This window comes from Spea bombifrons, chromosome 12 (assembly GCF_027358695.1).
Source record: "Spea bombifrons isolate aSpeBom1 chromosome 12, aSpeBom1.2.pri, whole genome shotgun sequence".
NCBI classification, from domain to species: domain Eukaryota; kingdom Metazoa; phylum Chordata; class Amphibia; order Anura; family Pelobatidae; genus Spea; species Spea bombifrons.
The window spans coordinates 5,117,169-5,178,116 of NC_071098.1; the positions used below are offsets into that span (position 1 = coordinate 5,117,169).

Here is a 60,948-nt window from a genome sequence, read left to right on the forward strand (position 1 = left end):
ACTAAAGAATAACTTTTATTAATTAAATACTATTTTAATTAATGAATTAAATTATTAAATCATACACAGGATAGTCTGTATTTAATATTGTTTTATATTCACTCTATCAGGTCAAAATCCCATTATCAATATTGACTCGGCGTTTGCAGCCATTCCGAACCCCCCCCCCCGAAAAAAAAAACCAAGGAATCTCTCTAAATGAATTCTCACGGATTGGCACAGTTAAATAAATTTGTCCTTGTGTGCGTTCCTCATCGCGTTCGCACCTTTCGCAAATATTTTGATTGGTCGGCACCCTTCGGAGGACCCAAGAAAAACATTGCATCGTAGCCTATTTTAAAACCGATGATTCTCGCCGACTCGATGTGTAATGGGTTCCCATTCTAGTAAACAACTTTACCGTCGACGGATAATAACCCTCCTTTCACTCGTTTGGCTGAAAGTTTTCTTTAGGTCATCTTTGACTGTAGTCTCGATTCATTCCCTGAACGCTAAGTTTCCGGGACGGAAACTTTTATTCACTTAGACTAAACGTGTGGTTTTGAGCGACAGGCTGGGAATCAAAGCGACTATAGAACGTACCCAATAATGTTTTTCTTTTCAATGCTTCCCTTCACTATTCATTTCAATGATTTTGACATAATCCAGGCACTTCTCTCCGTGAAGTCTTCTCCCTGGGGACTTTTCACCACCCACGCGACTTCGCAGATCACGGTTGGAACTATGGCTTTCAGAAGGAGCACCGGAGGGACCTATTCTTATTCTGTTCCTTTCTCCGAATGGAACACAAAGGACTTCATTGCAGACGTGAACAGAATCTCAGAATTCCAGGTTTTGTTTTCGCGAACTTAACCAGCTAATAGGGTACTTAAAACAACCGGTGGCTTCACAAGTACCAGCTAGATGGTTTTACCATAGGCTGTTTTTAAAATGACAGAGGAAGTTGACTGTTTTTGAAGTGGAAGAGATAGGATATGGCGGAGGATCTATAGATTTTTGGAAATGGTGTCTTGACCAAGAACTTGGAATGAAGTATGATATAGACAACTGCAGTCCTACATGTATCATCGGATAGTAGAAGCTGGTAGAGGATGGTTGGTTTCTAATCATTGGGAGGTCAATGGGTTTATAAGAACACGTTTTAAAATAAGTTAAATAAAGATTTACAAAAGCTATGTACCAACGTCCAGCCAGAGGAACCTACAAAGCTACAATGTCCAATATTTTGCTACAAAAAAATATATATGTGAATAGCACAGAGACTTTATCACCAGGGCCAGGCTCGGGATGACTAGGTGGCTCTGGGACTTTAAGGCCAGCGGCCACCAAGTTTCATAACACGTGCAGCTGCGGGATACGCTGTTATACTGAGAATATCCAGCCACTGGAGCTGCAGAGCGGGCAAGTAACAGGCGCTGTCGGCCCACCGAGTATTTGCCCGGTGTGTCAGGTGGCTATTCTGCGCCCGGGTCCTATTATGGACGTTTACAAGAAAAGACTTGACTTGTACAGCCTAGAAAAGCAAAGGGAAAGGGAGACATTATAGAAACATTTCCATCTGTCAAGGTGTTAAATAAATGAGTCTATGACTAAGTCCAACAACATGGGGGCGAAACGCGTCAGTGACCACTACTCTATTGAGGTTTCTTTGGTTTTTTTGTCCTGTGCCATGGAAGAATTTACTATTTTTACTACTGGAATTAGCAATAAAGGGTTAAATAATATAACCATAACTAATTGGGACTTATTATGCAAATCCTATTTATAAAACACACTTTTCTAGTAAGGGCTTGGCCGCCGTAATTTATAAGAAAGAAAAGGTTGTTCCGGAACACTAGTAGACCTTATAAAGGAGCTTTGCTGTTGCTACTTAATCCATTTTAGAAGGAAATAATCTGAATACCTTTGTGTTTATATATATATATCTATATCTATATATATATATGTGTATGTGTGTGTGTGTGTGTGTGTGTGTGTGTTTGTATTCTTGCCCCGTTTTATATATATATATTTCATGGAATGCTTGAAGACAAAAGGACTATTAAAATTGTATATACTCCTGATATAATTGACAATAGCATATATATATATATATGTAAAAAAATAATATTAAAAAATAATATATATATATATATGTGTGTGTGTGTGTGTTGTATATGTTTGTATTCTTGCCCCGTTATATATATATATATATATAATTTTTTTATTATTTATTTTTTTACAATTTTAATAGTTCTTTTGTCTTCAAGCATCCTATGAAATCCACCTCTCTTACCTCGCCCGCCTGCCTGATGATATCAGAAGATTAACAAACGCTATAGCGGGCGTATCTGGGCAGCCGTGTTGATTTACAACCCCTTAAGGCTGGCAGTGAATCGTGGCACCTCTTGGCTCCCCCATCTGTGTAATTTATAGCATAGTGATCAGTAGATAACATTTTTTAAAAAGCTGTGATGGTGGCAGGTGATTAGTGGGACTGCAGACAAATCTGCGCTAAAAAGATGTCGAAAACACAATGTCGAAGGTGACGTTGCATCCCCACTCATGTGTTATGGATGGAACCGCGCATGGATTTCCCGGGGAAAGCTACCTGGGGCTTCATGAAGAGGCGGGGTTAACTATATCAACAGGCTTTAGTGGGCGGGGGATGAGACGGTCAAAAACCCACAAAGTTCCAAGGTATGACATCATACACCTTACAGTCCCACTCTCAGCCCTGGCCGAGCTGAATAACATGAAATGTCTCAAAATCCTTCATTCTAAAGTTGTTTTGACCTTACTACAAAGAGATTACAATGTATCACAGAGACCGAAGAGCTCTGGGAACAGAAAGACTCCTCTCCGCTAATCGTATCATAAACCCCTAGTATTGTCTAGGTGTCCAGAGTTATGAGAACCAAGATCTAATGGGAATACATTGTTAAGCTGCACACAATAAACGCTTCTCGCTTTAGTAATAAAAAATTATTTCCGCAATGAAAATTTCCACCAAACTTCGGTAAATAATTTTCCATCCAAGTAGCTTCTGTAATAGAATTAGTTCCTGCTACGGTTTTCGAGGTTCCTCTTCATTTTGTAACGTACTCTGCCAGATATATTTTTATAATATGATTATATAATTAGTATTAGTTTAATAAATAGATAATATTTTTTATAATATTATTCTATAATTGATATTATTTTAATAAATAGATAATATTTCTATAATATATTATTTTAATAAATAGATAATATTTCTATAATATATTATTTTAATAGATAATATTTGTATAATATAATATTTTAATAGATAATATTTCTATAATATATTATTTTAATAAATAGATAATATTTCTATAATATATTATTTTAATAAATAGATAATATTTCTATAATATATTATTTTAATAAATAGCACAATAATAAAAATAAAAATAACATATGAGAATTTTTATTTTATGTATTTTTACACGTTTCGAAACTGATTCTATGTTGTTTTTCTTATTGTTTTTTCACTTTTTGTAGGCTTAAGGCGCATGTTTTTGTAAGCAAAGCAAGACGTGAGGTCTGCCTGCTATTATTAGATGGCACAATGCTTCTGAGCACAAAGGAAATGACTTGGCTGATAATATCACCTGCTGTATCCAAAGAGAACAAAAGAGTGATTCATCCGACTCGAAAAAGGGGGTAATAGAGCCCGTTCCGGATGTAACTCCCAATGCTTTGAATGGGGTGGCCCACTTTACATACAAGGAAGTTTGGTAGCTCACCCCACACAGTTATGCTCCGAACTGTGGTTGTGACCTTTTAACCACACGAGCGTTACAAAAAAAAATAGCAACAATACATTGTGAGTCTTTACAGCAGTATAAACGGGCAGACTAGACGGGCCGAACGGGGCCGATCTGCCGTCAGATTCCATTTTTTCTATGTGTCTAAGAAATGACCCTTATATGTATAGCAAAAGGGTACCTAAGTGTCCTGTTTTGGGGATCTCCATGATTATTCTTCCCCGTTAAGTTGTCTCCATTATTGACACATACTGTTCCCCTTTTGTGAAAGCTCATTGGTTTAGAGAGAGGACAGAAATTGTAATTTAACCCCTTAATGACAGAGCCCGTACATGTACAGGCTCACAATGCATTGGTTTTAATGGGTTTAAGGACAACCCTTAAGGGGTTAATTATGACACTACTTATCCCACATACTTCAGCTCAGTAGAGATAAAAGTCCATTCATTTTAAACCAAACATCTCAAAAAAATGGCATTGCTTTAAAAATAAAAACCAGAAGCCAAATAATAATGTGATTTTAATATTTATAGTTCATTTATGAAAGGGTCTTTGTGGGGTATGTTTGGTGGGTGGGGGGGCGGTCATTGTTTTAAGTGCTTCCGGGTTTGGAAAAGATTTGAGAAAAGTTTTTAATTCATTTTACAAAAAAAAAAGACACCTGAAGTTAAGGGGGTGAGAGTGAAAAAGCGTCACTCGCAGCTAAACAAGAAATACCTGTGTGTGTAACTGCTACGGTTAATTAGGAAACCGGTTAATCCCAGATTCAGAGCAAATTGGATTAATTAACGAGAACAAGAACCCTGTTTATGTTAGAACAGCAAGAAGGAAGGAAACGAACTCTCTTCCTCTCATGTAGGAAAACAATCTCCTTAATTGCTAACGTGGTGCGTTGTGTGCCTTCTGAGCCAACTTTATTCTGCGTATAGGGGGATGGGGGTCAGACTAGAGATGACGAGATGGCCCTGGCACATTCTGGCCTGGGTGGCAGGTAAAGCCAAATGGCCTCATCCACTCTTTATACATACTTCCTCTATCACACACATATGCACTAAAACACATTCATGCTAACACATAGTCCCTCTCACACTCTTGCACATTCATACTCGCTCACACTTACACATACACATTCATACTCGTGCACACTTACACATACACATTCATACTCACACATACACATTCATGCTCACACACACATACACATTCATGCTAACACAGAAACACTTACACATACTCATTTATGATAAAACACACTTACACATTCATGCTAACACGCAAATGCATTCATGCACATACACTTGTACATACACTCTCACTATGGACACTGAGCTGTTAAATAATTAAATCGTTCAATCATAAATCTGGATTCTGAACCTTAATTAAAAATAATTACCATGAACATCAGTGGCTGGCGTATACCTCTGAGTTATGTCACCACATCTGCAAGCAATGGTGTGCAGAGGATTTGCCATCACGTACCAGACAGTAATTACCTGCCCGCATTTCGATGTTTGACATTGAATGCCATACAATAAGCTATTGTTTCGTTTCTTGAATCTCAATGAGATGGAAACCCGTTGCCATAGCAGTACCATGCCCTTTTGGGGTTTGATTGACACTGTAATGGTTGGTTATAAGATTAGCTAGAGGCGAGTTCTTCTCTTATTTTACCATCTCAGGTTGGAACCGTTGGCATTTTTTTGGTCCGCCCCTCATCCTCTTTTGCCACGTTCCCGGGCGCCAACACAGGCTATTTACAGCTTAATTGAAGCAGAAAAGAAAAAAACTATTTAAAATAATGCCTATGTATTTTTTTTATCGCATATTCTCTATATTTTATTACAATATTCACGCACTGTATAATTTTGTATATTTTTATACATGCCATGATGGACTGTCAATCATATCTCGTTTAAAAACAAGGGGATGACTAATTAGGTGTGAGATGCCCACAGGAATGAGTGCGTTTGTCAGGAATATACTTGTGCTTGTTTTTGTGGAGTGGAACACAAAGTTTAACCTTTTTCTTTAATCTTTTAATTACGGGAATCGGGATTACTTCACCACTTTTAGACCTTTAAGTGAGATTTAACAAGCAGGCTAGATATGTTCACGCATACTTGCCAAAAATATAATTCTGGGTATATCCCAAAATGTGGTTGTGTGCTAATTGCACTGCACAGTGTTAATAATAGTATCCTTACATATATGTACATCCCATAGTATGTTCATGCATACTAAATGTTTAAGAACAATTATACTGGGAATAGTCAACGTCTTACATCTTTCCATTCAGAAGGATCTCAAGTCTTAACTCACTTGTGCCATTATGGAACCAAAAACTCCATCAGTCTGATGACCCCTCCAAAGTCAACATGATATTAAAATGCAAGGGAAATGTTTGTTGACATGAGAGATCCAACAACCCAAGGTGGACCCTTGATCTTTCATGGACCTTACTGGTAGGATACAGTTAGTATCCCTTAAGGTACACATGAGCAAGGAGGTCCACATCTAGACTCATCTTTACCTTTGGGGTGAACCCTAGAGAGCCCTGAAGGGTGAAATGATATACAACGAGGCTTGAGAGGAACCCAACCAAGAACCTACAGCATCATTACAGCATCTGAAGTTTTAGCTCACTTGTGGCATTACAGAAGAAACATCTCCTTTGACCTTTATACAAGAGCAGTCCAGGACCTAAATGCAAGGCTAATATCCTCTGGGAGGAAAACAATAACCCCAGAAGTAGGCTTTGGCCTTCAGCTATTAAGCTGCTGTCTGTTCTTGGTCGACTTCTTCTCAAACCATTTTGCATGTAATTTTACCCTTTGGGAAACTCTTAGGTTCCACCGCAGGTGCGAAGACATGGACTCTCTTGCTTGCGTATACATGGAGGTCCCAACCAACGAAGGCCAAAATCGCTCTATCTGGGGTTATTGCTTTTTTTCATGCAGAGGAAATATGTTTTTTCTGCATTGTCCTGGTAAGCAGACATCCATTGATATGTCACCAAAGATTGCTTGTTTGTAGTAGCATAAGGAAGCTTGAGATGTTCCTGAGAATAAACGTACAATAGGGCCACTTATTAAGCTTCTGTCTGTCCTCCGTCAACTTGATCTCAATTCTTCCTGTATGTAATTTAAGAGATTTCATTAAAAAAAAATATTTACATTTACTGTGTATACTGTTTAGAATGTCATGTATCCCAGCATGCATCTGATTTCCCCTTCCTGATTGGCTGCTGCAGCAATCTTTGTAACGCGTTTCATTATATAGCACAAGACAAGAAAAAGGGGGTAATTTATACAAGTGCCACGAGCCCTAACTCCATACCACGGTGCACAAAGGAAAAATAATGTCACAACATGGATAAAAAAAAAAAACAATAAATAACTTTAAAACAGCTAAAATAGTTCAATAGGAACTAATTAAAAAAAAGGTATTAATGGGGCCATAAAAATGGCATGCTTTGTATTTTTCTTTTCGGAGTCTTCCTGTCTCCCGGTTTCAAAACCCAACGCAGCGTGACATTCATGACACTGAATTAGAACACAAAAAGGGAGTGCTTTATTTGGCTAATCGAGTACACCTTTGGGTGTGTAGCGTATGAGTCAGGCATCTGCACAGTGAGATAATGTTCAAATAAAGAGCTCCCTGCCCAATTTTCTACACTTTGACAGGACATGATGGGTAGCCTTCGGATTAGGATAATAGGTTTGTCCTGAAATAGACAAGGACACACTTCACGACCAAGGCCTATGGGTATTACAATTGTTTGCTGAATTCTATTTCCAGTCTTTAATAGGAATATGCAAGCACTATATTCAAAAATAAAAACTGGGGGGGGGGTAAAAAAAATAAAATAAACCAAATAAAAAATAATAAAAAATAAAAAAAAATTTAAAAAAAAATTTAAAAAAACATAAAAAAAAATAAAGAATGTGGAATGTGAGCGAGTGTCTCACACACAGGAAATTTCCCCAAAACCTTCACGTAACGATCCCTCGCAGACCAAGAATGGAACCTCCGCACCGACACAACAAAGACTGGCCATATAAACACGGCATAAATAATTACGAGAACGTTCCTTTTTTGGATTACGCACCATTTTATTTCACTTTTATATTCAACGTTACAAAAAAAAGACTTCTAATAGCTCTTAAAACATTCAATTAGTGTGAAAAAGATTAAATTAGTGGGAATTTTGAAAATTATTATTTTGGATTTATTTTTATTATTATTGGTTTTTTTTAACAATATTTTTTTTAAAAATATTATTTTTGGGAAATAAATGTAAGAAACTCTATAGTGTCACTGAAGACTCCAATATACCGTATATGTGAAGAAAGGCACCAAGCTTTGTGACAAAGTGACGACAGCTTCTAGATGCAAAGAATGTCAGTTTAATATTTGACTCATTTATTGACCCCCAGCCTAAGTAACCTAGAGGACTGACTTAACCAACCCTAGCAATGAACAATGCATAGCAAAGTAGTTTGTATTTAATTTTAATAACCCTACTACCCTACCTGGGTAGGGGGGGGTAAAAGCCTTAAGGAGAAGCTGCAGCTCCAGAGCTGCAGTGTAACCCCTTCACCGTGGTGCCTCTTTTTGCTCCAGCCTTGTCTGCTAATCAAGAGAATTTTGATTTCTCTTGAGTTCAGCCCTATATAAAAGATTAACAGGTAAATAGGGTTAAATTTTGGGTTTTGTTGATTTAGGCGCCACATCCTCCCGATCCAGCTTCCTATTAAGAAACGTTAAATTAGTAATTGTTAAGAACAACAATGTGTGGGCAGCTGCAGCACGTGGAATGGAAGCTTCGCCGTCCAGGGAGGTTTCGCTGAATTCGTTGGAGCGCCCAATTATACCGACACCAAGCAGAACACATAATCGGGTGTGTGTCGGACTGCCCTAAACTCAAGCCGACCACCTCCAAACACCCAGGATGTGATTCTTACCCATAATCTACAACACCTTGGTTTCCGGGTCTTGGTTTTTTTTTTTGGAACAATCTGTACTTAAATATACCTGAAAGAGAAAGCTTTGAAAACCTTTTAAAGGTGCTGTTCCACTGAACTGGCAACAATCTGTTTGTGATTTTGTGTAACAAATGTTGTATTATAATGTGACATCAAACATGCCAAAAATATATATATATAACGCTAGCAGAACCCTAATATTATCAGTTTGTCTTAATCTGTCAGTCCTGGTCTTCTCAGACCCTTTGAATGTAGGGACTGTAATAAGCGCTGCGGAAGTTTTGCCGCTATATAAATAAAAGATAATAGTTATAAGAAATCGTGCAATGTGACATTTAGTAGAATACTTCAGTTACGACACAAGTGGTTGAAATAATGCATTCTAGGTAAACTAAAGTTAAACTGGAAACTGCTGTTTTTCCTTAAAAACATATATTTAAATGGTAAAAATATATAATTTCATTGATGATAATGGTCCTAAGTGATCTGACCTATCTTAGGTCTCCGACGTGCGGGGTTTGCTCTTCCCCAGCTTTCATAGTTCATGTATAGTAGGGGGTGTCCAACGTGCGGCCCTCCAGCTGCTGCAGGACTACATCTCCCATACTCCTGTGCCAGCCCCAGAGCATTATGGGAGATGTAGTCCTGCAGCAGCCGGAGGGACGCACGTTGGACGACCCTGATGTATAGGTTTAAAGGTAGAGGTATGGACAGGTAAGAGGTGACATGCTTTGTCATCCGGCGACGCAGCTCTGATGATATGGCATCCTTCAGGTAGGATTTCGGAGTCACAACGGAGGAAATGGAGGATTAGGATAGGTGGATACCCGCAGACACATTTCAAACCAGTTTATATAATTAAACTATAATTCAACCAAAATAACAATCAGATTCCTCAGATTTAATCAGAAATAAGTTCATTTGTACAATACAGCTGTTCAAGTAATGCTTGGCAGGAGCGGCCCCCTGGCACTCCAGGCAAAGGACGGGGGGCTTTTGGCCGGCGGCGCCACACAAGAGACAAGCGAAAGAAGTTTGTGAAAAGTTTTATTGAGCCATTAATCACGGAATAAGATGTCGAGAGTAACAGGAACTCAGAGGTCCTCTTATCGGGAAAGTTATCACGGGCATCGTATAATCATTTATAATTAATTTAATTAAGCGGAATAAAAGCTCATATCAAGCAACATTGCATTCGCATATTTTTTATTCTACGGCAATTCTTTTGTCTTATTTCAGGATTCTTTTTGTTGTATCGGGAAAAAAAATATGCAGACTAGACGAGCCGAACTCAGCAGGTGCGTTTAAAACTGTATTCAATTATTTTGTGAAATATGGCAATTATCTATTTTTCTCTCACAGTGAGCTTTGGGTTAAAACAATCTATTTACAGAAGAGCTTCGAAAAAAAGAGTTATTATAATAAAGGACGATATTCATATACAGAACATATATCGTCCCTATATAATTACATAAAAATAGTTTTTTTTTGTAAATCGATTTCCAATCTAATATATATTTTGTATTATTATGTATAAAAAAAGTAATGCTGGTTAAAAAAAAAAATAAAAAAGATAAAAAATGGTCTTATTATCAATGTAACCAACTGAAAGGTCCAACCAGCAGGATTCGTCAGCATTGGTGATAAATCCACTTTTTTTTATAAATAATCCTTAAACTATTTTTACGTTTTTTTTTTTGTTTTTTTTAAATCCCCGCTTGATTGACGGAGAAAAGAAATGCGTTGTACAAAAAGAAAGCAAAAGGAAAAAAAAGAGGTAAATAATAATAATCCTAAATAATTATGCGTGAGCTACCCGTGCATTACTCATCTGATCTTGATTTTGTTTGTTGATTGTTTTTTATAAGGTGAGTTTTCTGGTGTTTGAGGTGTGACCAAGATCCCCGGGGTGTGTAAGGCTGAGTCTGTGAGCTGCCTATGAGTGCAGAGAAGGATGTGTATAATAACACAGTGACAATACCGGGTCATGCGGATGTCATGTCCTCGCTAGCTCCATCCACGGTCTTGTTCCATTGAGGTCTCCACCTTCCTCGTAGCCTTCAAGGTTCGGATGATGTGCCCTCCGCTAGTTCATCTTCCAGATGATGAGGTCATTGGAGGAGGACCCTCTTACCCTCTTGTTTCTGGTTCAATGTGTTATGTGATGCTAAATGCAACTTTTTGGATGCAACTTGAATCAGTTCATAGACATCAATCAAGAACCCTCCTGGTCTGCAGATGCACCTTTGACCCTCTATAAAGCGCTAGTCAGTGAGCTTTAGGCTCGATTATTTCCGCATCTTGGTTCCGCGCAAGGACCTTTCCAGTCGGTTCATGTGACCATAACTGAACTCTCTTTTTCTTGAACCTTTTCCTTGTCTACTTGAGTATAGCTCGTGCCTAGTAGTGGCCCATCCATATACCATCCAAATACCAGAAACACCCTGGTTTAGCCCTGGGGAACAGTAGCTGTCATAAGTAAAGACCTCTGGCTCTATGTCCGTCCACTTTGATATCGCTAATCAAGTCAAAACTCCACGTATATCCTTTCAGAATCTAGGAGTAGCTCACCTTATCATCAATTAAACCGTAGCCTAGAATGGCAGTTGTTGGGGACACCTTTTGGGCCAAAATTGGAGGTCCTTCCATCCTGTCTACTTATGCCCATGTTCAGCTCGGCACCAATTTCAGACACGTTCTGCACACTTTGGGATGGGTGCCCCTTTATACCTAAAAGGGATCCACGATCAGGAACATAACGATACAAATGTATGTGTTCCAAATGTAAGGTTTTCTAAGATTTATACAACGCACAAACTGTTTTGATGAGTGGTTCTGAAGGCTTCACATCATGTCACAAAACAGGTTCACTCATCATAGCTGATCACGCTTAATCTGCCCCATTTAATCATCCAATTTAAAGGAATTATTCACACCGTATGCAGACTCTTCTTGGGAATCTGGAATGAATTCATGATCACGTGTTGGCTTTACAAACCTGAAATAGGCTACGTGTTATATACCCAAAGACTATACAATTAGACTACGTGTTTATAGACCAAGGAAAAGTAATGGCTTTTTTGTCCCCACTTTTTTTGTTACTCTGCCGTCTGTAATGTTACAAATGAAATTCTACTCGGTATGGTTTTGGAATCAGCAATATGTCACTGGAAATGTGCTGACCCATTCTATCATGAATAATCTGTTCTGCTAAAACAATTCTCTTTTCTTTCCTGCTACTTTGGGTTTATTCCAGCGTGTGCGGCATTGTACTATATAAAGCACTTGTTCAGAGATGTTAATTTCAGAAACATGAACCTTGTTCCAGAATTGTATCCAAGCATTCCCAGACTGAAATTCACAATAAGATCTCTTTTCTCTCTCGCAATAACGGAAGAACATATGATGGTACCCAGGAACCAGTTCATGGGTATTAAAATATTCTTTTTTGTTCCTGTCTGCCCCATCCCAACAAAAAAAATCTAATTTTGGGAAATATTTATACATAAGATAACATAATAATGGCGTGGCTTATGCACGAAACCAAAATAATGCATTTTACTGTTTTGTGCACCTACTGTTTATTTTTCTAACATCTTTAACTGGGCTTAAGCATTCCTTAGGGGTCCGTGACAGGTGCCCCCAATAGCTGCCAGGGCATGGAGGGGAAGGTCTGTAAGGTGAGTTAGACACAGACACAGACGTTAACACTATGGACTCTCCTTTGTGGACTGTGCAAAGCCTGACTTTGGCCAGTGTCAATGTATGACATCATACCCCAGAGCCCGGCATTGGCCAACACAATATACATATACCTCCAGCTCCAAGTCACTTCATCACTTCGTCGCGCGTGTATGGTCAAACTCACAGGGGTTAGCGTAATAAGTTTGACATTTACAGGCATCCTTATAATGAGTGCGGGTGTATTGCTCCCTTTGATTCCAGCTTTAGGCTAAGCCGTTTGCCAATCAGAGATGATTTGTACCCAAAAATATTTAGGATCGGGCTTAGTTTTTTTGTAGACTTTCAGCAAATCACAAGATCAGCAAATTAGCAGGTTTACTGCCGCTTTAAAGTGATTTCCTAATGCATTTCAGACAAACCTTAACGATTAGCAGTGATGTTGCAAATGTTCAGCTGAAAAAGATGTCTTTCGTTTAGTGGTTTTAAAGATCCCCGACTCAGACGACTCCTTTACAGCATTAATTAGTCTTCCCCGGCAGTCAGATTTGGACTAATTGATTAAATATAGGCTTATCAGTGTGACGTCATATAGATCAAAGCAATCTTTCACACTATCCCGAGAATTAAAGGATCTCTGGGTCTTTTCCATGAGAGCTTCCAAAATAATGGTCATTGGTTATTGTTACACTAAAAAAAAAAGAAAGGAAAAGATGGAGAACGGTAGAGGCTACCATGAAAAATGTTTCATATGGAAACCATTGGTCGCTAAATCAAGAGACCCACAATCTGTCAACAAATTATAACAACAAGAGTTCCGATGAATGTTCCGTGACCAGAAGAACGTCCACGTTTCCCCAAACCATCTTGGCCACCTATATAATTCCAATGGTGTACGTTGCACATGTATGGAATCCCTCCCAATGGCGATCGTGGTATTGGTGTGGGGTGCCAGATAACCAGGTTATCCTCCATGCGCATTAACATTAAGTGCTGTCCTTTACCATTATTGTACGTTCTCCTATCATCTTGAAGGAGCTCCAGCTGATAAATATAGTTCAAAAATAAAAAAAGGTGATAACCTGAAACCACTCATTGGTCCTTATCAGTGTTTCTCTGTTGGATGTTGAGGGGGAAGGGTTCAGAAGATAGTATGGGGTTCCTTTAAGGATCTGCATTAGATCCGGCTCCTTATGACTTACTAAAGACACAATTTGGCTTTTTAGCACCTGAAATGGTTATTTTGAGTGTTCAGCCCAGTTTTCAGATCCCACCAAAAGTCATACAGAACGATTTATCCATAAAATGAATATTCTTGGATCGCACGGCCAGCGGGAAGAATCCATAGGAATTCTGCGAGCCGTTATTTGTGTGCAGTCCACATGCAGACTCCATTGTAAGTCCATTGTGGATGTGACAAGCGTTGGGACATTAAGCCGATACCCTGCAGTTTTATGTAAATTAAGTTGTATCTGAGTGTTGCCTTACTGACCTCGTCAATAACTCCCATGTGAAAATCACGTCACCGTGGGAATTTAATTACATAATCTATTTACAAAAGGCCTTTTATTGAGGACCCGCCATAAAAGTGGGTTCCACAGCCATCTTGCTAACAGGGAGAGTAAACCGGCTACTTTCCAAGGTAGAAAGAATTTGATGGCACTACATAAAACAATAATAATAATAATTATTTGGTATTTTAAGCTATTTACGTTTTTTTTTTCCTTGGGAATCTTCTGGAGGTTCTCCTGAAATGTAAAGGTGAGTCCAGACGTGGACCTCCTTCCTGATTGCTCCTAGAAGAATGGCAGTCATATCTTACCAATGTGATACATGGGAGTGAAAACGCACGCCAAGTTACTTCTTGGTCTTTTTACCAGGGCCTGTGGGATGGGGTCTGTTAAAGCAGATTTGGATTTTTGGTGAGGGTGTAGGACATTTTATGAAGGTCTCGGTGGCTTCTCTCCTAGCATTGAGAAGACCAAGATTATCTTCTACGGTCTATATCTGAAAAAAAGAAGGGTGTTGATGAGCATTCCATTGGGAAGAGTGATCTTGGAGGGTTTTAGGATCTGGCGATCCCCCGTGGCCCATCTTGGAGCATATTTTGGATACCCCAACTTTCTTCACTTAGACGTTGAAGCGTCAACATGGTTCACAACTCCTCGTGTCACTTTAAACGCTTCTGTGCTCATAACAGGTTAACAAAATACCAAAGAAAATATCTAAGGGATCGTAACACTGATGGAGTCACAGGAAATGTACGCAAAATGTTAATCATTTATTTCAAACGCTATAAAGATGATGCCGCCCACCTGTCACAAAAATGAGCTCATACTTTGAAAACCGACGACTGGGGCGTGTCGAATGAAACTCGTAGCCCATCACAGAGATTATTCAACACCGAGTAAATATTCCAAATGCCATTGTTGACCACAAAGTCGATTAAGTCATTTCAGATCCCACCTGGTGCTGCCTTAACCAGTCAAGCTTTCCATTGGTCAACGGACAAGCGCATTCAGAACTTTGCACAATTCTAAATATTTCATTTTTTAGAAAGCCGTAAAAGGAGCCGAAAAGAGACGAATTAAGAAATCTTCAGTCCAATATTTTTTTTTATAATACTTCGGGTGCCATTGGTCACAATTTGGGTTAAATTTAATACGTAGGACGCTGTACTGATAATATTACGCTCATGGGATTTCCAATAGTGCTGACTTCTGTCTAAACAGATTTTTGAACCAATCAGATGCCAGTTTTAGAGACAGATAAAATATAAAACTATTAAAAAATTTAAACAATTTTATAGATTTTTTTTTTCATATTTCAATTACAATTCAAATCTGTGGCATTCCAGGACATTCCATTTTTTCCCATCTATATAGAACATGAGCTTTTTTTCTCTTAATTCCTATAAAAGTCACCTATAGTTATTTTACGAATTACTGAGTTTTTGTTTGATTTTATTGTTTTTTTTTATATTAGAGAATTCTTATGACCTCATAAACCTGAGACACATAACACATACTACTCATGCTTCCAACCATGCTTCAGAAGGATAATGATGTGATATATGTAAATAAATTCTAATTATTCTTCATAGTTTAGTGACATACAGGAAATGGCAAGCGGATGATAAAACAGCAGTATCAAGAAGTAGTACATTAATCACTTCCAAATGAGCAAAGAAACACGTCCAGTTCTTTAATCATTTTCCCCAAACATTTTAATACCAGACTTCCAACCCAAATACATGTTTCCCAGAGACGGAACCTTCAGAAACCTGCAAAGATACAAAATATCCAGCAAATCCAAAGAAAGAACAGATAGAAAATAGAAAATAGGTTTGATTTATTAGCAGTTTTCAACCAAAACTGGATGGTATGTCTCTTCTCCCTTATTCTTACAGCCTTTTTAAGAATGTCAATGGAACCTTGACCTCAAGATCCTGAAGGAAACAAAGAGTGGACAAAGTGCCTCCAAAGGTCTATATTGTCCATCTTGTTTGTGTTATCCTGATGTTTAGCTCCTGGGTGATATATTTGTTCTCCTTATCATTCTCCTTTTTCTTCCTTATCATCTTTAAAAATAATATTGATTGATACCGTTGCACATGTCACCGGAATCCTGGAAACCGCACAATGTTTCACTTTAATGTTGGAAATGTTGCCGCCACCTCATCCATCGGATCTACAAAGATCGCTACGATCTACTGATTATAGATACGACTCCGAAACTCAGGGGCTATTATGTCAGTTTCCACCCCACCCCGTTACACAGCCGGGTACAAAGAGTGTGTTATAAGTCCATAATCACGCGTTCCATATCAGCCAGGTGCATTATGGGGTCAAATGGGAATGCTTATTGCTCAGGCTAAACCAAAAGAAATCCCTTTATGCTGAGAGTCTATACGATGTAAGCCTTCTAGAAGAAACCCATCAATCATCAGCTAATTTTTTTTAATGCTTTTTTTAACCTTGGTCCCATACGCCCTATGAAAACTTTAATAAGGATCATTTGTTCTTCCTTAAAAATATTTAAAAAGTAAACATGGACAATCTCCATTTTGCTTTTGGTAGACTATTCCCGCAGTAAATTAATAAAACCCATGAAAACTCGAATTACTCTCTTCTCTTAATTACTTAATTAGTACAATATTTTTCAAAATGTAATTTTTTTCCCCCAAAATAATTTTCCTGTAGCTATCCCTTCTATAATTACCTATACAATATATTGACCGGGCCATCTAAAAAAAATAGAGTTTTTAAATATAATTTAAGTTAATTTAGATAATATAATTTAATACCAGAATTCCACAATAGATGTTATCTTAATAAAATCATAGCAATTGCATAGGAATTCAAAGTCGTCAGTTCCACATTTTATATAATTGCCAAATACATCAGTTTTTCTGTATTCTCATTTATGTTTGATTGTTTTTGACTCGTCACCCATTAAAAGTCCATGGACGTATCAGTTCCTGATGTATCGTTGTTTTACGCGGGTGACTGTAATCGTGAGGGGTTATCCACTGGGCTCCGGAGACCAGAATAATCAAGAATCTATCATTTTAACAGACTTGTATAATTGAAGCACTCGAGGACTGAATCAGAAAGCAGCCAAGATTCTGATGGTTTAACCGATCCGTCTATATATTGCTCTCCTCTTATTCTTTGATACAAGGAAACCAACAACCCTAGACAACAATGTCAGCCTTCATAGACCTTGTTAATGAGATATAATGTGTGTCCTTCACGGAGCAAGGAGGTCGATGTCTAGACTCACCGTTCCACTTGGAATGGACCCACAAGAGACTCCCTCAAAGGGAAAATAGCATACAAGAAGGTGGAAAGTAACACACATCAGGGGTTGTTGATTACTCCATGAGTATAAGTGAGCTAATCAGGTACTAATCAGGTACTTGTTCTCAGAAAAGTTATAAAGCGGACGTCTCTTCTCGATTGACTGTCTCTTTGTGTGTTTGTTGTTCTTTTTGGCTGTGCTTTTAACTATCACGTTTCACGAGCTGGCACGTGAACTAACTCTGATTCTTGTCACAATCTAAATTCCTCATATATATTTTTCATTTTTTTAAGAATGTAGAGTTCATTGGCTGTTCCTTTTTTTTCAGGCCGAGGTAAATTGCCAGGATTGAGGTGTCAGGCGCTGATTATGAAACCTCGGGTAGTGTAATTAGAGGCAAAAAGAAGAGGAAAGTTGCATCAGCCTGTATTAATGGCAAGACGTAGCCGTGGGTCCGATGCCAAGGCAAACAATTAGTCAGACGGCTCGTACTTTGCCTGTTTAAAGAGGATGAAAATGACTAACAGGTAACTCTTACCTAGCATTATACCTTTTCTTTATCTTGTATAAGGAACCTGGTACTTGCTCCCCGGAAGAGTAAACCAAGTATTTCTGTCGGCTTGGAAGCCATTCTCACTATTATCATGGTAGACTCACATGTGTCTCGCTGTTCTTGTATGTATCCCGTGCTGTATCAAGGTCTGCCTTGTATGTGATATGCGTGTTCGTAACTCAGTTAGCTTTCAGCTGCTCTCACACACACACTTTTACCGTGGGGTCATGTAGCATCATGTTACGGGACCCCACCGCACTCCCACCTCTCCAGGCCAAGATCCTTCACAATTGTCCCCCCTGGGCCATTGGCAAACTAGAACTGGTAGTATAGGGAAGATATTGACTTGGGCCAAGAATGGAAAGATAAGAGAAAGTGACTTTGGCAAAGGAGAAACATGGTGAAGAATTATTATACGGGAGAAGGAGAAAAAGAAAGATGATAGTGCAAGGAGATTTGGCTAGTGGGGTAAGAGATTAGTGTGGCGGAGCGCTAATGATAAAATGAGAGGAGATTATACTGAGGAGGAAAAGGTAGAGATAATTACAAGGTGCAGGTGAGGTGACGAGAGATAATGGGTGGCAGGGAGAGACAGTAAAAGTGAGCGATAATGACATGGGGTGAGGCAAAAATAAAGAGACATTCTGAGAACGCCACCAATTACTATAAGTAATACGATAACTAGGAAAAGTCACTTTAAAGAGATAATGACACAGAAGAAGGCAAAAGATACCATCTAGAGACTATAGAAGAACGCTCTCCATATTTCTAATTCTCCACTTGACAGTAGAGCAGAAGAATGTTGAATTCATGAGACTGTTATCAAATGGCACACGTCTAAAGTAAAACAAATCCTTCAATTTTATTAACTCGGAATCTGAATTTAGTCCAAGAATTTTTTTTTATGTTCATCATGCAATTTGGTTTTATCTAATCTTGCCTGTGTTGAAATAGACTTTTGAGATAGCTTTTCAAGATAAGGATGGATTTCAACATCTGGTAGGCATTACAGGTCAAAAGATCCCTGGGGAGAAGCCAAAGATCACATTCCCCATTGAGATATTAATATATATTTTTTTGGTGCAGAGGTCGTCTGCTTCTGCATGGAACAATGAGCATAAAACTTTACATAAAGTGCTGCAAGATGGAATGGAAAGGAATTATGGTTTATCACATTATATTTCACAAAACCAGGGTCGGTCTTAGTACCAGGCAGCCCAGTCAGCTACCTGGAGCACCTGAATGAGGTGTGTACAGAGGCAGGTGCCCTGGGTGCACATGTGTGTGTGTGGATTGAGTGCACAGGATTAGAATAAGTGTTGGGGGGTGTCAGTGTACAGTGTTAGAAAGAGTGTGGGGTGTACACTATTAGAGTGTGTGTTGGAGTACAGTGTTAGACTGTGTTAAGTGTCAGCATACTGTGCAGAGTGAATGTGTGTGGGGTGTGAGTGTACAGTGTTAGAAAGAGTGTGGGGTGTACAGTGTTAGAGTGAGTATGTGTGTTAGTGTACAGTGTTAGACTGTGTTGAGTGTCAGCGTACTGTGTTAGCGTGAATGTGTGTTTCCGAAACCTCAATTAGTTCTTTTTCAATCTGAATTGTTTTGGGGTTTTTTTCTGAAAAAATTGAATTTAAGAGAAAACCAGATGTATATTGAGAAAGAGAATACAAGTCAGTTTATAGGAAGGACATTTATAGGAAGGACATTAAGTTTAGTTTAGAATATGATGGGTTAAAGTGTTCTCTGATTTACAAGATGCCTCCTCAATTAACTGTCTCTAGGGAGGCCGGGAAGCTGTATGAGTCAGATTGGCAGCACAAAACATTCAGTACGAGTGTCCTGTTACCAGCAGGGTGGGTAGACTACTTAAAGAGTCAAGCCCTCCCTGCCTATGTATCTATTCTACTGTGTACCAGCAACAGAATAACGCTCGAAGAAACCGCTTGATGGAATACTTGGGAACACTTGAGAACGGTTTTGTTAATGGGCCTCTGTATAATAGATTGTTAGCTCTGTGTACCAGAAACTGTGATTGTAAGTAGCCCCTATGAACATATACCCCAAAGCATTGACAACTTGATAACTGATTGACGAAAAGGTGTAATAACACCAAATCTCAGGTTCTAGCCTGAAGCTCCAGCTTTGTTGTCTTATGTTACATTTCCGTTACAGGTTTACGATGTATCCAGTTCCACGCGCTATACATTTAGTTCATATACATTGTTTCTGCGGCCTTTATTTAAATTACCTTCCACATATTTGTCCTGAATACATGTATTTAATTCACTGCCATTCTGGTAATTGCCTTGGTGGGCTATTGGTGTCCTAGAATGGACTTCTAGTCCCACGATCACAATGCTCTATTACTATTATTCATTGATTTATATAGCACCAACATATTCCGCAGAGCTGTACAACAATGGGGCTTGTTCTGTGCTAGTCAAAAAGTCCAAATCGATTGTTTATTTCCAATAAAAGAACATGAAGACACATAAATAATAATAATAATAATAATAATAATAGAATAATAATTTCAATCCTGCAGAGTAAATGAGTCAATGTTGTTTTCTATATCAGATCAAGCGTTATATATAATTGCAGGGTAACATCGCCAAGTAAACAAAAGCTTATTTATTTATTGGAGAACATGCAGTACTTAAAATTTTGGAAGCCCTGCCGTGTATTTTCCGGCATCATGGAAAAGAGAGAGGGCACACCCTGCTGGCTGGCGAACGGAGAAATCCATCAGCTAAATATATTTCCACGTTATTATATAAAGCGTCAGGTGGCTGGACCGGAAGCGAGCGAGATATTATGCTGATATAGTGTTTTCTATAAGCACGTACTGCATGCAGTCTTCAACAGCCAAGTACGATTCCATACTGCTGCACGGGGAAGGCAGAAAGGCAACAAAACTATATAAAAAAAAGATATTATTTTAGTGTTTATATTGTTTCTTTGGAAATTAGCAATTCATTGGAATTTAATGAAATCCTAAAAAATATTATTTGACCCCCCCCCTTTGGTCTTATACTTAATTTTCTCTGTTCTTGCTTGCTTTTTGGTTGGCCCCAGGTGTACCTGTTACTGGGACAGAGTAGACGGGCCAAATGGTTCTTATCTGCAATCAGGTTCTATGTTTAAAATGCAATATAGTGATAATGGTGAAGCTAAAATAAGTGAAGCAGAGATCCCTTCCCCAAAGAACTGACAGTCTAAATGTCGAATGTCAAGTTCATTTACTGTAGGGGTTGGCGACATGAGCCAGCTAATGGTCTGTTTAAGTAAACTATGTAAAACAGCCATTAAATTCACCTATATTTATTATTTGCCCAGAAGATAATTTAGGGTGTAAAATGATGACCACATGTGCTGTAACTTCCATGGTGCAGGAGGGACACCTGCCCCCGTGCCCAAAGGTCCTCTGTGCCCTGGTGGCAATTCTCATGCGCCCTCTTCTGCTTCCAGAAGTGGATGTGACATCGGACCTCCGACCCTGCCCCAGGCACCAACAATTAATTAACGCGCCGTGACCACCGCAAAACCCAATTTTTCCTATCTTAAAGATCTGCCCCCATGTTGGCGGAGGCTGAGGGCCAGTGAGCCATGAAATCATGTTCTCTGCTATGGTGGGGCAGAGAAGGACTAAGTGACGTTTCTCATGGGATGCATGGACCTTCTTGCCTCTCCCTAACTAGCGATGACTGAGGCCTCCTTGCCCTTGCAGACTGCTGAAGAATGGATGCCTTCAAACATTATGCTTCTATGACGTCGATAAATCTTCATATTTTGAAATAAAATTAACTACAATGTGGGACCGACCCAAAACAATATGGCGAACCTTTGATGGCCTCAACAGACAATAAGTCAAAAAGTTAGACTCTAGGGTTAGAAGAGTTACATGGATATATCTCACAGCACTGTAAATGCTCCCTCCCCACACGTACCAGTAACTTTACCAGTAACATACCAGTAACCTTAAATAAAAAATATATATATTTATTTTATATATATATATATATATATATATATATATATATATACATATATATATATATATATATATATATATATATATATATATTTAAAAGGTTCGTTCGTATTTTAATAGTTAATTAAAAAAAATAATGCTTTCTTTGTGCCATAACTGAATTTGTCCAACATCTTGTTTAACAGGAGATAAATATTTTTTTTATACGCAAACACAGAGGCGTTTATCTGCGTTACAGAATCTCTCCTGTTCTGCTTCTTGGATATAAGGAGCTCTGTCCGTGGAGTGGGCAAACATAAATATTAGGAGCCCGGTCTAAGTGGGTGACTTCGTGAAAGTGCAAATAAAAGAGTTGGCTTTGGAATTTCCTGTAAGCATGTTCTCCTCCTCCTGCTCACATTCCTAATTCTTCATAAACACCCAAATGCGATCGAGCGCTCCACGTTATAATGTGGAAAAATGTTCCGCGAGTGTTCGCAAAAAATTCTATATAAAAGAACGGGCAAACTCTTTAGGGTAATGTTTTTTTTTTTTTCGCTGGGTGGATTTTGAGGCTAAATGTACGGATCAAATCTTTTTTTTTTTTTTTTTTTTTTTGCCCTAAACATGATTGAAGCAGATGTTCATTTGCTAAGGGGATGCAAATCCTTTTGATAAATAACAGGGAGAGTTAATAAGTAACTTGTCCTTCTGGCATTCTGCAAGACATTGAGAACATTAGTGTGCGACTCACATGATAAACTAGAAATGCTTGCATAATAACATATTAAACGGAGGGAGGCAGCAGGCTGTAATCTGGTGACATTACATTATATTAAGTGTATTATTAAACGTGTTCTGATAGCTTTATGCATGATTGATTTGGAGATATTGGTAAATATGTACTTAGATATCTATTTTTTGGCCCTATGCATACAGGAGGGGGCCCAATATATTAAAGGGGTCCTTTGGCGTTCACAAATATAATCATAATTACATAAATATATTGAAATTGCCAATCTACAAATTGTGGTTTGTTTTTGTTTCTCAATCGGTGCTTTGGGAGTATTTGGTTTAAAAGTTTACACTAGAGATGATGAAATCCATGGCACAAGGTCACAGAACTAGCATTAGAGTTCATGTTTTGCCCTGATGTTATCTCGACTTCACTTGCAAGGCTGTAAGAGCGAGCTGCCACAAAAGAGGAACAATAACATAACAAGAAGGGAGAAACAGCCTAATAAAGAGGAAGAATAGAGGAGATTGTGATAACAGGAAGTTAACAGGTTAACAGGAAGTTAAGATTCTCCGATACGGGTAATGCTGGTTTCTAACACAAACATTTTGCCTATTTTAATCTGCAAACGCTATTATATTTTGAGTATGGAAAGGTAAAATCTACAAAAAGTGGACAAAAAGTCCGCTATTAAGCATATTAACAACACTGCCGCCCACTGGTGAAAATGTGCTATTGCGCTTGGCATAAACATACTTAGCCTTTTAAAGATAGAGATATAGGTGCGGATGGGAGAGTGTGCTATACATTGCATGATTGATAACACATATAATTTACAGCAGGGGTTCTTAACTGGGGGATCCACTATCCATACCACTTGGGCTTATGGGAACCAAATAATGGGGACGCTGTTATTAATACGATAATGGCGAAGGAGGTATGGGGCATATTGGGCAATCCATTGGGGGGGTCTGTTATTGTATAGAGGTTAAGAACCCCTGACCTATAGTGTAATTGTGACATCTGCACATCTTTAGATAATCCCTGCAATCTAATGATGTCACGTGTGCGAGGTTTGAATCCACCCTGGCTTTATCAGAGATAATATAACAATAATTGTACGCTGGCTCAGTGGGTGATAGGTTAATAGATTATGCCTGGAAACTCATGCAGTGAACGGAGGAAGGATGCGGGGAAAATTAGAGGAAAATCAGAAAAGATATGGGGAAAAAACACATACACAGTGCAGATGTTGTGTAACTATTTCACTGCCAGATAAGGGGGAAATCCTTTACTTTGCAACATCTTCAATTGTTCCTAATATCCAAAGACCGAAATTATGGAAGATTAGCCCTGATTTAAATTGCAACATTTTTGTTTCAATATTCTGTGTTTTTCTAAGCCTATATTCACTAAACAGTGTGATAGCATTGATAGATTTATTCACTTTAAACTGATTTGGAAAGGTTTTGAACCAGTGAGAAGATCCCGGCCCCCCAATGAGTTTCTCTGTAGTTAAGGAATCTGTGACCCGTTCGTCTCTTCAGTAGGAAGAGATTTTAATGGAATAAGAAATGGAGAGAATGATGTCATTGGTGTAAAATGAATGAATTTAAGCAAATAATAGAGCAATCCCGTGGGCACAACCTCTTATGTAATATGCAGCATTTTTTTTACTTGGAATTGTAAGGGTAGTGTATACTGAAACTTTGGGGTTAATACATAAAAAGTGATTCTGGTGAAAAGTATCACCATGGCAACCAATGGAATGGCCCAATTAGCAGGAACAATGCATCGGATGGTGATAAGACTATTTTTTACACTTTACACCAGAATGACTTATTTTGTAAATACACCCCCTGAATCACATTTTTCTGTGTGTATAATGGTGTATAATGTCCACATTTGTTACTTTTTCTTAAAAATGCCGGCACGTTGTTATATACGACATAAAGCACATATGCTAGGCTTTTACCTGACATAACCTCCAAAGCTTTACCCGTTGAGGAAGTAAGACATTTTACCGCAAGGATTATAGGAGATCATAGTTTGCATAAAGCTGCAGATTTATGTTTTCCAAATGAATTTTTATTTACCAGAAAGACACAAACATATGCCTCGTGCACATAAAGGGCGTCATATTGCACGGGACACTGCCGCTAGACAGACACTGTCCCAAAGAGCTTACAATCTAAACAGTAACTTACCATTAACCATAGAACATAGAAACATAGAATTTGCTGTCAGATCAGCCCCATTTGGCCCATCTAGTCGCCTGTTTCTCCTGCTGTAAAGACCTTAACCAGTCGTTGGTCTCGTCTTAGATTCAGGAGCCGTATGCCTATCCCATGCATGTTTAATACCCTCACTGTATTAACCTCTACCACTTCTGCTGGGAGGCTGTTCTATTTACCACCCTCTCAGTACATTTTAACCTCTGATACTCTAGATTTAGATTATAGCCTCTTCTTCTAACATTTTCCCCCTTGAAATGAACTCCCATTCTGTACTTTATTAAACCCCTTTAGGTGTGTAAACATTTCTATCACATCTCCCCTCTCTCTAATCTCCTCCAACCTGTACATATTGATTTACCTTTAGTCTTCTCTGAATTTGTTTTATCCTGCAAATCATTCACCTTAATCTTTCTTGGAAGGTGTTTAGCTTTGTTTTTGTGCACAATACCCAGAATCATAGTATTTTTTATCTATAAGAGATATATATATATATATATATATATATATATATATATATATATACAGTGTGCATGTTCTGCATCTGTTACATTGTTATTAATATTGTTTTGCTTTAAAAGGAAACATAAAAATCTACAGAGCCCCCCCTTCACCAGGATGTTTGGATTGGCAACAGTCATTTTTTGGAACATTAACCAGAGGGGCAGTGTGCCAGTCCCCTTAGTCAGCCTTCGCCCCCTTGTTCTTTTTAATCTGCACCCACGTCTCCTTTAAGAAGCATAACCTTTGGGAGGGGAGACTTCTGCCTACGTCACATTCCCTTCCCATTCATATAAAGCGAGCTTCCCCTGGAAGAACCAGTAGTTACACACTAGACTGGAAGTAGAAGTTGCAGCAGCACACAGAGAGGAGGAGCACCACCACCACACTGATCAGTGATCCATTGAAGGGTTAATCTTGGAATGCTGTGGATATTGGGATTAGAACTCCAAGGAAAAACCTTCACCATCTGGCAAAAGTTGGCAAAAAAACCCTCAGTGAATCAGCAAGAAGATAACCTGCAGCTTTGTGGCTAACACAGGGGGTAAGGAATCACTGAGTAATACCCTGTCCTGTTTTGTATCGTCTGAAATGAAAATATTTGGGTTAAATAATGCTAATATTGCTTATGTCTGGTCTCGAGGGCTTGTCACTGTGCCTGACACATGCTGCCCATGGATCACTGGGTCACTTGCTGCCGATCACTGCTTAGTGTTTTTTGTTATGTTCTTTTTGTTTATTGTTTTTATTTATAACATTCTATTTGTAGAACGTTGGCACAGTTTGCAGCTATTACTATGGGGAGAATATAAAATGGACAGGATTGTAAGCTCTTTGGGGAACTTTTTCTCTTGTTAACCTTTAGGCTGATCCTACTGCACATCAGTTGTGTACTTCCTGACTTATTTTGATATGTATGTATGTATGTATATGTGTGTGACACAGCTTTGTCCTGGTTGGGTTGGAAGGGGAGAGAGACCCCTCTTGTTTGTGAATATTGTTCATGTTGTCTGCTCCCTGCACAGCATGTCACAGATTTAAACCTCTCTCCATTCGTTTACTCTGATTTCCCTGACACGCTAGTTCGTTACATGTTTCTAGTATCTGCTGATTTATAACAGAATTCGGTGATACAGGGTCCTATAACTAAAATGTTTTAATTTAATAAGCAGGGGTTTAAAAGTTATTAGAAATGCAGAACAGTCCATTGCTTCTGTTTACATGTACTTTGTTGTATGGACTTACACATGCATATGTGTGTGTGTATGCATGAATGTGAGTGTCTATATGTTTTCTTCTAACATATACATTCTTACTGGTATTAAAGAAGAAGAATCGATCTTTATCTATTTTTTGAGTTCTCTATCTAATATATATGCAACTAAAAACTTGTGTGAAACACTATACAATTCTGTTTTACAAAAGTGTGTGTATGTGTAATATATATATATATATATAGTTTTAGCCATATTACCCAATACATGTGTAAAACATATATATATACTTTTGTAAAACAGAATTCCCCCCCCAACAAAAGCAATGTTGCCCTATTGTAGAACATTATAGACCTCTATAGATTTGCAGTAAAGCACTTTAATCCAGCTATTGTTCGACTCAAAGTTCGCTGTTGTTGGAAATGAGGCAAGATCCGCAGGTAGTTTCATCGCTGGAAAGAGAAATCCCTCCAAAATATTAGTCTGAAATATTCAAAAGGCAGAGAGGTTGCTGCGGCTTTAAGGGGGTGTGTAAGTGGCTAAAGGTGCACCTGCCACACAGGTATGACAAGAATGGTTACTAAGCAACTGTCAGGGGTGAAGAAAGGTGAGGTCGGCTTTTTTTTTTTTTTTTTTTTTTATAGGCAGGTGCCTTGTTTATTCCAGAATGTACAGTATTCTAAAGCAATCAGCATTGTCAATATGGAACATGGACTATGCACTTAGTTAACAATGCCTACATACACCAGCGTTGTGTAAAGTTCCCCATATATGGTATAAGACTGACCGAAAAAGAGAAAATAACTCTATTATAGGTATAGTGAAATAAATTACTTTCCAGATGGCTGAGAATGTGGGCAATTTATTAATTTCTCTATGTTGCTAGGTTCTGCAGTTGTATCTTCTTCTTCATAGAGCTTTTTCTATCTTTACTTAAAGGGTGCCTTTCACCAACCATTATTCTTTAACAGTCTAAAGGTTGTCCTACAATTTAGGGAAAGCCTTTTTTTTTTTTTTAGGTTCTAAACTTCTAATTATATTGATACAATTGGTAGTTGTGAGCTGCTTGCATGATTTGACAAGACTGTAAGTGAGCCATAAATGTGAGTCACTGATTATCTCAGTAAGGTGCAATGTGATCGGTGGAGTAGATTGTTAATAGGTGTTGTAACCTATATATGTTGGCGGGAGCAGAGTCATAGTGTCGAAGGCTTTTCTGGATACCTTAAATAAGTAACCAATGTGTAAATACATTCTTTCGCAGTTAAACGGCTTCCCTTCTTTGTTCAAAGTTCCATCTCTGGCGTGGGATACAGAGATATACTGCGTTGTCCTCCCGTTGAGGATGGTAGTCCATCCGTTTCTGCAGCAGAACTTTCAGAAGGTGCCATAATGACACTTTTTGTTCCCAGATTGATAAACTTTTTCCAACTCGGCAAACTATTTGTCCACGGGGGCCGGATTGAGTTACTCCAGATGAATGCACCTTTTCAATAGTTTCTTGGGTAATTAAATCCGTTCCAAAGAAGTCTGTCTAACCGTACAACATCTACCTCCTTATAGTCTCCTAAATTCTACATTATAGTAGAAACATTTTGGAATAGGACATTTTTAACCAAATCTATAACATTTTGAACAGTACTCAGACCCCCGTGTGTATCTTCTTACAATGCTTACTTTCTGTCTCACTACTTTTTAAGACATTCTTATGGAAACCTCCAGGTCTTATCCACCAATCTCTGCTGATATTTGTGTTTTAAGGCAAGGTGAGAATTATCGATTTAAAGAGCTTCTAAGGCTTGTCCACCACTAAGAAACGTATCGATTTTTTTTAAAAAACCCTTTACTATGGAATTTGGTTTTTTTGTTTTGATAGAAGTCTTGACTCTTGGATCAAGAGTCCTTGAACTTCAGCACAATTTTTGGAATTTCTTTGTCAAAGTCGTGGTTGACACCGTGAATGATCGAAGGTTTTGTTGAGGCCGCTTCTGAACAACCGTTACTCTAATCGTGTGTTATAGTAATTCAAGCATGTTGCGTTTAGTGTTTACTTTGTGTTGACCAAATGCCACGAAACTATAACTTAAAGGAGCTGTTCCACATATGGTGCCTCCTAAAATATCCTGACATAAGTTCTGCATCCTGTAGACAAGTTATTTTGTTTTTTTTTAATGCTCCTTGTCTCTTAAAACCTTGTTTAAAAGTTTATTGGAATACTACAGTTGCCTAGCAATAGAGTCCTGTCATTCCTTCAAAGCCCTCCCCTTTGTATTACATCACGGCAGTCTGACCACCAGCAGCCACTCCCACTGACCATTTCATGCTCATGCATGTGAAACGGCACGGCTTTACAGAGCCGCTTTTACACGGTGATGGCCAGTAAGGTGTTCTGTGTGATAGGTGTGATGAGAGTGAGTTGAAGAGCTTAAAAGTAATGCCCCTTCTGTGATGCTAGAAATGGGCCGGCTGTGAAGACAGACAGGATTTAGCGGCCCCGCTGAAAATACAGTAAAATTATAGGATTTAAAAATGGAATAAGATTATTTAACCCCTTAAAGACAATGGGCGGTCCCTAAACCCATTGAAAACAAAGCATTTTGAGCCCGTACATGTGCGGGCTTTGTCATTAAGGGGTTAAGATCCATAATAATATAAAAATCTAGGAATGTTGGGGGGGGGGCAGCGGATGCCGTTTAACGTTGGAGAGACCTATATTTGGTCCACGATGGTGCTTATGAAATTTTCAAATTTCCCTCGGTTGCTATGGTGATTTCTGCAGATATAGCTTTTTGCTCTGATGGATATGGCCCCATTTTTAGTTTGGTTTTTTTGTAAGATTACACACTGTTTTTTTTCATGTAAGTATTTTGGTTTCCTTCCTCGTGTCTCATTAATGAATTACTAGAGTGTGTCAGGCTACCTGCGTGCAAATAGGTCACAAAACCCGATGACAGTGAAAACAAGTTTGCAGAAGGATGCATGCATCACCCGAAATAATTGTGTCATTGTTTGACTACTTCGCCAACATAGGATTCAAATAGTCTAAATAACCCCTTGCTCATTCATTTGTATTTCCTCCCCATTAGTCATAAAAAAAAAAATAAAAAAATACTATAGTAAGTCATGGGTGTGGGGTGTAAAGATGAAATAGGTGAACTAAAAATACTCACCAACACCTTAGAGCTGAAGTACAGTATGGATAAAGAGGCTGAGGTTATATGACTGCAACTCCCATGATCCTCAGCCATTCTTGAAGCAGGTGGAGCTAGTAACGAGAGGGTAAGTTTTGAAGTCTTAACTTCCTTTCCTATCTTTCAGCGGTATCTCAAGAGGAATCCCAAACTGGGCCATTCCTTTCACGCTCAGCCTTCTGGCTGAGGATTCTGGGAGTTGATGTCTACAGTAGCTGAGGATTGCATATGACTGCATACACCCCTGTTTGTGTTACACGTAATAACTGAGAATGTTCCCTTCTACGTGTATAATTACGAATGTTACAACATTAGATTTCTCTATCCGTATCCTATCTGCACCTCTCTTTATTACTCCTAATTCCTTTAATCATTAGACTTCCTATGAAAATTATAAATACTCTCAAATGATCTCCTCCCCGAAAATTCAAATAAAACAAAAGCTTCCGGTGACTTCTCGGTATTGCTTGTTGCTAAAAGAGGTCATCGTGCAGGTCTTTGGTCCTGATTTACGAAACAGAAGGCTACGTATCAAAGAAAATCACAGAATAATGAAATGCACCTTTTTGTCATTAAACTATTGCCTAGCCACGACCGCTGAATCCAATAAAATGTTATGCCGTCATTGGGCATGGGTGGGAGATGCGTATTGAATAACTTCCACTTTAAATATGGTTTTTTGGGTTAAATCGAACAAAAGTCATTTGTGACACTTATACCCGGCTTATCGAGCCGTCGGCCGCGCTCGTGTTATAAGAGGCCGCTGGCCTTAAAGTGCCAGGGCCGCCCTGTCCTCTCCACCGGACCAGCATCCTTGGACTCCAAGAGCAACGTCATGTGCATCTAGAAGAAGACTTGTCCATTGTTGGGCCTCTTGAGTCCTGAGAGCCATCTTTAAGCCATGGTATCATTATTCCATTAGCACACCACTCATCTGAATGCCTTCAGCAAGGCCTTTATAATTGCCTCCACATCATTTCCTTTATCTTCAGACCCAAGGCTTTGTTTACATTCTTCTACGACCATAATGGCCCAAATAATTATCCGGTACAGATAGCGAAAGGTTTCCGATTCCGCAAATGCTATCGGCGTTTCGCATTAACATTTCTTGGAAGGCTGAAAGCTTGGGGGCCGGACCCTCTTCCCCCTGAATGTATCGGATCGTCTTTGTCTGTTCTACTTTTCTCAGACTCTTTGAATGCATGGACCACAAGAAGTGATGCGGGAATAGTTGGAGATGCATAAATAATGTGCAAATAATATTATCTTAACTTTTTCTAAACAAAACACACACACTATATATATATATATATATATATATATATATATATATATATATATATATATATATATATATATATATATATATATATATATATATAAAAAATAATAATAATAATAAAAAAATTATATAATATATATATATATATATATATATATATATATATATATATATATATATATATATATATATATATAAAAAAAAATAATAATAATAAAAAAATTATATAATATATATATATATATATATATATATATTTTTTTTTTTATTTAATGCATTTCCAAATAGTTACTGAGACTTAAAAAAAAATAAAAAAAAATAAAATAAAATAAAAATATTGTGCTCTAACTTTTTATACACAAAGATGGCTGAAATTAAAAATGAGTGGCCTATTACCGCCCCAGATGAGGCGTCTTGCAATACAGTGCCTCTCCTATTTAATTTGTGACTGCAGTCTTTCATTAATAATACCAGCAACATATCAAGGTGGTTTCTTTTAATTACAGGAGAATAAAAGCCATATAGATCACTCCCTTAATCTAATATATATATTAAAATAAATAAAAAAAATGTGAAGGCTGTGGCAATCCAGTTCACTAACACATAGTAAAATAAGGGAATTTGCTTAATTTTATAGAAAATTTAATACAATTAAATAAATTGTATTAAGTGGTTTTATGTGCAGAATCCTTGATTTTTGAGTCTCATAATGCTGGCTGCGTTATGGACCCAAATAACATTAAATATGTATTGTATTTAGGCCTAATTTAAAAATGTAATAAATATCTATCATGATAAACTATAACTTTATTACCTGCAATATTTTACAAATTATTTTATTTTTTTTGTTCAACTGAAAATGAGGAAGAGATGAGCGTGTGTTTGTGTATTACGCGTAAGATTATATATAATCTTGAAATTACTGAAATGTAGAAGAAAATAGGTTAATTGCATGGAAATTGGCTGTTATGCTGATTTTTCTGTAGGCTTTAATTGGCATTACCACCTCTTCATTTTAAGAAATTCTATTTAGTCTTTCTCTCCCCTCCCCTCCCCCCCCATGCATGTATTCTTCGAGGGAAGTCAGGCGTTAAACATCACAGGGGCAAAGTTAAATATAAAAGGGAATAAAACATTCGGGAATACTGAAAGAATTAATGGCGGCGTTGCTGTTACACTGAATTTACGAAGATGATTTGTCAACAGCTTGCAATCATTGTCTTATTTATTTATTTTTTATTTTTTTATTTTTTTTTGTTCTGTTAAACTAGAACGTCCAGATACTGTTTCATAATACTGCCCATTCAGAATTCCCTACTGAGATCCCCAAGCAGGTCACGTCTTGACACAAAGGCTTCATTTGTCCGTCATAAGCCAAAGCTAAAGGCTTTTTTTTTTTTTTTTTTTTTTTTTTTTTCTCCTTTCCTTTTTTCCCCCCATCCTTTTACTTTCTCTCCTACAGTAGGAATGAAGCCGATTTTTTTTATTTTTTTTTTAAGTAACAAAAACTTTTATATTTTTTTTTTTTGAGTGTGTGTATAAATATTTTAAGTGTTCATTAAAAGTTTAGAATTCCACGGGGAGTTTGGAGCAGTCAGTAGTTGCACAATCACTCCGTTGAAAGAGGAGATTTAGGCTGCATTAAGCGTTTGACACATTGTAATGACTGCTAAGGTTGTTTGGCAGTGTTTTGCAAGTGGGGGGTTGGGACTCCAAGAATACCCCTAGGGCTTTGGATAGTCGTGCAATCAAACAACACGAACGTGGCAAAATGTTATCTTGCAATTTATTTTTGCATGGGAACGGATACCTGCATTATCATCTTGGAGGGCCTCGCATTATAGAAGTATTTTGAGGTCAAGATGTACTTAAAGGGACAGTAAAACACTGAAAAATAAACCTCATTCCCAGATTAGAGCTATGAATCCTGAAACCACACATAAAGATGCTTAAAAGGGACCGGTGTTTAGGTTGCCTTCCGTAATTCTATTTGCGCCGTCTGAAAAGTCTTACAAGGAGCTTCATGTATAGGTTTTGAGAGTTAAGGTAGACTTTTTTTTTTGTGTTTATTTTTGTTGCAGTACTCCAAATCTTATACGATCTCTGATATCATCATCAAATGTCTTTCCATCATGGACCGTTATCTTTTCTCACGGACAAAGCCTTGTTGCAGCTTCAGTAGAGTTTTCCTAATTCGTTCATTAGGGTCTTCAAGGAAGACCTCCCCATGCCACCCATCCGTATCGTGTCCTGTTTGTAGAACTGGTGGCACAGGCCTTTCTACCGTCTCTGATGACATCATACTGATCTGTATGGAAAGCTGAAGTGGCTTTCTGCTTTATAAATGAGTTTTTATTAGCAATACTGCATTTATACTTTTTGTTTTTGGAGCAAGATATACTGCCTACAACTCCATGCATGAAAAGGCTACTTTTTGGACCAGACTTGTATCGCTGAAATAGGCAAACATTTTCACCAGGGCCTTTTTAAAGATGATTATAAAGTCTCAGAATATAGTTAATGAGTAATAAATACTAGGCTTTTACATCATTATGTTTGACTAGGAGTCCAAGGCTGTTCAAAAAACGGAAGACTAGATGGGCCCAATGGTTCTTATCTGCCATAGAATTCTACGGAAGTCTTTAGAATCCAGTTGATATTTATGGTTATTGAGGGATGAGCTATAATAAAATATGAAATGATAGAGCCTTCGTCTCTATGAAATTCCCACCTATCCTAAAGTTATGGATCACATGATCAGTCACTTTGTTCCGACGTAAAATAAACTTGTCTTCTTTTTTTTTATGTTTATTTAGCATTTTACGTTTATTGAGTTTCCCCCCCAGACCATTTTTGCTCATTTCCGCACCCCCCCCCCAAAAAAAAATAATGGAAAAACACTTGACATCCTGTCTGCTTTTATAATGGAATCCTAGCCATGTTCTTGAATATCCTCACCATTTCCAGGTGTGGCTTCTCAAAATAATCATGTAGCTGGTAGTTTGGTGGAAACCTCCACCTCTGGTGCATATTTGAAATCGTGGGTGGAACATGTAAAATGTTCGCTTGTAATATTACAAGAATATAAAATTCTGCCGTCTCGGAGTTCTTTATGATCTCCACCCATCAGAGGAGCTTCTTTACGTTAGTCTTACACCTCCAGGTTTCTAGGATTAACTTAAATAACGTCTGAAGTTTATACAAGCCAAAGAAATCCACGATCTTACGAGTAGGAGCCGCCTGAGCTCTCCTTGTTGGTTTCTGGACCTTTCTGATTATCTTCGTTTCCGTTGACTATAATTTTAAAGCGATGAACGTAATGCTTAGTCCTGGATTTTCAAGTACAACGTTACTGAGTATGTTTACTGTCTGTTACAATGTTACACTCACCATCGTTGGGATTGTTAATCGTCTCTCGTTAATAAAACCATCCTCTTGGTTAGAATGAGTAATTAAATATTAAATTTTTTTTATATTGTTTTAACATAGGTTTGTATGAAGTTTAACTTACTGGAGCCCAGAGGGAAGATCCTTTTTAAGGGGGTGTCTTTTGTTGGATGAAGATACATGCCAGTTTAACCCTTTAAGCGAGCAACACATTGCTAAAAGCTCGGGGTCAGACTAGGGATAACGAGGCAGCCCTGGCACTTTAAGGCCAGTGGACCACTAATGACATAATTGTGGCCATGGTTTTGCCCAGTGTGCCAGATGGCCTAGACATCTTATCTAGACTCCCAGTCTTTGGACCGTATATATAATTTATATTGTACCAATATGGTCTTCATAAAGTACTTGTTGTGCATGTTTCGCGGACAGCTTATTTTATACTGGGATGTTAATGTTTTTTATTTATTTATTTTTTTCAGCTGAAGGAATGCTAACTACCTGCAAATACATATATCGGAGTACTTGTAGATAATTGCTTGAGTCCACGCAGACCAAACTACAATGACCACTGGCCTTACCGCTCAAGAAGTTCAAGTCCCACTGAAAAATGGGTTTCTGCACAATGATCGAACCATGATAAGTTCAAAGTCTTGCTGGACAAATCACAGTGAATATGAAAAGTAAGTTGGGATTCAGAATAGAATAAGTTGAACATCACTGTCCGCATCCCATCCGTGAGCGAAAAAAAACTAAATCGGGACTTCTGTATGAAAAGCGATTCTGGTGGAAAAGTCTTAATCATGGCAGCAGCTGGTGGAACGGACCTTCTGGCTTCAATGTTCCGTTGGTTATTCTCGTTACGATGACTTAAATTGGGAGAGCCAGTGTTAGTGTAATAAATTGGTAGTCTGTCCCCCACCTGTTTGCAAAATTTGCTTTTTCAGACTTTTTTCCATGAGCTTCGTGTTCTAGGTTCTAATTTTAATTGATCCAGAATCGTTTTCTATGTTTTTTAGTCTTGGCACATAGAAGAAATGTTCTTAAAGTTTAACAGTTATTAGAATCTATGCAGTGCTGTATCCGGTTACTAACAGCCCCATTAATGCCCTTTTGCAGTACATACTATGACATGGAACCCTTTTCTTTGACCTACGCATTGAAATCTCCTCCTCAGCAACATATAACATCTATTGGTAAGTGTTTCATTTTATCAACAAATATCTTATATATCTTATATTTATACATAATATATGGGTCTGTTACTTTTAAAATGTTTATTTGCTCTAATGTCTAATTTTTTAAACATTTTATTCTTTAGGTCAAATGTCAAGGCCCGTCATAATGAATGAACACTGCTGTTCTGAAAACTGCATGAAGGCTCCATGGAAGAAATCCAACTTTCTTCATCTTGGCATACCTATTGTGGAAGGTTCCTCTACGCACTGTGAAGAAGACCAAGTTGTTCCTTCTTTTAAAAAGCTTTCGGTGAATGGCGGCTCTGGTTCCGAGAGGACCCCACCTCTTACGCCTGTTAAAAATGGACCACCGCAGTTTTACTCTATCCCAAGCAGTGATCGCAGTTGCCGACCGCTCCCTCCTCTCCCGATTTCCGAAGACCATTCACTGGACGACGCGGACAGCGAGGTCGAATTTTTAACAAGTTCTGAGACTGATTTGCTCATTCAGGACGGTAGATCGTTGCCGTTTAAATACGGGGGTCCGGGCAGGCGAAGCTTCAGGGGATGCGGGCAGATTAACTATGCATACTTCGAGTCGGCACCTGCAAGCAAGCCAGCGGATGAAAACCCCGTATCTAACCAAAACGGACGTGTACAAAGTTCCAAACCTCAAAAACCAGAGCAAAACCACAGGAAGCTAAGGCGATCTCATTCGGGACCAGCTGGATCTTACAATAAACCTGCCATTCGGGTATCAAATCATGCAAATAGGACTTCTCCTAATTCTGATGAAGACAAGCCTGAAGTTCCACCAAGGATTCCCATCCCTCCTAGATCATTAAAGCCTGATTACAGAAGGTGGTCAGCAGAGGTATCTTCAAACACATACAGTGATGAAGACAGACCTCCCAAAGTCCCTCCAAGGGAACCTCTCTCTAGAAGTAATTCCCGTACTCCTAGCCCAAAAAGTCTGCCATCGTACTTGTACGGGGTAATGCCCCCTACGCAGAGCTTCGCACCTGATCCAAAATACGTCAGCAGTAAAGCTCTCCAAAGACAAAATAGTGAAGGGTCTGCGAACAAGATCCCCTGTATATTACCCATTATGGAGCATGGGAAGAAGGCCAGTTCTACACATTATTATCTCCTTCCGGAGAGGCCTCCGTACCTTGACAGATATGAAAAGTATCTGACGGAAGCTAAGGACCCTGAGCCGAAAGCTCAGTCGTGGTCTAGTGACAGTGCTATATCTTCAGGTTTGCCAAAGCCAGACCTCAAGGAAAAAGCAGACCTCATTAACAATGCCAAACGCAAACTTCTAGCCGACGTCGTTTCACCGTAGGCTTTGGGAAGAACACCCAGGAAAAGGTCATCAAACATCACAGCTCACTAGGATGTTACATTTAATGTCGTCGTGCTCTGTTGTCTGAAATACAAAGAAAATATTGAACTCTTTATTCAAATAACGAGACTATTTTCTTAAAGGAAGCCGGTCTGAGGGCACACCGAGCCTGTTGAGTGGATCCTTTTTTAAAAATAATGTTGAAGGCATTGTTTCATTAACATAAATGTGATGGTTAGGAATCAGCTGAACAAAATAACCAGGGTGTTGCTGCTACATAACCCAGTAAGGTCTATTTTCTCAGCCAACCTTGCCTATCTCCTGACTCTAGAACGTTTAGTGGTTCTACCTTTGATTTCTTGCACAGAACCGAAGCTAGATTGGAGACGGCCATTGAGGCTTTTTAGTTTTTTTTTTTGTTTTTTTTAGGTTTAGGAATCAGCATGGGTTAAGAGAGCCAGGACCCAACAAATTCCAGTTACAGCCATTTGATATGTATATATAGTGCAGTATTTCTATAGTTTTTTTTTTGTCGTATTCATTATGTTACTTGCAGTTATCTAACGTCATTATTCTCAAAAATGAATCCTTCACGCTGAATAAGTGAATTCTAATTGAAAAAGTCCTAGGACCAAGACCAATCTGATTCTGGAATGTAATTCATTCTATCGCAAAGTGATTAACTTCTCGTCTCGTCACCGTTGCAAAAGACAGGTGGAAAATGATGAGAGAGGTTTGTAGTGCTAACAAGATTGGCCTCCCCTGCTTTTAAAGCTATTAATGTTCCTGATTGATGTAGCGCAAAGATGGAACGATTTGGAATTTTCACTGAAAGTTCTTAATTGGAATGGTCTTCATTCACCCACCCATTTAAGGACAACTGGCATACGCAATGGTTTGCCAACCTCTCCCTAATATGCTTTTGTTATTTAGTCCAAAGGAAGATTGATATGAAGAAAATCCAGTGTTCTAATTTTAAATCTATTTGGCGTATAAGTGTTTTTCCAAGATTGTCATTAAATTCACACTGCTTTTAGCTGTTCATTCCTACTTTGTTTTCATTCTTCGCTAGCGTGTTATTAATAGACGCGGAGCACAAGCTGGCCTTGTGTTGCTGTTATCTGTTCAGTATTTTTAGTTTTCCGTCGGCTTCCTATATTTCTTAAGCAAGTCTCAAAAAATCAGTGACGTGCAAGGTTTCGGAGAATCTTAACGAGGCTCTGGGACATTAGCAGTAAGCTGATTGCCAAGGTTAACAATGGGGTTATGTATGTACATTCGCATGTGTGCTTATAGTTCAGATACTTACACACAGTCACATATACGGTTTCTTAATTTAAACCTTTTAATCTTAGAAACAGGTTCCAAACATTAATGAGGCTCATATAATAATTAGAACTGAATGGCTGCGTGTGAATTTTTTTAAATTTTATCTTTAGTGTAGAATTATGTGATTTCACAGATTTATTCTTATAATACATACAGTAAAATCTCAGATATCGTACGCATGCTTACTTTAGGACATGAATTTGAGAAAACATTTTATATACAGGTCATGTTATTTTGTATCTGTGTGTCATTTGCCTCTGTTTTTCAATTAACCCCTTCAAGGCCCTATGGATATGCCATTAGATTCTGAGAAAGGTGTCAAGATTGTTGCCCTTGTAGACGACCTGAGCGTACGCATTGAGATCAGGAGTGCAGGGCTGTGGATGCCTGTTTCTAGATCATCAGCGTGCTGGGAGATCAAAAGGAGAAACAATAAATTCCAGAAAAATAGTAATGCCTAGAAGAAGTAAGAAAAATAAATTAAAAAAAAATAGGGTACAATGGCAATGTCACCATAGACAAAAATAAATGTTTAGTAATTTACTTTCTACTTTAATATTTTTAATTATATATATATTTATAAACCCATAAATATGATTTCAAAAGAGTTTTTCCTAAAATAAATAAAAAAACTGCCATGTTAGATAGTACACTAAAAGCAGAAATAGAGTCCCGGTTTAACAAATATATGGTAAAAAATTACAGCAAAAAATCTCTAGTTTTGTCTTTAGTATATTAAAAAAATAAAAAATAAAAAAAAATTTGTCTTTGAAGGATTAAAAGGAAAACGAATCTGCATAATCTATCTGAGATTTTACTGTGTGTGTTTGTATATAAATACGCGATTGCCAAAGGAGGCCACTTTACTGAATCCGTGCCCAATCTCATTTAACCCATTTGTGCCTGGGGATTGTTGGAGAGAATGACCCATTTGTATGAGAGTGTTTAGAGTTAAAAAATAACTAAATATTAAAAAAAAAATAAAAAATCTAATCTTTTATGTATTTAGGAAACAGATATGGGCCAAACAGGAGGTTTAACCCCTTAAGGACAATGGGCGGCCCCTAAACCCATTAAAAACAATGCATTTTTAGCCCGTACATGTACGGGTTTGTCATTAAGGGGTTAAAGTCTTTTTAGTGGCAGAATGATACATAGCGGAGTGGAGTGAGTTTCTCGGCCTCTCTGGCACTTAAAGTTAACAACTTTTTTAAATTCATTTTTATCTTTCCAATGGTAGGTTTGTGCTTGCGTCTTTTTATTTTTATTTTATAACAAAGCTTCTTTCTGTATGTGTATTCGTAGGCTGCTTTTCCACTTTAGATCTAGTGGGAGGAAAAAATGGGGTGGAAAATAGCAGTTTTCTTTCCTCCATCTCATAGGCTGTATAAATGTTTGTAACGGAAGAGGTGCTGCTGGTTGACCCGTTCAGTGCCATAAGGGGGGGGGGTTGAGATGCCCCCTCTTTAGAGGGGTGGAATTTGCTGTCTCTGGCGCACAAGGGGTTAAAAACAGGTACAATGTTGTATTTTGTCTGTTCATAATCCGGTGATACACAAATACTGTTTACAGTTTGAAACTGATATGTATGGTGTGAAAAAAACAAAAACCTATTATTTAAGTTACCATATTTCTTATTTTTTTAATACAAAACTAAATGAAGGTATAAATGTTATGTTAGCGCAAATGCACTGATATTACTGCATATGTACAGTATTTGACAAGGAATGATTTTGCTCATTTTGTTGTTTTTGGATAATACTGTGTGTTATCATGTCTTGAAAATTAATAAAGCTATAATCTTATTTATGACACATTTTTAACTGTGCCTGTTGCCTTTTTTAACATAGAAATTATGGTTCCATTTTTATTGGCGTGATGGAGCCCTGAGTGCATGGGGCAGGGGGTGGTAAGAGGCTTATGAGGAACCTACCTGCAACTCTGCATGTAACCACCAGGGTGTCTACAGTAATAAGCGTCTTATGCAACAAGTACACCATGACTGGATCCTTTTTTAAATGCCCTTTTCCTGAATGTGGTGCAGACATAATGCACATTCTGGGTTTTGCCTCATTGTTTTGAGCCGCCATGTTGCCAGCTCGTTGCCAAGGCTGATGGTTGGCAGCCGCCCTCCTGCCAACTCTTATTTCTTTTAACGATTTAGGTGTAATTAATAAAATTGTCGGAACTGATTTTTTTTTTTTTTACATGTACAGCGTCGTATCTGTGGGTTCCAGCGTCATACATGCCATATCTCTCGCCACGTGGGATTTCATAACTAAAGAGACAACGAGGACGCGCAATAGACGGCATTCCAGCGTGACGCTTCTTGATTGATCAATATGGTAATCGGAACGATTACACCCATGGCAACCAGCTAAATGTTGCTGCAGATTGAATTTATCCACTGGTTGCTATGGTGATGAGACCACAAATAAAAATACAAATATCTACGTGACGAAAATAGGAGCACTGGCAGGACTTCACATTAAAGCACAAAAATGTTTTACCATCTCAACATTTCGGTCTCCTACACGGAGCCTTCATCAGCACATACCATACGATGGTACTTTAACACGCAGTCTTCAACATAAAAGAAGGGCTACAGTAGAAGCTGCAGCTCTGCAGTTGCTCTTCTTTCCTGGAAGCAGCCAATGAGTGATAGGAAAGCACGCCCGGCGGTCGGCACATGAAAACGGGGGTCTGAAAACACCCCGGCCCACGGTGTTCGTAGGGCACGGATACAAAATAGATGGGGGGAGGGCAAATATATATATATAAGGGGGGCTCTGCGTTTGCAAGATGGACGCCATTAGCATTAAAAGGGACCTCTCCTCTTTAAAGTGTATTAATTTGTTACCTGTAAAAGACGCCTTCGCCCAGCAGAGGCTCGGAGTGACGTTTATTTACATGGTGTGTGTATATATTTTCTAACTACACGTCTCAGGCACTCAGCTGTTAACGCTTACACAAAAAGCAGGATGGTTTTGTCATCACGATTATCCACCTAGGGGTGCGGGCTTTTAATGAGATTACACCAGAATGGGTGTTACGTTCATCAGAAATAAGAAGTACCTCCCTGCCGTGGTGCAATAAATGCTCACACCCCGCTCCGGCTCGGCCGGGACAGTCTGTATGTAGAGCGGCCAGGAGCGTGTTCAGCATGGCGTGACATTCATGCAACAAAGGGACACCTGACACGCATTCATATGACAGATGAGCGGCCCCTTTAAATTACCCCCCCATATGTATTTGCCCCTTTCTCTGCCCCCCCAGCTAGTTGGCTTGCAGGAGACGTGGTCAGCGCTGCCCCATCTGCACCAGAAAGACTGCTAATTCTGTTAATACGTATCACGCCGTAAGTGAGAGTTTAAGTATCGTGCCTCTCCGGGCCAGACTGGGGTAAAAAAATGGCCCCGGCCCTTTAAGGCTAGTGGGCGATAATAACGTACGTGCTGGACACGTGTGTATCCTGCCCCGCGTGACGGGGGTCTGCCACAGAAATGGCGATAACCATACATAGGAGGCGCCATTTTGTCTTCTTTGCCCAATGGCCATTCCATTTCTTGCTGCTAATTACCCTCGATATGTTTAACACGGTGCTTTTCTCCACTGGTTACAACATCTCATACACCGCCGGTGTGTTTCATAAACTTTCCATTATGCAAGCGGCATGGCTGGCACTCACGCGGATGAACTTTCATTGAAGTAGGTGTATCCGGTGGCTCTTTGTAGCTGCCTAGATAGATGCACACCCAAGGGACCAGAATTACTCACCTTAAATGAATATTCAACATTAAAGGTCCTTAAATCTGGACAAACCACTCGCTGTATAGCCTGCGCCTCAATTTATAAATATTAATTACAAAAAATTTAATATTTATTTTTATGCTGAATTGCTTGGTTTAAATTTTATTTAGGGAAATAAGAAAAAAAATATATATAAAAAAAAAAACCTGATGATAATCCATAAATCAGGACAGTATCTACACTGATTGTTTTTTTAAATCTTAAATTCCCGTTAGGCTAATGGTTTGTTCCGTGCCTATGGCCTCTTACGACAAACAGGAAGTAAGACGTGACAAACAGGCACTTCCTATAACATAGATCACAACTTGTAATATTATGATCGTAAGGTAGGCGCTAGTCTGGAGGAGGCATGATTAGCTCCTCAGGGGTGGGGCTAACAGCACACCACCAAGCCACAGGAGGGCTAAGCCTTCCCAGTGTGTAAATAAGCCCCACGTGCGGCTAACCATAAGAACCCCCAGCTGCCCCTTTTTGTCCTGGACAGGGCTGGGTTCTCTGTAAGACAGACTGAGTTTGTGTTCCATTTAAAAATGGGAGAGGCTTCCTGTTAGCTCCTCCCATTTCAGAGCATGACTTGCCTATATCCAGGCACACCCTACACGTTTTTATCGTTATCTGTTTTTAAGGGATTCCCACCCATTTTCCACTTATACCTCGCCCGTAAAACCTGTATATATCATAAATCAACGGTGGCGGTTAAAAAAAAAATAAGACTTCAATTATTTAATTTAAACTCTTGTGGAATTGCTAATGATTATAGATACAGCGCTGCGGAATATGATGGCGATATACAAAGCAATAAATAAGAAATAATGCAGCATTGCTTATACATATCCCCAGTGAATGGGGCCATGTGCTCATTCTATCCTAAGCTATGTAAAAATCTATACAGTACGCTCCAACTCTACGATACGCCTCTATGGGGAAATAAAAGCTATTAAAATAATACGTATTCATCTTTGGTAATTAGCAAATTAGACACACCTCACCTCATTATAAAGAAATGAATGAAGCTGATGTAATATTGTGGTCTGGCTCAACACAATAAAAAAAAAACTCCTTGAAAATCTCCACCATGTTTTTCCCCTGATTACTTTGGAAATTCTGCAATCTTTAGTGATTATGTCAGCATAAACCAATACTATTTGACTCTTTACGTTAAATATAAAAATGCAAATCTAACCTGTGAATTTGATTTTGATGTAGCAATATCTCCCCCTGCTGGGCAGTCGGCGTACTTCAGCTAGACTTTCTAAAAGAAAAATATTCAATATGGAAAACATATTAATTGTCTCAATAAACATGTGATGTTGGATTTATTACAACATGAAATTTAATTTCAACCAGCCCTTGATCTATAGATCCGGAACCATATGCCTATCCCGTGCAGGTTTAAATACCCTTACTCTGTCCATCTGCCACCATCTTAGGAAAGTAAATAAGGTGTGAGTGCGAACACACATAAGATGACATTTTCCAAAAATGTACATTAGGATCTTTAGATCCATTAAAATTATATGAAAGCGATCAGGAATCCAGCACAGATGGGGTTAATGTTGTAAATGACTATTATAGCTGGAAGCAGATGTTAAATGGAATCTCTTCAGGGGCGTCCAGAGGTCCTTTATCATTCCCATCACTCCTGTGTTCCAATGGCCCTTTATCACTCCCATCACTCCTGTGTTCCAATGGCCCTGTATCACTCCCATCACTCCTGGGTTCCAATGGCCCTTTATCACTCCCATCACTCCTGTGTTCCAATGGCCCTTTATCACTCCCATCACTCCTGCGTTCCAATGGCCCTTAATCACTCCCATCACTCCTGGGTTCCAATGACCCTTTATCACTCCCATCACTCCTGTGTTCCAATGGCCCTGTATCACTCCCATCACTCCTGGGTTCCAATGGCCCTTTATCACTCCCATCACTCCTGTGTTCCAATGGCCCTTTATCACTCCCATCACTCCTGCGTTCCAATGGCACGTTGTGTTCGCTGATCCAAGTTTACGTTTAAAAGTCTAATTGATCGTTTGAAAACCCTTCTGCAATTATGTTACAGCCAGAAACGTCCTTGTTTTCCATGAAAACAGCTCAGTGACCCCAAACCTCTGAACGGTAGCGTTTGCAGCAGATCAGCTGTAAGTGCGATGGGTCAGTACAGGTCCCCTTTTGCCCGGTCCCAAAACCTGTAGATGAATCTCTATAAGCTCTTAGTGGATGGGTGCGACTGCCACACACATTCTCTGGGGCCTTCATTATACAAAAGCATTATAATAATGTTATTAAATAACAAGTAACGCTATGGTTACATCGTTTAACAGGTTTATAATTAGACGGTGTTAAAAAAGGAAGCCCAAATTATTTTTCCTTAGGGGCCCCTCCTGTTCATACATCTATGGCTAACTTGGATGAGATCCAGACTCCAGAAAGAATCTTAACACTGACCAACGTCTAAATAGTACAAACTATCTGCAGTATCTCCGTTTCCAATTGTTTAATTTATTAACCACACCGACAACTTGGTCTATGGATCAGGCGAGTTTTATTTTTTTTATTTTCGCATTTGCCAAAACATCGCTCTCGCTCATTAAGTGCCATTCAGTTTATGTTGCTCAAAAGCTTAATTTCGGATCGCCAAGCAAACCTTATTTGATGGAACAGACGGTTGTGAGTTCATACAGTATGAGAATAAGTGCTTTAAAGACAGGAGACAGAACTCTTACTAGAACTCTCCGCTATAAGGACTACTAAGTGCAAGATTTGGGGCTAAGGGTCCACGGCTCCGTTAATCTTTCAGTACCAAGGGAGCCTTGACTTGATCGGCCACTTCACGCCCGAGTAAGCTTTCCACGATTGCCAGGGCAAACTCAAAGCTGGTACCGGGGCCGCGGCTGGTGATAAAATGCTCATCCTTCTCCACTCGGTTCTCGGAGTACTTATAATGCTCTATAAAGAGAAAACACAGACCCGATTAAGCTTAATAAGCGCAGGCGCACTGATTAACTTAGAAAGCCACATTTATCCAGGAGATAGTTGCCAAGCTGGTAATATTCATGGATGTGTTAGAGTTTGCAGACACCTTGGACACGCGCACTGCAGTCATCCAGACTTAAACCACGCTGGGCAAACCCGGCTCTCTTACCTCCGCTCATCATTTTGTCCTTAGCCAGGGGGTGCGTGGTGACACGTCTTCCAAAACCTATCCCGTGGGCCAGCAACGCCGTAGGTCCTGCAACACAGAACAGATACTTTCATGAGAAAAGGCAGCAAAGAGTTAATCACCAGGCTCCCGCTGATCGGAGGAGCTTGCGTTTTACCTGCGCAAATTGCTGCAATGAGCCCTTTCTTGGAGTCCTGCTCTGTAAGCACTTCCTTCACCGCCGGAGACTACATCCACATAAAAAGAAAAAGAAAAAAGCCTATTAAAAAAAGGAACCCAACCATCCCAACGCGAGCAGAGAATAAAAATTATATGCAGATATCGATATGGCCCGGTGCCATTACCCCACTTGGACCTGCGGATTTAAAGTTCTAGCCAAGTCCGTCTTATGTAACACACACTCACACACGCTAACAGTCCCATTACACATACTGGAAGCGTGTGACGTCCGTTACAATGAATCATAGCAGAAGGGTCAATGGTTCTCTTTAAAGGGACAGTAACGCTTTTTTATGGTAATCAGCGACACAAAAGCTGTTTGCATCATCGATTCCAGTCTTTCCGCTTCCTAATTTCCGTCCTCCGATGCAGCCTCCGCTCGGGATCGGCCCGAGATGTTCCTCGTTCGAGCCGTCGGCGATCCGCTCCGCCAGGCGGGCTAACGTGCCGTTCCAGGACAGCAGAGCGTTCTCCGACGAAGACTCTCAGACCAAGTTCAACGAAATGAACTTCTTTTAAAATGTATTTACCTCCGATAAATTCTGGGCGCCGAGATTACCTCCGGGAAGGACCACCACATCATATGGGCCCTACGAAGAAAAACATACAGAAAAATGTCACCTAAACGGATAAAAAAACCCGAAATACCCAACATTATTGCTCTGTTTATTTTACTGAGAGGAGCTGAAATCCAAGACAGGCCTGACTATTCAGCGGGTTCAACGGCAGGTTGCAGGACTGCTGGCAGAAGAAGGCTTCCTAAATTAGACCCAAGCGCAAGAAGGTCAAGTGACAGAGTGAAGGTCAGACCCCTGAGACTTACATTCAAGCCGAGCGAGGATAGGAAGCTACATTACCAACAAATTATGCATCACAAAGGTTTATTTAGTAGGAAATTGCTCTAACGAATGTGTTTTAACATTTTTTTTAATTTCAATGGCCGCCCAACTTTTGCGAGCGGTGAAAATAAAAGCAAACACAGTAGTGAGATACATTGGAGTACCTGCTAAACCCACTGCAATGTGCATTGGGGAGAAAAATCTGTATTTAGGGACTGTCCCTTTAAATCCCACGAATGTGTTAGTTGGAAGGTCCCCTTTTAGGCTTTAATTGAGGAGTTTAATTAATTTAATTGAAAGCTTTTCCATTACCTGGCCGCGCGCTTCCTCTAAGCTCATATCAGGGCAGATGAGCACATCCCTACTGCAGAGAACCGGATCCTTCCCCGTTAAACCCGCCACCGTTACCTTGATCTGAAACGAGAAGAACACAAACGGTCACAATTAAAACGCACATATTTAGCTACAGCCCCGAGTAAACCCGGCTTATTTCCATGAGCGCAAAACTACTACTTACTTGTATTTACTTTTCTTGTCTTAATATTTACTCGCTGTGCGTATCAATTTATTAAAGCGCAAAAACATATAATATATGTCTGATATCGTTTGGGGGGCCCGCATGTTTTCATTCTGCTTCTCCAGGTTTTGTTTTATTTATTTTTTTACGAATGCATTGCATTTTTTGTAGCACTTACATTTTCAACAGCTGAACGTATTTAAGAGAATAAGGTTAAAAATACAGATTTGATTAGATTTTTACACTTTATTTTCATTACACCGATCTGGAAACCAGGTAATAAATAATCGTAGCCGGGGGGTTTTGCCCCAATCTCAGGGTCTCAGTGCGAAAGAACAAATTCTCAGGGTCACACAGCCTGGAACCCACCAGTGATCATAGGTAAGACTCCCAGTTGGTGCTTTTGCTACCAGCACATTATGACTGATATCGCTGCTTGAATACAGGTGACTCAATGACATGTATCTTTAAATAAAAAAAGTCAAGGTTTGCATTAAGGCCGTTATTAGAGCTATTTGGGTAATGCATTTGGAGACTCACTACATAGAATCTTCATGAAGGGCTATTAAAGGGTTAATACAGCAAGTGTCTGTAAGTTCCCAGGTGTGGTAATAATGAGTGACTTTTTGTGCGTTCTTGCACCACATGACATCATATACACATATACATGATGTTAAATGTTTGTGCAGATTTTAAAACTGTAATTAAAGTGCCCCCCAGGACCCAGAGCCCCCCGTGGCTGTCTGCAGAGCCATACTCACTCCTGCCCTTCTCATCACATCAGTGGGTATCACAGTCTCCATCTCCTCGGCACCTTTGGCCAAGATCACCAGGGCTCTTTTTGCTGCCATGATACCCAGCACTCCTCCAGGCTAAAATATCAAACGCCACCAGCCTGCTCTGCAGCTGCACGCCCACCTTGCCACAGGACGGAAGCCTAGCTGGACAAACTTTATCGCTTTCGTAAACGCGCCCAAAGCGTGCGTATACCGCCACCTAGTGTTCATGTGGAAGAAATTCCTATTGCAGTTTAGACAGATTTATGTTGTTTACAAAATTAATATATATATATATTTTTAACCTCAAAAGCTCTTTGTAATTTCCTCTTCAACAGATTGCGAGCTCACAGGAGAAGGAATCTTCTGTAACTTACATTGGAACAAAAATGCAGCAGCAGCAGCAAAGTCACGAGTTGGGTGAACACGAGGCGTGACTTGGTGTCTCATAGGTTAATTATATCATTCTTATTACCCCCCATGCCGCCGAGCGTGGATATGGCAAATATGCGCAATGTACACCCCCCCCTCTGGTTAATGTACCGTATTTTCTTAATTATGAGAGAAGGCTTTTTTGGGGGGGAGGGGGGTCATTTGAAGAAATAATCGGTCTTCTTTTATTCAGACCTCAGATCCGCTGCACCGCCGCACAGTCGACTAAACCTAGGGGCTTGACACTCACCCTCACTCATGCTCTCTCACCATTTCATTACCTTCGCCGACAATCGCTTCAGTGTCCATCCTTTCCCGCAGCTCCGCTTCTTCTTTTGTCTTTTTTTTTTTTGTTGTTCTGTCTTCTTTCTTCATCTGCTCTTCCCTGATATCAGCTCCATTAACCAGGCATTTTGTGGAAACGCTCCCGTTTTTAAATATATATACATAACCCCCCCCCCGCCATATAAATGTATTGCAGAGGGAAATTGCAAGTTTTAGACAAGGACATGTAACTCGCTTGCCCGCGCATGAAACTCAGCAGTCCTCTAAAACAACTGGGATATCAGTGAATCTCCAAGTTTTGCAAGTATAAACAGTTGCATTAACCGTTAATATGAGTGGCAGCGCAAACACAGCAGTGCTTATACTAAAGAAATACAGTATCAAGTCATGCCGCAAATTACTTTTGTTTTATTAAGCAAACACTTTATGAAAACCTAATGTCAGATAGATGGGCGAGTTCAGCCTCTCATCTCCCCACCTTAACTGTGCCTTATTATGGGTTTAGTGTAAGTAGTGCCGACCACATAATGCAAACTCCAAGCAGTGTAAAGGAAAACGGATGAAGCTGGACTTTTCCATCTGAAGAAGAGACTTTGTAAATCTATATCTTCCTGTGTTGCCTAAATAAATCTATCACCTACAACCAGGTAAAATGAATGTGGTTCCGTCAGTGAGTTTTACAAATGCTTTTTACTAAAAATAACAAGGGCTTCATGAAAATAATCCATGGAGTCCTATAAAAGGAGCGAAAAGTTATTTTTAAAGACTGGTGGACCTTTCATTTCAAATCAGTTCCAAGCTCAGCACCAAGAGACCCACACTTACTCCACTACATGAAGGAAAGAAAGGAAATTGTGACTCCTGGCAGCGTCGCGTCATCTAGTGTTACAAAAAAATCACGTCAGATTACAGACAGGGAGTCACAAGCACACTACCCATAAAAAAAAATACTACATTGTGTTTTATTAACTAGCCTGTAAGTCACTTCTTTGTTTTATCACCAACTGAAAATGCAATGATTTTCTTAACACTTGGTCCGCGTTTGAAAACATGAAAATATTTTTTATATATATATATATCCATTATCAGCCTCCTTGGAACTCACCGGAGGAAATATACACCTAGTACATTTCAGTGACACATCATAAATAAAATAAACCCCCCCCCAAAAAAAAAAATCAGTTTAGTATTAATACTACTATTAAATCCATTCTTGTCAGACTAGAGTTCATCGTGATAAAAGTGCTCATCCTGAAGCTGTCTGCCGTAGTCGGTGGCTTCGCTAGTAAGGAAGATGTCCCGATTTTCCAGAATCTCAGCTTCGCTCAGCCGCCTGTCTTCATCTTTGTCAATTTCTTCTATTAAGTGGTTTGCCTTTCAGAAGTAAGCAAAATTAAAACCAAGATGCTTTCTCTTATTACTAGCCAATGAACGCGGTGTACTAGTGTGAGATGTCTGAATTAGTCACGGACAGTCTTGCTCCTAAATAAATGACCAAGTCATAAAGGGGGGGGGGTTAGGTTAGGCTCAGTTTTCTAAAATCGCACCCCGCTGGTATGGAAATGGCTGTCAGTCTTATAAATCTACACAGTCCTTTTTCAGCATGATGTAATTGTTTGCAGTTAAGAAATTTACATGTAACAGGTGATAAGTTTTGGTTAGTACTAATATTGGTTAGTATGACTGAATCTGCGTAATGTCTGAAACGCACCTCCTCCTCTGAAATGCCTTTATTATTTGGCACTATCCAAGAAAGCAGTTCAGACGGGTTTAGCTTGCCATCTCCATCCTTGTCATAGTCATTAACAAACCTGTCCTTCTCAACAATAACCCAATGAGGATCTTCAACGGTATCTAAGAAAAATAAATAAAAATAAAAGATAAATTAGAGACATTTGTTAAGGGTGTCATTAAATTATTTTGATAATTAAATTTATTGCCAAAGCCCAAAATGTCCAACAATGAAGTTAATACAATTATTCACTTTCCTTTTTCCCAAACTTGCCTGGATCTTGCGTATATTCCCCCAGGAACTCTTCCAGACTAACAAAGCCATCGCCATCCCTGTCGTGTTCTTCTAATGCCCCCTCAATGACGAATTCCTATAATATATAAATCACATGGTTATAATAAAAAAATCTGTATTCTTCCCAATAAACTGTAAAAGCTAGAAATCAGCAGAAAGATTCCTTTGCGGATCTGCTTTAGAAACATGACATGTAAGCTCTAAATTTCCAATAAAAGCCCGTACTACAGCTGATCATACCAAAAAATACAGCAAGATATATGACACACATTAAAGGGAATATCAGGAAAATGTAGCACAATCTAAGTTGTTTTTTTTTATTAATATGGATATTACATCTCAAACACCAAGAAATTAAATCTTCATTTATTAGATTTGTCTGGTGTTTAGATCATAAGACCAACAGAAGACTTGTCTACATTAAAAGTCACTGCCATAAAAGCGTCTTAAACACCAGAGTTCATTGTTCCAAATCTTACCGACATGTGTTCAGCCTCTTCCGGGTGCTCGAAATTAGTAAATTCAATCAGATCCAGTCCAGGAACACCATCTCGGTCTGCATGCTCAAATCGTTTCTTGTCCTTTAAATGTATCTTTACATAAACAATATTAGGAGAGTTAAGATGTTTCATTAGTTTAAAAGTTTCCAGGCGTATAGAGATGCAAAAGATACCTAAAGGTTTACGTTTTACTGATTCAACTTTGTAAAAAACTCCTGTAACATTGATTCTTATTTTGCTGCGAAATCCAGGTTTTGTTTTTTTATTGGTGCGTATTATTTTACTTAATCATTTTTAAAGCTGGTATTAACCAGCTCTGCTCAAAAAAATGATCATGGTGCTTATCTTCTTGCATCAAGGTAAATATAGCTGATAAACTGAATGGACTGAAGCCAAAACCAGGCCTGGATCATCAGGACGTGAGGAGTCCGAGTTGAATCCAAGCTAAAATGCGTCCTCCCCTTAGGTTTTTGTGTCCTAGCGAGCATTCGTAATTTCAAGGGCAATAATGTACTGCGTATGCATGATAACGAGCATGACGGTTATGCCCCCTCCTGGACAACTAGTAAACTGCGCTCTGAAGGAACGATAAGGGGGTCAGTAAATAGAAAAGTGTGCGGTGTGGGCACAGTGCATTATTCTCCAAGAATTATGTACATTTCAAGTATAAAAAGAATATTCACATTGATAACTTTACCCCTGGAAATTAAATATTTACTAATCACAGCCCTGTAATAACATATGTATCGTTTTTGTTGGAACACAAAAAACATTTGCATTGAAAACTTCCTCCCAAACTGAACAAGCTATTGTTTATTTTTGATCTCTTACCAGACGGAACGATTCCTCTTCCTCATCGTCGAGAACAGTATTTTCATCATATTCAATGACACGGTCATACATCTGGATATTGTATTCTTCCCATGTAACAATCCCATTCTTATCCTTGTCAAATTCAGCAAACTGCTCTTTTGTATCTTCTAATATGTAATGCCTGAAGGACTTTTGGATCCATGAACTCAGCTCCTCTGTGGGTTTAAAAAAGATAAATAAGAGAGAGACACAAAAAAGGGCCCATTTTCCATGCAGATCTGAAGTATGGAAAACCTGCCCCTATGGGGGCCACAGGTACACCAGAATTTGTAGGTATAATGAAACATAATATTTGCTTCATTGATTCCTGTGGACAAAGGTATGGCTGCCCCTATAAAAAGTTGCTTAAATTATGAAAATTGTAAAGGAAAGTTGTATGTTCACCCATTCGTAGCTCCACTGATTCTGTAAATAAATAAGTTTCACAATTGGTTATAAAAGTCTCCGTATTTGAAGGACTTTATTATAAATCTGGCAAATAATGTTCAAGGCGCCAAAAGAAATAACTAGATTCCTTTACCTTCTGAGAGATATCCATCTCTGTTTTCATCAATTTTTCTTATAATAGATTTCAATCTTTTCAGCTGGTCTTCTGGACTCAGATCGGTAAATTCCTTCGCTTCTTCCTTGTAAAGGGAGGGAAGGTACATGAATCAGGATCACTGCTTGCAGCAAAAACAAAACATTCAGGTGTGGCAACAGGTGGAATACTCTAATATATAAAAATGAACTGTTTAGTTCATAATTGATGATGTCAATTATGTATTTTTTCCCTTTTTGATCTATACATGACGTTCTTCATCTGCTTCCCCACTCTGTGAAGCCCTCCACTGGCTCCTATTACCTCAAGAATTAAATTTAAAATCCTTGTACTAACACACATACGTCTAACATACAATAAAGCCCTTCATAATACTGCTTGGATCTTTATGTTCTAAGGCTCTCCTCCTCGCTTTTCACCTCTTCCTTGTCTCACTTACAAGATCTCAGCTTTCACTCGCCCAATCGTCAAGAAAAACAACCAAACACACTTCTACAGAGAAGCGTAGAACGTACCTGCCTCTACTACAACCCCAACACTACCTCATTACATTATATTATATTTATAAAGCGCTGGCCGATTCCGCAGCGCTGTTACATTCATTAGAACAATACGGGTCCTGTATTCCTAACGTATCGGGTTTGTATTAGTTTGTCTGTTCTAGTCTCGTCACTCCTTGAATACATGTATTGGAAGAAGCGCTGTTCCATGACCCAGCTCTTGGGAATTGAGCTATTACTGTACCTCTCCTCCCAGGAACAATTTTTTGTCATATTCTGCATTGTGCTCTCCATGTTCATAATGATCTTCACTGGAAAGCCCGAAGGAACCATGCTTATGGCAAGCACAGACCGAGAGGATCGTAGAAAAGACCAACACAATAACATTCATCTTCTCTCCTGGAGGAATCACTATAAAGGAAACAGAAACAGGGGTGAATATATGTATGATTACATACCGTCCACTCACTTAAAGTATTGTAATCCTTGAGAGCTTCCATATGGACTTTGCTTTACCTGACTGGTGAGAAATGCTTAGCAAAAAGTTTCACCTCAAAGCTTTAATGAATTCTAGCCACAGCTGAATCGAGGATATGGAGTGGATTTACTTGATTTTTTTAATATTTTTTTAAAAAATTAAATTTAATAATATTTTAATATTAAATGTAATATTAAAAATATTATTAAATTTAATAATATTTTTAATATTAAATTTAATATTAAATTTAATATTAAAAATATTATTAAATTTAATATTAAATTTAATAATATTTTTAATATTAAATTTAATATATTATTTTTTTAATATTAAATTTAATATTAAAAAAATAATATATTTAATATTAAATTTAATATTAAAAAAATAATATATTTAATATTAAATTTAATATTAAAAAAATAATATATTTAATATTAAATATATTATTTTTTTAATATTAAATTTAATATGAAATATATTATTTTTTTAATATTAAATTTAATATTAAAAAAATAATATATTTAATATTAAATTTAATATTAAAAAAATAATAAATTTAATATGAAATATATTATTTTTTTAATATTAAATTTAATATTAAAAAAATAATATATTTAATATTAAATTTAATATTAAAAAAATAATATATTTAATATTAAATTTAATATTAAAAAAATAATATATTTAATATTAAATATATTATTTTTTTAATATTAAATTTAATATTAAATATATTATTTTTTTAATATTAAATTTAATATTAAAAAAATAATATATTTAATATTAAATTTATTATTTTTTTAATATTAAATTTAATATTAAAAAAATAATAAATTTAATATTAAATATATTATTTTTTTAATATTAAATTTATTATTTTTTTAATATTAAATTTAATATTAAATTTATTATTTTTTTAATATTAAATTTATTATTTTTTTAATATTAAATTTAATATTAAATTTATTATTTTTTTAATATTAAATTTATTATTTTTTTAATATTAAATTTAATATTAAAAAAATAATATATTTAATATTAAATTTATTATTTTTTTAATATTAAATTTAATATTAAATTTATTATTTTTTTAATATTAAATTTATTATTTTTTTAATATTAAATTTAATATTAAAAAAATAATATATTTAATATTAAATTTATTATTTTTTTAATATTAAATTTAATATTAAATATATTATTTTTTTAATATTAAATTTAATATTAAAAAAATAATATATTTCATATTAAATTTATTATTTTTTTAATATTAAATTTATTATTTTTTTAATATTAAATTTAATATTAAAAAAATAATATATTTAATATTAAATTTATTATTTTTTTAATATTAAATTTAATATTAAAAAAATAATATATTTAATATTAAATATATTATTTTTTTAATATTAAATTTAATATTAAAAAAATAATATATTTAATATTAAATTTAATATTAAAAAAATAATAAATTTAATATTAAATATATTATTTTTTTAATATTAAATTTAATATTAAAAAAATAATATATTTAATATTAAATATATTATTTTTTTAATATTAAATTTAATATTAAAAAAATAATATATTTAATATTAAATTTAATATTAAAAAAATAATAAATTTAATATTAAATTTAATATTAAAAAAATAATATATTTAATATTAAATATATTATTTTTTTAATATTAAATTTAATATTAAATTTAATATTAAATATATTATTTTTTTAATATTAAATTTAATATTAAAAAAATAATATATTTAATATTAAATTTAATATTAAAAAAATAATAAATTTAATATTAAATTTAATATTAAATATATTATTTTTTTAATATTAAATTTAATATTAAAAAAATAATATATTTAATATTAAATTTATTATTTTTTTAATATTAAATTTAATATTAAAAAAATAATATATTTAATATTAAATTTAATATTAAAAAAATAATATATTTAATATTAAAAAAATAATATATTTAATATTAAATTTAAAATTAAATTTATTATTTTTTTAATATTAAATTTAATATTAAAAAAATATTAAATTTAATATTAAATTTATTATTTTTTTAATATTAAATTTAATATTAAAAAAATAATATATTTAATATTAAATTTATTATTTTTTTAATATTAAATTTAATATTAAAAAAATAATATATTTAATATTAAATTTATTATTTTTTTAATATTAAATTTAATATTAAAAAAATAATAAATTTAATATTAAATTTATTATTTTTTTAATATTAAATTTATTATTTTTTTAATATTAAATTTAATATTAAAAAAATAATATATTTAATATTAAATTTATTATTTTTTTAATATTAAATTTAATATTAAAAAAATAAATTAAATTTAATATTAAAAATATTATTAAATTTAATATTAAATTTAATAATATTTTTAATATTAAATTTAATATTAAATTTAATATTAAAAATATTATTAAATTTAATAATATATTTAATATTAAATTTAATATTAAATATATTATTAAATTTAATATTAAATTTAATATTAAAAATTATTAAATTTAATATTAAATTTAATAATATATTTAATATTAAATATATTATTAAATTTAATATTAAATATATTATTAAATTTAATATTAAATTTAATATTAAAAATATTATTAAATTTAATATTAAATTTAATAATATTTTTAATATTAAATTTAATAATATATTTAATATTAAATTTAATATTAAATATATTATTAAATTTAATATTAAATTTAATATTAAATATATTATTAAATTTAATAATATTTTTAATATTAAATTTTATATTAAATTTAATAATATTTTTAATATTAAATTTAATATTAAATATATTATTAAATTTAATAATATATTTAATATTAAATTTAATCCAGAGATCAGAATAACAGGACCATGGTCAGACACTGACGACAAGAGCTAGGTACAACCATCAGAGAGCAAGGTCTGATGTCCACTGAGGGTTTATAAAGGATGAGGAAGTGACTAGGCACCAATTGGAGCTTTTGGCGCCAAAATTTGAAAAGTCTGATGTCACTTCCTGTTTGGTGGAATCCGGCAGCCATCTTGAGTGTGGCTAGACCATAGCTTATAAGTATAGGTGCCTGCGGTTTTTGGTCTTACCACCAGAGGGTGTGCAGAGGTAGATGGAGGCTGCTGGTCTCTGGCTGACCCTCTCCTCTGTGGAGGCTGCTGCTGGCTGACGGAGGGAGGTATCCCTCTCCTCCGTGGAGGTTGCTGTGGCTGCAGGCTGTACCGGCAGCTGCTGATTCAGGTTGGTGACAAAGGCAAAGGAAAGGGTTTTTTTTTTTTTTTTTTTTTTTTACAGTTAGGACAATGAGGATGTGGAATTCCCTGCAGTGGTAGTTTTATCATAGTTTGTACAAGCATTTAAACTGCAATTTGAAAGGGATGTAACTTTTAGATTGCGGGGAAACAGCTTCTTGATCAAAGAGTAGCCAATCAGTGGTAAAAATGTGTGCCTTAGAAGAGTGCTTTTTTCTTTTTTGTTTATGAAGTATGGATACAGAGGGTCAGGGTGACTCACAGTAACGACTTAATTTATTCTGTCATCACTTTAAACCTTCCCCTTAAGCATCTAGGGTGAATACATTAACATCGCTGATAAAGCAAACAAAACAAGAACTATATACGATAAAAGCTATTAAAACTTCCCTTTATAGTCCCTATGTAACTGTCAGTAACCTCAGCCCTTGAATTCCCATAATATTTATGGTGGGGAATGCAGCTAAGTTATGTAATAGTACTTTCTGACTGCCCTACATGAATCAGATCAGCAGCGTTAGTATCTGTGACGCTGGAAAGGAACCACCTACACTTACAGTAAAGATCTTACATACTAGCTTGTCAAAAATATATCAAAAGTTTCACACTCATTCAAAAAAAAAATATAAAATCACCTTCTAAAGCAGTGGCTAACAGGTATGGGACACATACAATGCGCAAAGTACTTCATGCTTCATTAAATACTATAAAAACGATCAACAAAACCCTGCTGTGTAATGAGCTGCGGGGGTTCGCAATACATGTTGTGTCTGTATCTGTTAATGTACATTCGTTATGTCTGTGTTGACCACACCATTTAAATTGTACAGCCCTGTGTAATGTGTTGGTGCTTAATAAAAAATACCGTCATAATAATATAGAAATTGATTCATCTTTCCGTATGCAGACAAAAAGTAAAATTCCCACAGATATTCTTCTGCCTGGTTTTATTCAAAACAACCTACGAAAGCATTAAAAAAACATACCTGTGTACAAACACATGTGTGTAAATGTATAAAGTAACATAACATACATAATAAATTAAAGATTATTTTATATCAAGAGGATTTTTTTTATTAGCATATACCCTCTTTAGTATCTTCTCTCTGATGTATATTTACAGAGCAATTAACATTGTTTTTCACAATAAGGAACAAACATAAACAATATACAACATTAATACAAATATATAACTTAAAAGTAACTACTTACAGAACCTGCGTATACCCAGATTGTGATGGAAAGCATTGAGAAATCACTCCCGGATGATGATACAGTAGAGCAGTCACGATTCCAGTTCCAAAAATCCTGCTTGTGTTGTACGGAAATACTTTTTTACGTTAATGTAGCTTTAAAGTTAATTTCTGTCGTTCCCAGTTAAACTGAGATCAAAGTTTCATCTGGCAATTTTATTTGGATGCCGGAACACACATAACGCTGGAGCTCCTATAAAGGGAAAAAACAATATTTAACCAGTCTTTTCCAGTGACAATAAGCACTAGATGCCAATAAGAGGAGGTATTCTATGCCGATTCATGTTACCTGCAACATCAACTAAGCAATGTAAGTATATATTTACATACACACAGTATACACTATTGTTCAAAAGTTTGGGGTCACTTAGCGGTTTTCATGAAAAACAAGGACATTTCTGTCTGTAACATTATTGCAAAAGAGTTTCTAACGATCAATTAGCCTTTTAAACTTAAACTTGCATCAGCGAACACAACGTGCCATTGGAACACAGGAGTGATGAGGGTGATAAAGGGCCATTGGAACACAGGACTGATGGGAGTGATAAAGGGCCATTGGAACACAGGAGTGATAAAGGGCCTCTGTACGCCTATGAAGATATTCCATTTAAAATCATCCGTTTTCAGCTGTATATATTATATCTACATGAATGAAGTCTTAGATCCAAAGATGGTAACTTCTTTGGGGGTTATGTATCAAAATGATTCTTCTGAAATTCAAAACAAGGCAGTCAACCCACCAGGTCTAATCAGGAAGATCCCTACTGGTTGCTATAGTAATAGTGCGTTTTTTTTAAATGTATATATTTATATTCTTTATTAGGTTTTACCTTCAGACTATGTTTTCAGTAACATGTCGGTGCCGCGGCGGCTAAGGAATTATCCCAAAACTTAAAATTCACAGCAATCACACCGTGACAAAGCTGCGAAAACAAGTACTTAGCAAATAATGCCATTTAATACTCGAGCGCAACATTTATTACGGGTACCGTTACATTAGCTGTTTTTCACATTTACGTTTAATTAGTAACATAGAAACATAGTATTTGGAGGCAGATCGCCCCCCTGCGGCCCCTCTTTATCCTGCTGCAGGGACTCAGACCTTAATCAGTTGTTGGTCTCCTCTTAGATTCAGGAGCCATATGCCGATCTCATGCGTGTTTAAATTCCCTCAACGTATTATTATCTGCCACCTCTCCTGGGAAGCTGTTCCACATACCCACGACCCTTTCAGTAAACAAAATGTCCTTATTACGTTCCTAACAGCATTACAATACATTGTACCCCCAGGCACCCCCTGTATGGTTAGTAATAGAGTGTGTGACAGTGGAGGTTAGAATGGTTTGGGACACTGCTGACAGGGCAGGGGCGGCTTGTTTAAGGTCACTAGGATGGAGTTGTAGGTGTCCCTACCGTCAGCCTTTCACTGCGTTCGCTCTCTATTCAGTGTTATCCCCCTACTGCGGGTACGGCTGACGTAAAGAACCACCATTCAAATCCAACGCACACCTCCCACACCCCAGCCACGGACACTGCGCACTAAATGCGTAATTACGTCACGAGTACGCACTACACCCACCCACCACTCTCGTCCGATGTTGAGAGCATCCTCCCTAACAACCGCAAGGTAGCTGAGCAAGGGGGGGTGACGTAAGCGATCCCTATGCTGATTGGTTACGCAGTGGTTGGTCTAACAAAAAGAATTAAAAAAGGCGGGGACGGGTGCCGCGCGATGAGGCTCGTGCAAGTAGGGAACGTTCTGGATGGGGGCTACCGTGAACGAGGAAGGAGACCAGCGCGCGCCTGCCTTGTGGGCGCGTTAATCTCGCGCACTTTGTTCTCTTGTTGCTGAGGAAGGTGTGTTATTTTTCCACACCCACCAAGGACTGGGCGACGCGCTGTGGGGAAAGGAGTACGTTGTGTTGAATGATGTGAGGCGTTTATTGTTAATGGCGTCAGCTCAGGCACGAAAATTTAACAGTGAAATCTATAGCGAAAATATCAGGCGTTCGGTTTTTGGGTAAAAAAAAAAAAAAAAATATCCTCTAAGTGGCCCTTGTTTGGAGGGGCAGTCCCAGTGTGGGACCCAAATCCTTATGTCCTTTCTTCCTCTTCTGATGTCCCTCAATGCTGGGTATGAGGGTATCACAGGCTTCTACAGTCCTAAATCCCTAAATAATGTGTATAGAAACCCACAAGATTGTAAGCTTGCAAGCAGGGCTGTGTCCACCTAATGTATCGGTTTGTCTTAGTCTGTCAGTTCTCGTCTTGTCAGACCCCTTTGAACATATGCACTGTACTAAGCCCTGCATAAATTGTTGGCACTATATAAATAAAAGATAATAGTAATAGAAACAGCAGGAAATGGGGTTATAAATTATTTGTCTTGACAAAGCCAGCCTCCTGGTTACTCTAAACCTCAAAAACAAAAGTGAAAGATACCTATTTTGAGAAGAAAAGTATCACTTTTGTGCAAAACACGGGCTAACAGAAGTCTCTATGAGCCTAACTCCTTAAGTCCCAAATGGATGTGCCAGTGCGGCCAAAAAAACGCTTAAAAGCCTATTATGGTGTACCATTTACCAGTCAATTGTGATAGTACCTCGTGCAAACGCCAGTAAACCATTACATAAGGAATTTCCTTCCAATAAACGTCACTGTTGACATCAACCGAAAGGTCATTGGAGGACCAAATAGCCCCTGCAGGGTCTAGGACTAGGTCTTGGATACCCAATTGCTCCCCTTCCTGGTCAATCGCACCAATGATCACCAATGCAAGTCAGAGGGAGGAGAGCGAGAAACATTTCTCCCACAAAGGGAAAAGGTACAGAAAAAGTGTTATTTTGTTAACAAAATATAAAAAAAATAGCAAATAAAAAACAGACAATACAGTGAGCTGAATGATGTCATTGTGACATCACTGGCATAAATACAGTAAGATGTAAGGAAGGCCCCTAATGGGTGGTAGAGCTGTGCAAGAGACTGGTGAGAGAGAGTATGTGTGTATTTGTGTATCTGTGTATGTATGTATGTATGCGCAAATCTTTGCTGTCACAGTGAGTGAGTTTGTGGATGTTAACGCATTGTGTTGCAGAAAGTGTATGTGAGTGTAAGTGTACAGTGTTAATGTGAATGTGCTTTACTGTATGGTGTTAGAGTGTATGTGTGTTAGCATGTTTGAATTTATGTTGTTAGCTTGTGTATGTTACTGTATGGTGTCAGGATGTGTTAGTGAATGGTGCTAGCATGAGTGTGTGTCAGTGTATGGTGTCAGAGTGACA

At 37.4% G+C, this 60,948-nt stretch overlaps 3 protein-coding genes across 4 annotated transcripts; 1 reads left to right on the forward strand and 2 right to left on the reverse strand.

The window, feature by feature from the left end:
* The first annotated feature begins 25,733 nt into the window (after positions 1–25,733).
* ERRFI1 (ERBB receptor feedback inhibitor 1) lies at positions 25,734–37,766 on the forward strand. Its single transcript, XM_053451380.1, has 4 exons — positions 25,734–25,777; positions 34,787–34,987; positions 35,424–35,500; positions 35,626–37,766. Exons 2-4 carry the CDS (start codon positions 34,869–34,871, stop codon positions 36,825–36,827), a joined length of 1,398 nt encoding a protein of 465 aa, XP_053307355.1. The 5' UTR covers positions 25,734–25,777; positions 34,787–34,868; the 3' UTR covers positions 36,828–37,766.
* A 6,723-nt stretch (positions 37,767–44,489) lies between these two features.
* PARK7 (Parkinsonism associated deglycase) lies at positions 44,490–47,629 on the reverse strand. Its single transcript, XM_053451386.1, has 6 exons — positions 47,463–47,629; positions 46,497–46,598; positions 45,876–45,935; positions 45,284–45,353; positions 45,109–45,195; positions 44,490–44,912 (listed from the first exon to the last, which is right to left on the reverse strand). The coding sequence occupies exons 1-6, from the start codon at positions 47,550–47,552 to the stop codon at positions 44,752–44,754; spliced, it is 570 nt and encodes a 189-aa protein (XP_053307361.1). The 5' UTR covers positions 47,553–47,629; the 3' UTR covers positions 44,490–44,751.
* Positions 47,630–48,582: 953 nt separating this feature from the next.
* On the reverse strand, positions 48,583–59,204 carry RCN2 (reticulocalbin 2). Of its 2 annotated transcripts, none has more exons than XM_053451381.1 (9): positions 59,081–59,204; positions 57,627–57,860; positions 52,879–53,045; positions 52,114–52,219; positions 51,552–51,748; positions 50,700–50,813; positions 50,200–50,296; positions 49,906–50,048; positions 48,583–49,568 (listed from the first exon to the last, which is right to left on the reverse strand). In XM_053451381.1, exons 3-9 carry the CDS (start codon positions 53,023–53,025, stop codon positions 49,416–49,418), a joined length of 957 nt encoding a protein of 318 aa, XP_053307356.1. In that variant the 5' UTR covers positions 53,026–53,045; positions 57,627–57,860; positions 59,081–59,204; the 3' UTR covers positions 48,583–49,415. The 2 variants fall into 2 exon arrangements, with proteins under 2 accessions (XP_053307356.1, XP_053307357.1); XM_053451382.1 differs by lacking the exon at positions 48,583–49,568 and adding an exon at positions 49,584–49,745 and having other exon boundaries at positions 49,784–50,048.
* Between the last annotated feature and the right edge of the window lie 1,744 nt (positions 59,205–60,948).

Excerpts from the sequence above, each read along its gene's own strand:
- PARK7 (XM_053451386.1), bottom strand. The coding sequence starts at position 47,552 with ATGGCAGCAAAAAGAGCCCTGGTGATCTTGGCCAAAGGTGCCGAGGAG. Across the intron at positions 46,599-47,462 it reads ATGTGATGAGAAGGGCAGGA|ATCAAGGTAACGGTGGCGGG; the intron begins GTGAGTATGGCT and ends TTCTCGTTTCAG. Across the intron at positions 45,936-46,496 it reads TAGAGGAAGCGCGCGGCCAG|GGCCCATATGATGTGGTGGT; the intron begins GTAATGGAAAAG and ends TTTTCTTCGTAG.
- ERRFI1 (XM_053451380.1), top strand. The coding sequence starts at position 34,869 with ATGACCACTGGCCTTACCGCTCAAGAAGTTCAAGTCCCACTGAAAAAT. Across the intron at positions 34,988-35,423 it reads AATCACAGTGAATATGAAAA|TACATACTATGACATGGAAC; the intron begins GTAAGTTGGGAT and ends GCCCTTTTGCAG. Across the intron at positions 35,501-35,625 it reads GCAACATATAACATCTATTG|GTCAAATGTCAAGGCCCGTC; the intron begins GTAAGTGTTTCA and ends TTTATTCTTTAG.
- RCN2 (XM_053451381.1), bottom strand. The coding sequence starts at position 53,025 with ATGAATGTTATTGTGTTGGTCTTTTCTACGATCCTCTCGGTCTGTGCT. Across the intron at positions 51,749-52,113 it reads AGATGGATATCTCTCAGAAG|AGGAGCTGAGTTCATGGATC; the intron begins GTAAAGGAATCT and ends TTAAACCCACAG. Across the intron at positions 50,297-50,699 it reads AAGAGGCTGAACACATGTCG|GAATTCGTCATTGAGGGGGC; the intron begins GTAAGATTTGGA and ends TATATATTATAG.